General features: G+C 47.9%; 1 protein-coding gene across 2 annotated transcripts; it reads left to right on the forward strand.

Annotated features, from left to right (window-relative positions):
- Positions 1-24,409: 24,409 nt before the first annotated feature.
- SLC41A1 (solute carrier family 41 member 1) lies at positions 24,410-59,920 on the forward strand. Of its 2 annotated transcripts, none has more exons than XM_038749399.1 (11): positions 24,410-24,492; positions 29,544-30,763; positions 35,922-36,029; positions 39,180-39,251; positions 41,956-42,100; positions 42,188-42,334; positions 43,667-43,814; positions 44,503-44,582; positions 49,104-49,238; positions 51,529-51,677; positions 57,510-59,920. In XM_038749399.1, exons 2-11 carry the CDS (start codon positions 30,386-30,388, stop codon positions 57,693-57,695), a joined length of 1,548 nt encoding a protein of 515 aa, XP_038605327.1. In that variant the 5' UTR covers positions 24,410-24,492; positions 29,544-30,385; the 3' UTR covers positions 57,696-59,920. The 2 variants fall into 2 exon arrangements, with proteins under 2 accessions (XP_038605327.1, XP_038605328.1); XM_038749400.1 differs by having other exon boundaries at positions 29,544-30,694.
- The last annotated feature ends 12,169 nt before the right edge of the window (positions 59,921-72,089 follow it).

Here is a 72,089-nt window from a genome sequence, read left to right on the forward strand (position 1 = left end):
TGCAGATGAAGGCCTCTGTGGAAGCACAAGGATGGAAGAGAACTCCAGACAGACTCTCTAGATTCATTCAAGCACTTAGTACAGTGCTCTGCACACAGTAAGCGCTCAATAAATGTTAATAATAAATAAATAAATAAATAAATAAATATTTATTGAGCGCTTACTGTGTGCAGAGCACTGAACTGAGCACTTGGAAAGTACAATTCGGCAACGGATTGTCTAGCCTCTGATTTACCTGAAGTCCTTCCATCTCTACAAGTCTGATTTCCTCCTCTCTGCTCACTGCTGGTCCCTGCCTTTTCATTCATTCATTCATTAGTACTTATTGAGCATTTACTGTGTGCAGAGCACTGTACTAAGTGCTTGGGAGAGTACAATACAATAATAAACAACATATTCCCTGCCCGCAACGAGCTTACAGTCGAGAGAAGCAGCATGGCTTAGTGGTAAGAGCACCTGCTTGGGAGTCAGAGGTCACAGGTTCTAATCCCGGCTCCACCATTTTTTTTGCTGTGTGACCTTGAGCAAGTCTCAACTTCTCTGTGCCTCAGTTCTCTCATCTGTAAAATGGGGATTAAGACTGTGAGCCCTGTGTGGGACAAACTGATTACCTTATATCTACCCCAGTGCTTAGCGTGGCTCAGTGCAAAGAGCTCGGGCTTTGGAGTCAGAGGTCGTGGGTTCAAATCCCGGCTCTGCCACTGGTCAGCTGGGTGACTCTGGGCAAGTCGCTTCACTTCTCTGTGCCTCAGTTCCCTCATCTGTAAAATGGGGAGGAAGACTGTGAGCCCCACGTGGGACAACCTGATGACCTTGTATCTACCCCAGCGCTTAGAACAGTGCTCAGCACATAGTAAGCGCTTAACAAATACCAACATTATTATAACAGTGCTTGGCATATAGTAAGTGCTTAACAAATATCATCATCATTATTATGATTATTAGAGTGGGGGAGACAGACATTAATAGAAATAAATAAATTACAGATGTATGCATAAATGCTGTGGGGCTGGGAGGGGGAGAAGAACAAAGGGAGCATCCACATCTTCCACTTTCCCCTCTCCCCACATCCGGGGCGCCATCTCGTGAGACTGGGTTTGTGGTATTTGTGAGGAGAGGCAGGGAAAATTCAGAATAGTCCAACCAAACACAGTCCCTGTCCCATACCGGACTTGCGGTCTAAAAGATTCGTTCTGTTTCATTCCATTTGCCCAAATGGAGAGACCACAGTCCTGGGAGTCAGAAGGACCTGGGTTCTGATCCCAGCTCTGCCAATTGTTTGCTACGTAACCTTGGCAAGTCGCTTGACTTCTCTGTGCCTTTGCTGTGTGATCTTGGGCAAGCCAATTCACGTCTCTGTTCCTCAGTTTCCTCAAGTTTAAAATGGGGATACCTGTTCTCCCTCCTATTTAGGCTGGGAACACCATTTGTGTCCGACCTAATTAGCTGGTATCTGAACCAGGCTCAGTGTTTGATGCATATTAAGCTCTTAACAAATATCTTACCTCCTTCCCTTCCCCACAGCACCTGTATATATGTATATATGTTTGTACATATTTATTGTTCTATTTATTTATTTATTTATTTTGCTTGTACATATCTATTCTATTTATTTTATTTTATTAATATGTTTGGTTTTGCTCTCTGTCTCCCCGTTTTAGACTGTGAGCCCACTGTTAGGTAGGGACTGTCTCTATATGTTGCCAACTTGTACTTCCCAAGCGCTTAGTACAGTGCTCTGCACACAGAAAGCGCTCAATAAATGATTGATTGATTGATTGATACCGTTTTTTTTAAAAAAGGATTTTTTTATGGTATTTGTTAAGCGCTTACTATGTGCTCTGCACACAGTAAGTGCTCAATAAATACGATTGATGATGATGATGTGCAAAGCGCTGTAATAAGCACTGGGGAGGTTACAAGGTGATCAGGTTGTCCCACGGGGGGCTCACAGTTTTTTTTTTAATCCCCATTTTACAGATGAGGGAACTGAGGCCCAGAGAAGTACAGTGACTTGCCCAAAGTCACACAGCTGACAAGTGGCAGAGCCGGGATTTGAACCCACGACCTCTGACTCCAAAGCCCAGGCTCTTTCCACCGAGCCACGCTGCTTCTCAATAATAATGGCATTTATTAAGCACTTACCATGTGCAAAGCACTGTTCTAAGCTCTGGGGAGGTTACAAGGTGAGCAGGTTGTTCCACGGGGGCGGCTCGCAGTCTTAATCCCCATTTTGCAGATGAGGGAACTGAGGCACAGAGAAGTGAAGTGACTTGCCCAAAGTCACACAGCTGACAAGTGGCGGAGCTAGGATTTGAACCCATGACCTCTGACTCTTTCCATGGAGCCACGCTGCTTCTTTCTTCCTTTCCCCAAAATCCCAGCTGGCTGAGCCAGGAGGAAACCAGCCCTCATTTTCCCTTTTGTTGTTTGGCCGGCTGGGTGGGGGGCCAGGGTGTGTTGGTGACCCCGGAAAGTGCTGATATTACTTCAACACCAGCTTCCCTGCTTGGAAAGATTTGCACTGGCCAAAAAAAAAAAGAACAAGAGAAACACATGTGATCTCAGCACCTGTTTGGAGCCAGGTGATGGAAAGAAATAATTATAATAAATAATTATTTATTTAGTTAGTTATTTGACTTGTACCTATCTATTCTATTTATTTTATTTTGTTAGTATGTTTGGTTTTGTTCTCTATCTCCCCCTTCTAGACTGTGAGCCCACTGTTGGGTAGGGGCTGTCTCTGGATGTTGCCAACTTGGACTTCCCAAGCGCTTAGCACAGTGCTCTGCACACAGAAAGCGCTCAATAAATACGATTGATTGATTGGGAGGTGAGGGAGATGGTTAGGGAACAGGGAGCAGGGAGGAAGGGGCAGGGGATGGCGGGGAACCATGGGCTCGGGGTGCCGTTGACAGAGGTGAGCAGGGATCACTTGGGAATCATTGGAAACCGGGATGTGTGTATGCATATCTCGTTGGCGCTCAAAAGCTGAATGGGTCAGAGGTAAATAAAGGAGGCCTAGCAGAAAGCGCTTAGGCCTAGAAATCCTCTGGATTCTAATCCCGGCTCTGCCTCTTGCCCACTGTTTGATCTCGGCAAGCTACTTCACTTCTCTGGGCCTCGGTTTCCTCATTTGTATAATGGAGATGCGTTCAATGGAGAAATCAATCAATCAATCAATCGTATTTATTGAGCACTCACTGTGTGCGGAGCACTGTACTAAGTGCTTGGGAAGTACAAGTTGGCAACACAGAGAGACAGTCCCTACCCAACGGTGGGCTCACAGTGTAGAAGAGAAATGGAGAATCTAGAAGAGAGAAGAGGGTCTAGAAGAGAAATGGAGAAGCAGCATTGTGTGGTGGATAGAGCATGGGTCTGGGAATCAGAAGGTCATGGGTTCTAATTCCAGGGTCCACCACTTGTCTGCTGTGTGACCTTGGGCAAGTCACTTCACTTCTCTGTGCCTCGGTTACCTCATCTGTAAAATGGGGGTGGAGACTGTAAGCTCCACGTGGGACAGGGATTGTGTCCAACCCGATTTGTTTGAATCAACCCCAGTGCTTTGTACGGTGCCTGGCATATAGTAAATCCTTAACAAATGCCATTATTATTATTATTATTACTACTAATAATTATAATAATAATAGTAGTAGTAATACCTATTCTCTCTTCTACTTATTTTGTGGGACAGGGGACTGTATCTCACCTAATTCTCTTGCATCTACCCTAGTGCTTAGTATGCGTGGCTCAGTGGGAAGAGCATGGGCTTTGGAGTCAGAGGTCATGGGTTCAAATCCCCGCTCTGCCAATTGTCAGCTGTGTGACTTTGGGCAAGTCACGTAACTGCTCTGGGCCTCAGTTCCCTCATCTGTAAAATGGGGATTAAGACTGTAAGCCCCACGTGGGACAACCTGATCACCTTGTATCCCCCCAGCACTTAGAACTGTGCTTTGCACATAGTAAGCGCTTAACAAATACCATCATTATTATTATTATTATGGTGCTTTTCGCATAAGTGCTTCGCTAGCACTACAATTATCATTATTAATTATTGTTATTATTCTCATTAGATGGTCTGGAAATTGGACTAGAGGATACTGGGGGAAGAGATTGAAGTAGAGACCTGGAAAGAGGCCTCTGAAGGAGACCCGCTCCCTCACTTTCCATTACAATATGGGCCCCTGAGAAAATACCTTTTGTCCTAAGGACACAATCTAATCCTCTGTGTGTGTGAGAGAGTGTGTGAGTGTGTGTGTATGTAAGCTCACTGTGGACAGGGAATGTATCTCCCAATTCTGTAGCATTGTACTCTCCCAAGCATTTAGAATAATTCCCTGCCCGAGCCCTCCTCTACTCTTCTCCCACTCCCTTCTGCGCCACTCTTACTTGCTCTTTCATTCATCCTCCCTCCCATCCCCACAGCACAAATGTATATATCTCTATATATCTGTAATGCATTTATCTATTTATTTATATATTTATATTAATGCCAGTCTCCCCCTCTAGACTGTGGCTCGTTGTGGGCAGGAATGTGTCTGTCTTTTGTTCATTCATTCATTCAATCGTATTTATTGAACGCTTACTGTGTGCAGAGCACTGTACTAAGCGCTTGGGAAGTACAAGTCGGCAACATATAGAGACGGTCCCTACCCAACAACAGGCTCACAGTCTAGAAGGGGGAGACAGACAACAAAACAAAACATCTTAACAAAATAAAATGAATAGTAAATATGTACAAGTAAAATAGAGTGATAAATCTGCACAAACATATATACAGGTGCTGTGGGGAGGGGAAGGAGGTAAGGCGGGGGGGATGGAGAGGGGGGCGAGGGGGAGAGGAAGGAGGGGGCTCAGTCTGGGAAGGCCTCCTGAAGGAGGTGAGCTCTCAGTAGGGCTTTGAAGGGAGGAAGAGAGCTAGCTTGGCGGATGTACGGAAGGAGGGCATTCCGGGCCAGGGGAAGGATGTGGGCCGGGGGTCGACGGCGCGACAGGCAAGATGAGGCCCAGTGAGGAGGTTAGCAGCCGAGGAGTGGAGGGTGCAGGCTGGGCTGGAGAAGGAGAGAAGGGAGGTGAGGTAGAAGGGGGCGAGGTGATGGACAGCCTTGAAGCCCAGGCTGAGGAGTTTTTGCCTGATGCGTAGGTTGACCGGTAGCCACTGGAGATTTTTGAGGAGGGGAGTAACATGCCCAGAGCGTTTCTGCACAAAGATGATCCGGGCAGCAGCGTGAAGTAGCCTGAAGTGGGGAGAGACAGGAGGATGGGAGATCAGAGAGGAGGCTGATGCAGTAATCCAATCGGGATAGGATGAGAGACTGTTATATGTTTCTATATAAACATATAATATATATGTTATATATAATATATAATAATATATATAGACTGTTTTATATATATATATATGTTGTTATAGTATACTCTCCCAAGCACTTAGTACAGTGCTTTGCACACAGTAAGCGCTCAATAAATGTGATTGAATGAATAAATGGATGAACACACAGAGTAACCACTCAATAAATACCATCAATTCATCCATTGTGTCTGTGCAATCACGGGACTCTGTGCATGAGAGCAGAAAGATGTTCATAGATATGGGTCAATGTCCGTGAAGGCATGTGTGACTGTGTGTCGATTCATAAAATATGAGAACTGAAAGAGACCTCAAGAGGCTATTTGGCCCAGCTCCCAGCCTCCAGGGCCTGAAGGATTCAAGATAGCTGAGCTGGAAGCCCTCCAGAGATGGAGATTCTCAAATAATAATGATTATGTATATATGTTTGTACATATTTTTTACTCTATTTATTTATTTATTTATTTTATTTGTACATATCTATTCTATTTTATTTTGTTAGTATGTTTGGTTTTGTTCTCTGTCTCCCCCTTTTAGACTGTGAGCCCACTGTCGGGTAGGGACTGTCTCTATTTGTTACCAATTTGTACTTCCCAAGGGCTTAGTACAGTGCTCTGCACATAGTAAGCGCTCAATAAATACGATTGGTGATGATGATGATTATGGTATTTGTAAAGCATTCACTGGGTGCCACGGTTCTAAGCATTGAGGGTTGATTCAGTATAATAATAATAATAATAATGATGGCATTTATAAAGCGCTCTGTGCAAAGCACTGTGCTAAGCGCTGGGGGGATGCAAGGTGATCAGGTTGTCCCACGGGGGACTCACCGTCAACCCCCATTTTACAGATGAGGTAACTGAGGCCCAGAGAAGTGAAGTGACTTGCCCAAGGTCACACAGCTGACAATTGGCGGAGCTGGGATTTGAACCCAGGACCACTGACTCCAAAGCCCATGCTCTTTCCACTGAGCCACGCTGCTGATCTGACATAGTCCATGCCCTATTATGGAGCTCACAGTTCAAGGAGGAGGGAGGACAGGTATCTTTTCCCCATTTTACAGACGAGGCAACAGAGGCACAGAGAAACTAAAAGGTTTGTCCAAGCCACACAGTGGGCAAGTGGCAGATCTGGGATTAGAACCCAGGTCTCATGATTCCCAAGCCCAGCCCTATCCACTATCATCATCATCAATCGTATTTATTGAGCGCTTACTATGTGCAGAGCACTGTACTAAGCGCTTGGGAAGTACAAATTGGCAACATATAGAGACAGTCCCTACCCAACAGTGGGCTCACAGTCTGAAAGGGGGAGACAGAGAACGAAACCAAGCATACTAACAAAATAAAATAAATATCCACTAGCCTGTAAGGTCCTTGTGTGTAGAGAATGTGCCAGTTTATTGTTACACTGGACTCTCCCAAGAGCTTAGTACAGTGCTTTGCACACCGTAAGCGCTCAATAAATAAGACTGAATGAATAGGCCAAGCTGCTTTTCCTTAACCTGGTTTAGAAGTTTGTTTCAGTGTTCAATTCCCTGGAAAGGCAGGAAGTTCTTCCCTATGTCCATCTAAACCCTTTCTTGCTGCATTTTAAACACATTTCCTCCAGTTTGTTTTCCTGCTGTCATGGAGCACACCCGACCAGCATCCTTTTCGAGCCTTGCTTCCCACACTTGACCCAAGCCAACCCGCTGAAATCCATAGCAAAGAGGTGTGGGTCGGGTCGGGAGGTGTCAGGATCGGGATATGGGATCGGGAGTGTGGAAGATCAGCTGCTTTAAAAGTGTGAATAATAAATAAAGTAAATAGAATAAATGTGTACAAGTACAATAGAGTAATAAATATGTATTCATTGATTAATTCATTCAATCGAATTTATTGAAGTGCAACCATTGCCATCAAGGGTGTAGAGCTTATTTCCCACCCTGCCCACCTCCTTTATTTCCTCCTCTGACTGCCCCTCATTTCCTCTTCTCCCAACTCCCTTCTTCATCACCCTTGCACTTGGATTTTCACGCTTTATTCCCCCCTCCCTCAGCCTCACAGCACTCAGGTACATATCCTATTATTCATTCATTCATTCAATCGTATTTATTGAGCACTTCCTGTGTGCAGAGCACTGTACTAAGCACTTGGGAAGTACAAGTTGGCAACATATAGAGATGGTCCCTGCCCAACAGCGGGCTCACAGGCTAAAAGGGGGAGATGGATGACGAAACAAAACATATTAACAAAATAAATAGAATGAATGTGTACAAGTAAAATAAATAGAGTAATAAATATGTATTCATTGATTAATTCATTCAATCGTATTTATTGAGCACTTACTGTGTGCAGAGCACTGGACTAAGCGCTTGGGAAGTACAAGTTGGCAACATATAGAGATGGTCCCTGCCCAACAGCGGGCTCACAGGCTAGAAGGGGGAGATGGACGACGAAACAAAACATATTAACAAAATAAATAGAATGAATGTGTACAAGTAAAATAGAGTAATAAATATGTATTCATTGATTAATTCATTCAATCGTATTTATTGAGCACTTACCGTGTGCAGAGCACTGGACTAAGCGCTTGGGAAGTACAAGTTGGCAACATATAGATGGTCCCTGCCCAACAGCGGGCTCACAGGCTAGAAGGGGGAGATGGACGACGAAACAAAACATATTAACAAAATAAATAGAATGAATGTGTACAAGTAAAATAAATAGAGTAATAAATATGTATTCATTGATTAATTCATTCAATCGTATTTATTGAGCACTTACTGTTTGCAGAGCACTGGACTAAACGCTTGGGAAGTACAAGTTGGCAACATATAGATGGTCCCTGCCCAACGGCGGGCTCACAGGCTAGAAGGGGGAGATGGACGACGAAACAGAACATATTAACAAAATAAATAGAATGAATGTGTACAAGTAAAATAAATAGAGTAATAAATATGTATTCATTGATTAATTCATTCAATCGTATTTATTGAGCACTTACTGTGTACAGAGCACTGGACTAAGCGCTTGGGAAGTACAAGTTGGCAACATATAGATGGTCCCTGCCCAACAGCGGGCTCACAGGCTAGAAGGGGGAGACGGACGACGAAACAAAATATATTAACAAAATAAAGTAAATAGAATAAATGTGTACAAGTACAATAGAGTAATAAATATGTATTCATTGATTAATTCATTCAGTCGTATTTATTGAGCGCTTACCGTGTGCAGAGAACTGGACTAAGCGCTTGGGAAGTACAAGTTGGCCACCTATATGCTATTGATGCCTGTCTACTTGTTTAGTTTTGTTGTCTGTCTCCCCCTTCTAGACTGTGAACCCGTCTGTACAGTGCTCTGCACACAGTAAGCACTCAATAAATACGATTGAATCAATAAATATCCATCATTTATTTATTTATATTAATGTCGGTCTCCCCCACTAGACTGTAAGCTCGCTGGGGGTAGGAAACGCATCCACCAACTCTGTTACGTTGCGTTCTCCCGAGCGTTTAGTACAGTGCTCTGCACGCAGTAAGCACTCAATAAATACCAGTGATTGACTGATTGATTGATTGCCTCCTCCCCAACCAAGTCCAGAGGGGATCACCTATGTTCTGGCAGAAGCAGCAGGTTGGCAATGCCAAGATCACCACCGTACCAAGAGAGACCTACCGTTTTACCGGACCAGAACCAGAGATGACAGGTGCCACAGCAAATTTGCAGGTTTAGGGTAGAGACCGATACTACTACTACTATAATAATAATAACAATAATAATAATAATGATATTTATTAAGCGCTTACTATGTACAAAGCACTGTTCTAAGCGCTGGGGAGGTTACAAGGTGATCAGGTTGTCCCATGGTGGGGGGCTCACAGTCTTCATTCCCATTTTACAGATGAGGTTACTGAGGCACAGAGAAGTTAAGTGACTTGCCCAAAGTCACACAGCTGACAGTTGGCGGAGCCGGGATTTGAACCCATGACCTCTGACTCCAAAGCCCGGGCTCTTTCCACTGAGCCACGCTGCTTCTCTAAAATGACTTGCCGCTCATAGTCTCAATCCCCATTTTACAGATATTAATAATAATAATAATAATAATGACATTTATTATGCGCTTACTATGTGCAAAGCACTGTTCTAAGCGCTGGGGAGGTTACAGGGTGATCAGGTTGTCCCATGGTGGGGGGCTCACAGTCTTCATTCCCATTTTACAGATGAGGTTACTGAGGCACAGAGAAGTTAAGTGACTTACCCAAAGTCACACAGCTGACAGTTGGCGGAGCCGGGATTTGAACCCATGACCTCTGACTCCAAAGCCCGGGCTCTTTCCACTGAGCCACGCTGCTTCTCCAAAATGACTTGCCGCTCATAGTCTCAATCCCCATTTTACAGATAATAATAATGTCATTTATTAAGCGCTTACTAAGTGTTAAGCACTGTTCTAACACTGGGGAGGTTACAAGGTGATCAGGTTGTCCCACGGGGGGTTCACAGTTTTAATCCCCATTTTACAGATGAGGTAACTGAGGCATAGAGAAGTTAGATGACCTGCCCAAAGTCACACAGCTGACAGTTGGCGGAGCCGGGATTTGAACCCATGACCTTTGACTCCAAAGCCCGTACTCTTTCCACTGAGCCACGCTGCTTCTAATAATAATCATAGTAGTAGTAGTTGTTAAGTGCTTACTATGTGCCAAGCACTGAACTAAGTGCTGGATAGATAAAAGAGAATCATATCAGACACGTGTGGGATTCACAGTAAAACAGAGAGGGAGAATAGTTATATATCCTCATTTTTTATAGATGAGGCAACCAAGGCACAGAGAACTTAAGTGACTTGCTCAAGGCCACAGAAGCAGCATGACAGACAGGTCACTTGTCCAAGGTTAGAGACACTGGTGGAAAGAGCACAGGCTTGGGAGGCAGAGGTCTTGGGTTCTAATCCCGGTTCTCCCACTTACCTGCTGTGTGACTTTGGGTAAGTCAATAATAATAATAATAATAATGATGGCATTTATTAAGCGCTTACTATGTGCAAGGCACTGTTCTAAGCGCTGGGGGTATGCAAGGTGATCAGGTTGTCCCACGGGGGGCTCACAGTCTTCATCTCCATTTTATAGATGAGGTAACTGAGGCCCAGAGAAGTTAAGTGACTTGCCCAAAGTCACACAGCTGACAAGTGGCACTTCTCAGTGCCTCAGCATCCTCGTATGTAAAATGGGGAAGAAACACCTGTTCTTCCTCCCACTTAGACACAAGCCCCATGTGGGACTGTATCTGACCAGATTATACTGTAGGCATCTTAGAGTTTAGTATAGTGTTTGACACGCAGTAAACACCTAACAAATACCATCATTATATATATCCTGTATATATGTATATATGTTTGTACATATTTTTTTACTCTATTTATTTAATTTGTACATATCTATTCTATTTATTTTATTTTGTTAGTATGTTTGGTTTTGTTCTCTGTCTCCCCCTTTTAGACTGTGAGCCCACTGTTGGGTAGGGACTGTCTCTATATGTTGCCAATTTGTACTTCCCAAGCGCTTAGTACAGTGCTCTGCACATAGTAAGCGCTCAATAAATACGATTGATGATGATGATGATGATTATAATCATTATTACTGTCATACCCAGCAGGCCAGTGGCAGAGCCGGGATTAGGATTTAAGTCTCCTGATTCTCAGGTCTGTGCTTTTTTTCAATGAGCCATGCTGGAAGGAGGATATGATAAGAATTGTGGGATTTGTTAAGCACTTACTGCAGATCAAGCACTGTACTAAGCGTTGAGGTCCCCCTCTAGACTGTAAGCTTGTTGTGGGCAGGGAATGCATCTACCAATTCTGTTATATTGTACTTTCCCAAGCGCTTAGTAAAAGCACTGCACATAGTAAGTGCTCAATAAATACAATTGATTTGTTGGGGTAGACACAAAATAATCAGGTCAGACACAGCTCCTGTTATGGGGACTTGCAGTGAAAGTAGGATGGAGAGCAGGTATTGACTCCTCATTTTACAGGTGAAGAAACTGAGGGAAGTGACTTGCCTAAGGTCATACATCAGAAAATCGGTGAACCCAGTCCCTCTGACTCCCAAGCTCATGCTCGGGTACGCAGGATGGTGCAGTGGAGAAAACGCAGCACCAGAAATTGTAGGACCCGGGTTCTAATTCCAGTTCGGCCTCGTGTCTACTGCGTGGGACCTTGGGTAAGTCACTTCAGCTCCCCACGCCTCAGTTTCTGCATCTTTAAAATGGAGAAAATAACACCGGGCTCTACCTCGCATGAGTGTTTTGAGGGCTAAATTGAGATACATAATGTAAGGAGCTTCGGCGTAAAAACACATTAGACTGCGAGCCCGTTGTTGGGTAGGGACCGTCTCTATATGTCGCCGATTTGTACTTCCCAAGCGCTTAGTACAGTGCTCCACACACAGTAAGCGCTCAATAAATACGATCGAAAGAATGAACCAAGTAGAACTGAGGTTTGTCCTGCAACGCAAAGTGCTCACTTTACCTCAATTCCGTCTATCTTAACAAATACCAACATTATTATTATTGTCATTATTATCATTATTATTATTATTATTACCCCAGCTCTTAGAACAGTGCTTGGCATAGTAAGCGCTTAACAAGTACCATAACTGTTACTATTATTAAGGGCCACAGGAATGAAGGAGAGCTGAGGTCAGGGGTCAGTTCCCTCATCTGTAAAATGGGGATGAAGACTGTGAGCCCCCTGTGGAACAACCTGATTACCTTGTATCTACCCCAGCACTTAGAACAGTGTTTTGCACATAGTAAGCGCTTAACAAATACCAACATTATTATTATTATTATTATTATTATTATTATTATTATTATTATTACCACCAACCCCTTGCCCGCGTCTGGCTTGGAACTTCCTCTCACTTCAAATAGGACAGGCTACCACTCTCCCCACCTTCAAAGCCGTATTAAAATCACAGTGTAAGCTCCTGATGGACGGGAAACGTGTCTGCCAATTCTGTTGCCCTCTCCTGAGGGCTTAGTATATCAATCCACCAATCAATCGTATTGATTGAGCGCTTACTGTGTGCTTGGGAAGTACAAGTTGGCAACATATAGAGACGGTCCCTACCCAACTGTGGGCTCACAGTCTCTGCACACGGTGTGCGCTCGATTCCCCCTCTCCATCCCCCGATCTTACCTCCTTCCCTTCCCCACAGCACCTGTATATATGTATATATGTTTGTACATATTTATTACTCTATTTATTTTACTTGTACATATCTATTCTATTTATTTTATTTTGTCAGTCTGTTCGGTTTTGTTCTCTGTCTCCCCCTTTCAGACTGTGAGCCCACTGTTGGGTAGGGACCGTCTCTATATGTTGCCAACTTGTACTTCCCAAGCGCTTAGTCCAGTGCTCCGCACACAGTAAGCACTCAATAAATACGATTGATGATGATGATAATACCACTGATGATTGATTTCCACTGTGCAAGTCTCTGCATCGTGTATATGTAACAAGCCCAGAGGGGGGGGAATCAATCAATCGTACTTATTGAACGCTTACTGTGTGCAGAGCACTGGACTAAGCGCTTGGGAAGTACAAGTTGGCAACACATAGAGACAGTCATCATCATCATCAATTGTATTTATTGAGCGCTTACTATGTGCAGAGCACTGTGCTAAGTGCTTGGTAAGTACAAATTGGCAACATATAGAGACAGTCCCTACCCAACAGTGGGCTCACAGTTTAAAATGGGGAGATGGAGAACAAAACCAAACCAGCTACAACCTTGAAGCCCACCCTCTTCTCCAGATGCAGACCCCCCCGGTCTCCCCAGAGGCCCTTTCAGGGCTGGGCTGGGCTCCCCTCGTGCCTCTGAGCCTGCCGAGAAGCTTCCTAGGAGGAAGGGAAAGCAACGGCAGGAAGGAAACGGTTGTCAGAGATTCCACTGGAACAAGAAGGGGGCCGGGGTGGGGGGAAAGGGAGGAGGAGAACAGGAAGCGGAGTGGACGAGACACAAACATCCCCCAGAGATGCTCTACAGAGGCGGGGAGACCCGAGGGGTAGAAGACAGTCCTCGCCCCGCTCCCTGATCTAATCTGCGAGGTGCGTCAGGGGAGCCCACCCTGACCCAGATGTGTCTGGGCTGAAGCATCAGGAGGTCCAGCGGACGACGCCTGATCATCAAAGGGACCCAGCCCCACCTTGCAGGTGCTCAGCTCAACCCCAGAGTCGTTCACGTGCTGCCCTTCTCCGGCCGGGGCCTTTATTAAGGACGCACCAGGGTAGGCCGAGCTACCGGCCCTGCCATTAACCTGGATTCTCCGATCGCCTGAGAACCGCTTCAGGTGAAACCAGCCAGCAACAGGAGAGGAAGAGCGGGAATTGAGGAGCTGTTACCTCCAGGATAACGGTAGAGGTGGGTAGGGAAAAAGGGAGAAGGGGAAAGGGAGGGAGGAGGAAGAACGGATTAGCAGCATGGCCTAGCGGACAGAGCTCCGGTGAGAAGCAGCATGGCTCAGTGGAAAGAAACCGGGCTTTGGAGTCAGAGGTCATGGGTTCAAATCCCAGCTCCACCACTTAACTTCTCTGGGCCTCAGTTCCCTCATCTGTAAAATGGGGATTAAGACTGTGAACCCCCCCCTGTGGGACAACCTGATCACCTTGTTAACCTCCCCAGCGCTTAGAACAGCGCTTTGCACACAGTAAGCGCTTAATAAATGCTATCACTATTATTTAGGAGTCAGGAGGCCCCGGGTTCTAATCTTGGCTCTGCCACTTGTCTGCCGCGTGACCTTGGACAAGTCGTTTAATTGCCCCGTGCCTCCGTTACCTCATCTGTAAAATGGGGATTAAGACTGCGAGCCCCACGTGGGACATGGACTGTATCCAACTTGATCAGTTTGCATCTACCCCAGCCCTTAGTACATGCCTGACCCACAGTAAGTGCTTAACAAATGCCATATTTTAAAAAAGGGAGGGGAGGGAGTGGGATTCTCTTTCAGTATCCCGTCAGAGAGATGGTAAAGGAGTAAGAGCTGTCAGAACCCTCTCATTGTTCAGGGATTCATTCCTTCATTCAATCGTATTTATTGAGCGCTTACTGTGTGCAGAGCACTGTACTAAGCGCTTGGGAAGTACAATAGTTCCTGGGTCTCACTAGTAGAATCAATTAATCAATCGATCATATTTATTGAGCGCTTACTCTGTCCAGAGCACTGTACTAACTGCTTGGGAGAATAAAACGGAATTAGCCAACATGTTCTCTGCTCACAATGAGTTTACAGTCTAGTAGAAGTAATAATAAGATTTATTAAGTGCTAACTATGGGCAGAACATTCATTCATTCATTCCATCGTATTTATTGAGCGCTTACTGTGTGCAGAGCACTGTACTAAGCGCTTGGGAAGTACAATAGTTCCTGGGTCTCACTAGTAGAATCAATTAATCAATCGATCATATTAATCGAGCGCTTACTCTGTCCAGAGCACTGTACTAACTGCTTGGGAGAATAAAACGGAATTAGCCAACATGTTCTCTGCTCACAATGAGCTTACAGTCTAGTAGAAGTAATAATAATATTTATTAAATGCTTACTATGGGCAGAACATTCATTCATTCATTCCATCGTATTTATTGAGCGCTTACTGTGTGCAGAGCACTGTACTAAGCGCTTGGGAAGTACAATAGTTCCTGGGTCTCACTAGTAGAATCAATTAATCAATCGATCATATTTATTGAGCGCTTACTCTGTCCAGAGCACTGTACTAACTGCTTGGGAGAATAAAACGGAATTAGCCAACATGTTCTCTGCTCCCAATGAGCTTACAGCCTAGTAGAAGTAATAATAATATTTATTAAGTGCTTACTATGGGCAGAACATTCATTCATTCATTCAGTCGTATTTATTGAGCGCTTACTGTGTGCAGAGCACTGTACTAAGCGCTTGGGAAGTACAATAGTTCCTGGGTCTCACTAGTAGAATCAATTAATCAATCGATCATATTAATTGAGCGCTTACTCTGTCCAGAGCACTGTACTAACTGCTTGGGAGAATAAAACGGAATTAGCCAACATGTTCTCTGCTCCCAATGAGCTTAGTCTAGTAGAAGTAATAATAATATTTATTAAGTGGTTACTATGGGCAGAACATTCATTCATTCAGTCAGTCATATTTATTGAGCGCTTACTGTGTGCAGAGCACTGTACTAAGCGCTTGGGAAGTACAAGTTGGCAACGTATAGAGACGGTCCCTACCCAACAGTGGGCTCACCGTCTAGGACACTGTACAAAGAGCTGGAAAAGAATTCAGAAGTGGGATTAGACTGGAAATTTGGTGGAAATTAGTGGAAGTTAAGGCTGTGTCCAACCAGCTTCACTTGTAATCTACCTCAGCGCTTAGTTCAGTGCCTGACACTTGGTTGGCACATAACAAATACCATAAATGCCACATTAAAAAAGGGAGTGGGTGGGTGGGTGGATTCTCCTTCTATATCCGGACAGAGAGCTAGTAAAGGGGTAAAGGTTGTCAGAACCCTCTCATCATCATCATCATCATCATCATCAATCGTATTTATTGAGCACTTACTGTGTGCAGAGCACTGTACTAAGCGCTTGGGAAGTACAAGTTGGCAACATATAGAGACAGTCCTTATCGTTCAATGAAAGTTCTGGGGTTTCCCTAGTAGAAGCTGTAATAGTAGTTACTACTACTAATAATAATGATAATAATAATGGTACTTGTTAAGCCCTTACTGTGTGCCAGGCACTGTGCTAAGTGCCGGGGTGGATACAAGCAAATCGGGTTGAACACAGTCCCTGTCCCACCTGGGGCTCACAGTCTCAAACCCCATTTTACAGATGAGGGAACTGAGGCACAGAGAAGTGAGGTGACTCGCCCACAGTCACAGAGCAGACGGGTGGCGAAGCCGGGATTAGGTGATTATGTGCTTACTATGAGAAGAACGCCGTACGAAGCTCTGGAAAAGAATTCAGAGGTGAGATTAGATTGGAAATTAAGACTGTGAGCTCCGTGTGGGATATGTTGGCAACTTGTACTTCCCAAGCGCTTAGTACAGTGCTCTGCACACAGTAAGCGCTCAATAAATACGATTGATTGATTGATAGGGTCCAACCCAATTATCTGTATCTACCACAGCGCTTAGTATAGTGCCTGGCATATAGGCCTTAGTGGAAAGAGCACGGGTTTAAGAGTCAGAGGCCGTGGGTTCTAATCCCAGTTCTGCCACTTGTCTGCTGTGTGTGACCTTGGGCAAGTCACTTAACTTGTACTTCCCAAGCGCTTAGTACAGCGTTCTGCACACAGTAAGTGCTCAATAAATACGATTGATTGACTGATTGATTGATTCTCTGGGCCTCACTCAGTTCCCTCATCTGTAAAATAGGGATTAAGACTGTGAGCCCCACGCGGGACAACCTGATCACCTTGTATCTACCGTGGCTCTTAGAAAAGCGCTCAGCACATAGTAAGCGCTTAACTAATGCCACCATTATTACTTAACAAATATAAGGAAAAAAAATTCTTCCCATTTCTGGGCAGGGAAGGGGATTAGGCGGCCCCACCACACGACGGCTCTCAGGGGACGCGGGGCTCCGTGAGGAGATAGGGATCACCCAGCCGGGAAGAGAGGGAAGCAGCATGGCGTGGTGGATAGGGCACGGCCTCGGCATCAGAGGGTCATAATAATCATGATAATAATAATAATAATAATAATAATTGTAGTTGCTAAGCACTTAACTATGTGCCACACACTGTTCTAAGAGCTGGGATAGATGCAAGATTGTCAGATTGTCCCACGTGGGGCTCACAGTCTTAATCCCCATTTTACAGATGAGGCAACTGAAGCCCAGAGAAGGACCCCATTTCAGAACCCTCTCATCATCATCATCAATCGTATTTTTTGAGCTCTTACTGTGTGCAGAGCACTGTACTAAGCGCTTGGGAAGTATAAGTTGGCAACATATAGAGACAGTCCCTATCGTTCAGTGAAAGTCTCTATATGTCTCTATATGTTGCCAACTTGTACTTCCCAAGCGCTTAGTACAGTGCTCTGCACACAGCAATAATGATAATAATGGCATTTATTAAGCGCTTACTATGTGCAAAGCACTGTTCTAAGCACTGCAGAGTAAGCGCTCAATAAATACGATTGATTGATGGATTGATTGAAGTGACTTGCCCGAAGTCACACAACTGACAAGTGGCGGAGCCAGGATTAATAATAATAATAATAATAATAATGACATTTATTAAGCACAGGGGGCTCACAGTCTTAATCCCCATTTTACAGATGAGGGAACTGAGGCACAGAGAAGGGAAGTGACTTGCCCACAGTCACACAGCTGACAAGTGGCAGAGCCAGGATTGATTTTAGACTGTGAGCCCACTGTTGGGTAGGGACTGTCTTTATATGTTGCCAATTTGTACTTCCCAAGCGCTTAGTACAGTGCTCTGCACATAGTAAGCGCTCAATAAATACGATTGATTGATTGATTGATAATAATAATAATGGCATTTATTAAGCGCTTACTATGTGCAAAGCACTGTTCTAAGCGCTGGGGAGGTTACAAGGTGATCAGGTTGTCCCACAGGGGGCTCACAGTCTTAATCCCCATTTTACAGATGAGGGAACTGAGGCACAGAGAGGTTAAATGACTTGCCCACAGTCACACAGCTGACAATTGGCGGAGCCGGGATTTGAACCCATGACCTCTGACTCCCAAGCCCGGGCTCTTTCCATTGAGCCACGCTGCTTCTTCTGCTTCTCCACTTGTGTGGCCTTGGGCAAAATCACTTCACTTCTCTGTGCCTCAGTTCCCTCATCCGCAAAACAAGGATTAAGACTGTGAGCCCCATGTGGGACAGGGACTGTGTCCACGTGGCTCAGGGGAAAGAGCCCGGGCTTGGGAGTCAGAGGTCATGGGTTCTAATCCTGAGAAGCAGCGTGGCTCAGTGGGAAGAGCCCGGGCTTTGGAGTCAAAGGTCATGGGTTCAAATCCTAGCTCCACCAATTGTCAGCTGTGTGACTTTGGGCAAGTCACTTGACTTCTCTGGGCCTCAGTTACCTCATCTGTAAAACGGGATGAAGACTGTGAGCCCCACAGTGGGACAACCTGATCACCTTGGAACCTCCCCAGCGCTTAGAACAGTGCTTTGCACATAATAAGCGCGTAATAAATGCCATTATTATTATTATTATTATCCTGACTCTGTCACTTGTCTGCTGTGTGACTTTGGGCAAGTCACTTAACTTCTCTGGGCCTCACTCAGTTCCCTCATCTGTAAAATGGGGATTAAAACTGTGAGGCACAGAGAGGTGGAGTGACTTGCCCCAGGTCACACAGCTGACAATTGGTGGAGCCGGGATTTGAACCCATGACCTCTGACTCCAAAGCCCGGGATCTTTCCACCGAGCCACGCTGCTTCTCAATGGAGAATTGGATCCTCATTTTCCAAAGGAGGTGACTGAGCCACAGAAAAGTGAAATGACTCACCCAAGGTCACACAACCAGTGAATGGCAGCACAAGGATCAGAACTCAGGCTCGCAGACTCCCAGGCTCTCTCCGCTGGGCCGCACTGCTCTCCAGTGATGACAGAATAATGATGGAAAGCAGTAGACATGAAAATAGAACCAGGTAGGATAAATCATCAATCGTCATCAATCGTATTTATTGAGCGCTTACTATGTGCAGAGCACTGTACTAAGCGCTTGGGAAGTATAAATTGGCAACATATAGAGACAGTCCCTACCCAACAGTGGGCTCACAGTCTAAAAGGGGGAGACAGAGAACAAAACCAAACATACTAACAAAATAAAATAAATAGAATAGATATGTACAAATAAATTAAATAAGTAAATAAATAGAGTAAAAAAAAATATGTACAAACATATATGCATATATACAGGTGCTGTGGGAAAGGGAGGGAGGTAAGATGGGGGGTTGGAGAGGGGCATGAGGGGGACCCTCTCCTTTGCATGCAACACATGATCTTTACACGTAGACATGACATGATCCCTGTTTTCAGGCAGTTTATATTCTAACGAGGTATTTTATAAAATGTAAGGAATTTGTTTACTAAATTAACATCATATTTGATTTCATTGCGGGCTTACTTCAGTAAGCTGAATCATCGCCATCATTCAAGCATAATGGTAGATATTTTTGTACGGATTTATCACTCCATTTATTTTACTTGTACATATTCACTATTCTATTTGTTTTGCTAACGATGTGCATTTAGCTTCAATTCTGTTTGTTCTGATGACTTGACACCTGTCCACGTGTTTTGTTTCGTTGTCTGTCTCCCCCTTCTAGACTGTGAGCCCGTTGGTGGGTAGGGACCGTCTCTATGTGGTGCCAACTTGGGCTTCCCAAGTGCTTAGTACAGTGCTCTGCACACAGTAAGCGCTCAATAAATACGATTGAATGAATGAATGAATGAATGTGGGACAACCTGATTACCTTGTATCTACCCCAGCGCTTAGAGCGGTGCCTGGCACATACTTAAGTGCTTAACAAATGTCATTATTTTAATAATATTATTATAATAATAACAAATACCACAATTATTATTATTATTTGATCCGGCCACCTGCAGAAAGTGCGGGGAGGTGGCCCGAAGGCCAGGGTGTCATTGTTGGGCTGCTAGGACAAGTCGCTCTCCTTTTTCCTCTCCTCCCCCAGCCTACCCCCTTCCCCTCCCCACAGCCCTTGTGTATGTTTGTACATATTTATTACTCTATTTTATTAATCATCAATCGTATTTATTGAGCGCTTACTATGTGCAGAGCACTGTACTAAGCGCTTGGGAAGTACAAATTGGCAACATATAGAGACAGTCCCTACCCAACAGTGGGCTCACAGTCTAAAAGAATGATGTGTACGTTAATGATGTGTATATAGCTATAATTCCATTTATTCTGATGATATTGACTCCTGTCGCCTTGTTTGGTCGTCCGTCTCCCCCTTCGAGACTGTGAGCCCGTTGTTGGGTAGGGACCGGCTCTATCTGTTGCCGATTTGTACTTCCCAAGCGCTTAGTACAGCGCTCTGCACACAGTAAGCGCTCAATCAGTACGATTGAATGAATGAATGAGTGAAGCGCTTAGCCCAGTGCTCTGCACACAGTAAGCGCTCAATAAATGATTGAACGAGTGAATGAAGCGCTTAGTCCAGTGCTCTGCACCCAGTAAACTCTCAATAAATATGATTGAATGAATGAATGAATGAATGAAGCATTTAGTCCAGTGCTCTGAACACAGTAAGTGCTCAATAAATACGATTGATTGAATGAATGAATGAATGAAGCATTTAGTCCAGTTCTCTGCACACAGTAAGCGCTCAATAAATGTGAATGAATGAATGAATGAAGCGCTTAGTCCAGCGCTCTGCACATAGTGCTCAATCAAGGCGATTGAATGAGTGAATGAAAGAAGCGCTTAGTCCAGTGCTCTGCACACAGTAAGCGCTCAATAAACACAACTGAATGACTGAATGAAGCTCTTAGTCCAGTGCTCTGTACACAGTAAGCGCTCAATCAAGATGATTGAATGACTGACTGAATGACTTACTGACTGAATGAATGAAACGCTTAGTCCAGTGCTCTGCACACAGTAAGCGCTCAATCAGGATGAATGAATGAATGAATTAAGCGCTTAGTCCAGCGCTCTGCATAGTCAGAACTCAATCAATACGATTAAATAAATGAATGAATGAAGCGCTTAGTCCAGTGCTCTGCACACAGTAAACGCTCAATAAATATGATTGAATGAATGAATGAATGAAGCATTTAGTCCTGTGCTCTGCACACAGTAAGCGCTCAATAAATATGAATGAATGAATGAAGCGCATAGTCCAGTGCTCTGCACACAGTAAGCGCTCAATAAATACAACTGAATGACTGAATGAAGCGCTTAGTCCAGTGCTCTGCACACAGTAAGCACTCAATCAAGACGAATGAATGACTGACTGAATGACAGAATGAATGAATGAATGAAGGATTTAGTCCAGTGCTCTGCGCACAGTAAGCACTCAATCAAGATGAATGAATGAATGAATGAAGAGATCAGTCCAGCGCTCTGCACGCAGTCAGCGCTCAATCAAGACGATTGAATGAATAAATGAATGAAAGAATGAAGCGCTCAGTCCAGCGCTCTGCACATAGTCAGCGCTCAATCAAGACAATTGAAGGAATGAATGATTGAACGCAGCGCTCAGTCCAGCGCTCTGCACACAGAGCTCAATCAAGATGATTGAATGAATGAATGAATGAATGAATGATTGAATGGAGAGCTCAGTCCAGCGCTCTGCACATAGTAAGCGCTCAATCAAGACAAATGAAAGAATGAAGAGCTCAGTCCAGCGCTCTGCACGCAGTCAGCGCTTAAAGACGATTGAATTAATTAATTAATGAATGAATAGCTCAGTCCAGCGCTCTGCACACAGTCAGCGCTTAATCAAGACGATTGAATGAATGAAAGAATGAAGCGCTCAGTACAGCGCTCTGCAGGCAGTCAGCGCTCAATCAAGATGACTGACTGAATGAATGATTGATTGAATGAAGAGCTCAGTCCAGTGTTCTGCACACAGTCAGCACTCAATCAAGACGATTGAATGAATGAAAGAATGAAGCTCTCAGTCCAGTGCTCTGCACATAGTAAGCACTCAATCAAAACGATTGAATAAATGAATGAATGAAGCGCTCAGTCCAGCACTCTGCACACAGTCAGTGCTCAATCAAGACTATTGAATGAATGAATGAATGAATGAATGAAGTGCTCAGTCCAGCGCTCTGCACGCAGTCAGTGCTCAATCAAGACGATTGAATGAATGAATGAATGAATGAAGCGCTCAGTCCAGCGCTCTGCACACAGTCAGCGCTCAATCAAGATGATTGAATGAATGAATGAATGAAGCGCTCAGTCCAGCGCTCTGCAAGCAGTCAGTGCTCAATTCATTCATTCATTCAATCGTATTTACTGAGCACTGACTGTGTGCAGAGCACTGTACTAAGCGCTTGGGAAGTACAAGTTGGCAACAGATAGAGACGGTCCCTACCCAACAGTGGGCTCACAGTCTAGAAGGGGGAGACGGAGAATGAAACAAAACATATTAACAAAATAAAATAAATAGAGTAAATATGTACAAATTAAATAAATAAATAAATAAATAAATAGAGATTTATTTTATTTGGTTTGTATGTTTTGTTTTGTTGTCTGTCTCCCTATTCTAGACTGTGAGCCCGCAGTAATATGATAAATACGATTGAATGAATGAATGAAATAGAATAATAAAGACGTACAAATATATATATATAGATAGATAGATAGATAGATATATACAGGTGATGTGGGGAGGGGAAGGAGGGAAGGCGGCAAGATGATTGAATGAATGAAATAGAGTAATAAATATGTACAAACATGTATATACATATATATATATATATATATATATACAGGTGATGTGTGGAGGGGACGGAGGGAAGGCGGCAAGATGATTGAATGAATGAATGAATGAAATAGAGTAATAAATACGCACAAACATATATATATATATGTATAGGTGATGGAAGGGGAAGGAGGGAAGGCGGCAAGACGATTGAATGAATGAATGAATGAAATAGAGTAATAAATACATACAAACATGTATATATATATGTGTGTGTATACAGGTGATGTAGGGAGGGGAAGGAGATAAGGAGGCAAGACGATTGAATGAATGAATGAATGAAATAGAGTAATAAATATGTACAAACATATATATATATAGGTGATGTGGGGAGGGGAAGGAGGGAAGGCGGCAAGACGATTGAATGAATGAATGAATGAAATAGAGTAATAAATACATACAAACATATATATATATATAGGTGATGTGGGGAGGGGAAGGAGGGAAGGCGGCAAGACGATTGAATGAATGAATGAATGAAATAGAGTAATAAATACATACAAACATGTATATATACATATGTATACAGGTGATGTAGGGAGGGGAAGGAGATAAGGAGGCAAGACGATTGAATGAATGAATGAATGAAATAGAGTAATAAATACGCACAAACATATATATATATATATAGGTGATGGGAGGGGAAGGAGGGAAGGCGGCAAGACGACTGACTGAGTGAATGAATGAAATAGAGTAATAAATACGTACAAACATGTATATATATATATATATATATATATATATATACAGGTGATGTAGGGAGGGGAAGGAGATAAGGGGGCAAGACGATTGAATGAATGAATGAATGAATGAAATAGAGTAATAAATACGTACAAACATATATATATATATAGGTGATGTGGGGAGGGGAAGGAAGGAAGGCAGCAAGACGATTGAATGAATGAATGAATGAAATAGAGTAATAAACACATACAAACATGTATATATATATGTATACAAGTGATGTAGGGAGGGGAAGGAGATAAGGAGGCAAGACGATTGAATGAATGAATGAAATAGAGTAATAAATACGTACAAATATATATATATATATATGTGATGTGGGGAGGGGAAGGAGGGAAGGCGGCAAGACGATTGAATGAATGAATGAAATAGAGTAATAAATACGTACAAACATATATATATATATATATTTGTATGCAGGTGATGGGAAGGGAAGGAGGTAAGGTGGCAAAACGATTGAATGAATGAATGAATGAATGAATGAATGAATGAATGAACGAATTAGTGAATTAGTGAATGAATGAATGAATTCCCGCCCCTCCAAGGGGCCCTGAGGGAAAAAAAGCTCCTTGGGCATCCCGCCGTTTGGCACCGCCCCCGTCCTCTGATTGGATGCCGCAGCCGTCCATCGTCTGGAGGGCGGGGCCTGACCGCTGACGTTGCCCGCCGGAGCCAATCAGGCGGGGGCGTATCGGCGGGTGGGGCGCCGATTGGTGGGCGGTGCGCTGAGCGGGTCCGCCCTCCCTCGCGGCCACTCTGCGTCCGCGCGCCCGTGGTCGGTCGGGCGTTCGCGCGCCCCTGGCGGCGGCGCCATGGAGGCAGGCTGCAGTGGCCTTGGCGGAGGCCTGCCTGGAGGAGGAGGAGGAGGAGATGGAGGAAGAAGGATGCGCCCAAGGCGGGGGCCCGGGCTCCCCCCCCAGCTCCCGCGGCTGGGGGGCAGGTCAGTGCAGCCTCCTCCCCCTCCCCATCATTCATTCAATCCTATTTATTGAGCGCTCACTGTGTGTTGCCAATTTGTACTTCCCGAGCGCTTAGTCCAGTGCTCTGCACACAGTAAGCGCTCAATAAATACGATTGATGATGGTGATGATGATGCACAGCACTGGACTAAGCGCTTGGGAAGTACCAGTTGGCAACATCCTCTCCCCCTCGTCCCCCTTTCCATCCCCCCCCCATCTTACCTCCTTCCCTTCCCCACAGCACCTGTATATATGTTTGTACATATTTGTTACTCTATTTTTATTTATTTTACTTGTACATATCTATTCTATTTATTTTATTTTGTTAGTATGTTTGGTTTTGTTCTCTGTCTCCCCCTTTTAGACTGTGAGCCCACTGTTGGGTAGGGACTCTCTCTCTATGTTGCCAACTTGGACTTCCCAAGTGCTTAGTACAGTGCTCTGCACACAGTAAGCGCTCAATAAATACGATGGATTGATTGATTGATCTCCCTTCAAGGCCCTACTGAGAACTCACCTCCTCCAGGAGGCCTTCCCAGACTGAGCCCCCTCCTTCCTCTCCCCCTCGTCCCCCTCTCCATCCCCCCCGCCTTACCTCCTTCCCTTCCCCACAGCACCTGTATATATGTATAGATGTTTGTACGGATTTATAACTCTATTTTACTTGTACATATCTATTCTACTTATTTTATTTTGTTAATATGTTTTGTTTTGTGCTCTGTCCCCCCCTTCTAGACTGTGAGCCCGCTGTTGGGTAGGGACCGTGTCTATTTGTTGCCAACTTGGACTTCCCAAGCGCTTAGTACAGTGCTCTGCACACCGTAAGCGCCAAATAAATACGATTGAATGAATGAATAAATGCAGTCTTCTAGACTGTGAGCCCACTGTTGGGTAGGGACCGTCTCTATATGTTGCCATCTTGTACTTCCCAAGCGCTTAGGACAGTGCTCTGCACACCGTAAGCGCTCAATAAATACGATTGAATGAATGAATGCAGTCTTCTAGACTGTGAGCCCACTGTTGAGTAGGGACCGTCTCTATATGTTGCTAACTTGGACTTCCCAAGCGCTTAATACAGTACTCTGCACACAGTAAGCGCTCAATAAATACGATTGAATGAATGAATGAAATGCAGTCTTCTAGACTGTGAGCCCACTGTTGGGTAGGGACCGTCTCTATATGTTGCCAACCTGGATTTCCCAAGCGCTCTGCACACAGTAAGCGCTCAATAAATACAATTGAATGAATGACTGAAATGCAGTAAGCGCTCAATAAATACGATTGAATGAATGAATGCCGGGGGAGGGGGCGGATGGGCCCGGCCTGGGGACTCACGGGTCGTGGGTTCTAATCCCGCCTTCCCCTCTTGTCGGCTGGGTGACGTCAGGCAAGTCACTTCACTGGGCCACAGTGCCCCCCACGTGGGACAGCCTGATCACCTTGTATCTTCCCCAGCGCTTAGAACAGTGCTTTGCACATAGTAAGCGCTTAACAATTGCCATCATTGTGATGGTGGCATTTATTATTATAATCTGTAAAATGGGGATGAAGACTGTGAGCCCCACGTGGGGCAGCCTGATCACCTTGTATCCTCCCCAGTGCTTAGAACAGTGCTCTGCACACAGTAAGTGCTCAATAAATACGATTGAATGAATGAATGAATGGTGGCATTTATTATTATTATTATTATTATTATTATTATCTGTAGAATGGGGATGAAGACTGTGAGCCCCACGTGGGACAGCGTGATCACCTTGTATCCCCCCCAAGTGCTTAGAACAGTGCCTTGCACATAGTAAGTGCTTAACAATTGCCATCATTATGATGGTGACATTTATTATTATTATTACCTGTAAGATGGGGATGAAGACTGTGAGCTCCACATGGGACAGCCTGATCACCTTGTATCCTCCCCAGCGCTTAGAACAGTGCTCTGCACACAGTAAGCGCTCAATAAATACGATTGAATGAATGAGTGAATGGTGGCATTTGTTATTATTATTATCTGTAAAATGGGGATGAAGACTGTGAGCCCCACGTGGGACAGCCTGATCACCTTGTATCCCCCCTCAAGTGCTTACAACAGTGCCTTGCACATAGTAAGTGCTTAACAAATATTGTCATCATTATTATTATTATTATTAACAAATGCTTAGCACATAGTAAGCGCTTAACAATTGCCATCATTATGATGGTGGCATTTAGTCATTCATTCATTCAATCGTATTTATTGAGCGCTTACTGTGTGCAGAGCACTGTACTAAGCGCTTGGGAAGTACAAGTTGGCAACATATAGAGACGGTCCCTACCCAACGGCGGGCCCACAGTCTAGAAGATTATTATTATCTGTAAAATGGGGATGAAAACTGTGAGCCCCACATGGGACAACCTGATCACCTTGTATCCCCCCCCCAAGTGCTTAGAACAGTGCCTTGCACATAGTAAGCGCTTAACAAATGCCATCATTATTATTATTATTATTAGCAAATGCCATCATTATTTTTACTATTAACAACTGTCGACATTATTATTATTATTATCTGTAAAATGGGGATGAAGACTGGGAGCCCCCCACGTGGGACAGCCTGATTCACTCATTCATTCAATCGTATTTATTGAGCGCTTACTGTGTGCAGAGCACTGTACTAAGCGCTTGGGAAGTACAAGTTGGCAGCATATTGAGACGGTCCCTACCCAACAGCGGGCTCACAGTCTAGAAGGGGGAGACAGACAACAAAACAAAACATATTAACAAAATAAAATAAATAGAATAGTAAATATGTACAAGTAAAATAGAGTAATAAATATGTACAAACATATATACAGGTGCTGTGGGGAGGGGAAGGAGGTAAGGTGGGGAGGATGGGGAGCACATAGTAATAATAATAATATTATTATTATTGTTATGATTAGGCCCCTAAAATGGCTATCAGTGGCTGGGGAAGGCCCAGATGGGGTTAGGGAAGGGTGTTTCTTGAGAAGCTAGGAATTTAGGTGTGTTGAACCGAACTGCCCAGTTATTTGGGTGTACCTTAATCTCCTGAAGTTGGCTGCTAAACTCCGTCTGAGGGTTTGGGTTCGGGTTCCTCAGCTTCTCCTCCTTGGGGTTGGAAGAGTGAACCACTAAAAATAGGGGAGAGCAGGCCGGTCCCCCAATTGGCGAGGGTGTTCTGTTCATTAAGTATCCTTTAGGGATCGCCTGGGTGAATTGGGATGCTATAGGATTTTTCTGGGGGCAGGGGAGGAGGAGATCATCCTCCAGTCAAGAAGGCAATTCATTTCTTAAAGTGGGGAGGGGGAGAGGGAGTAGAGGAAAGTTCATTGGGGAAATGTTAGAACAAGATCTGTAGACAAGGGGATTAGAGAGCGTGTGGATAATTGAAATCCCCAGATAATCCACATACTTCATTTAAACCTTCCTCCTACACCCAACCTTTTTGCAGGAGTGGGTTTTTTCCTTTCCCCTGCTACCTGATGAGCCGAGAAGTAACCTAAAGGCAGGAGGACAAAGGGACTCCAGTAATCCCCACACTGGACAATGGAGTTGGACTGTACTTCTTTTGCAACTTTGTTGATCTCATATTGGCATTTCCTCTTGCCAGAGTCCTGATTTTCGGTCCGAGCAGCTTCTGTGATCCTGGGGGTCACTGAAGCTGGAGGAGGTGGCAGTGGAGGGGAGAGGGCTGGCTTTAATTGGGGTGTTTCTTGTGCACTTACGACGTGCCAAGCACTGTATTAAGCACTGGGATAGATACAAGATAATCAGATCCCACGTGGAACTTAGAGTTCAAATAGGAGGGAGAACAGGTGTTGAATCTCCCTTTGGCAGATGAGGTAGTTGAGGCACTGAGAAGAGGCCCTGCTGAGAGCTCACCTCCTCCAGGAGGCCTTCCCAGACTGAGCCCCTTCCTTCCTCTCCCCCTCGTCCCCCTCTCCATCCCCCCCATCTTACCTCCTTCCCTTCCCCACAGCACCTGTATATATGTATATATGTTTGTACATATTTATCACTCTATTTTATTTGTACATATCTATTCTATTTATTTTATTTTGTTAGTATGTTTGGTTTTGTTCTCTGTCTCCCCCTTTTAGACTGTGAGCCCACTGTTGGGTAGGGACTGTCTCTATATGTTGCCAATTTGTACTTCCCAAGCGCTTAGTACAGTGCTCTGCACATAGTAAGCACTCAATAAATGCGATTGATTGATTGATTGATTGAAGTGGCTTGACCCAAGATCACCCAGTAAGTACGTGGCGGAGTCAGGATTACAATCCAGGTCCACCATTCGTCTGCCGTGTGACCTTGGGCAACTTACTTCACTCCTCTGTGCCTCAGTTACCTCATCTGTGGGATTGACTGTGAGCCCCACGTGGGACGAGGACTGTGTCCAACCTGATTAACTTGTATCTGCCCCAGCAATTAGAACCGAACCGTAAACCGAGTAAGCACTTAACACATGCCATCGTTATTAGGTGGCTTTGTGAGTGGATTCTGTGCTGTGGCAGCGCCCTGAGTTATGGAAGCCTTCCTCCTTTGCTGACTATTTAGGATGTTGTGGATGATAAGAGGACAATCAGGCCCCGCCTTAAGGGTGGCTGCATTGCAGAAGATCTAGTGTGGGGAAGTTTGTGGGTAAATTGTTTGAAATGCCCTGGTCTTGAAACTGGGGAGTCCCACAGCTAGCCCTTATCGCCTCCACAAGAAGGTTCCCAGGTCAGTTCTAACAGCCTTGGGCAGTATCTCTAAACTGTAGCATCTCTGGGACCGTACACAAGTGGCTTCTGGCTTCTGCCTGCTCATCAGGCAGGGAAACGAGAAATTCCTGGCGTCCCGTTCTGTTCGTGTGGGGAGTGGTGAACGAGAAAGCGTGGGCCGGCTAGGGGAAGCTCACCCAAAGGGAAGTCACTGAGGTGCCCTGCTTAAAAGGGAGAGGAAAAGTTCAACTAAATGAGTCATCATTGGCTACTTCATCAAGTTTTCCTTCTCCCCCCCCACCCTTCTTTTTCCTCCCTTCTCCTTTTCTTCCTTCAGGTGTCGGCTCTGGTGAGGAGCACGTCCTAGATCTGGAGAGTCTGGCCGGTCCTGGGAGGGGTGCGGATATTTGAGTCACCCTCCCTGGCTTCCTCAGATTTTAAGTCGAGACCTAGGGTTGGCCGCGGGAGCCCTTCCCAGCGAGAGAGGGGGCGGATCGTTCCCAGGGAGCTGGGGAGAGGCTGGTCCAGAAAGGACTCTCGTGACCCTACCCCATGGCCCAGAGATTCCCCACGGCTGCCAGATCCCAAAAGGTGGCAGCAAGAGGAGACGCTGAAACTCCAGATCGGGACACCTGGGAGCCGCTGGATTTATTTTAGAGCCTCCACCCGTAGCTGCTTTAAAACGGAGAAGAAGCTGCCGGACACTCCGGCCCCTCTCAGGTTCTCTCCCGCATTGCTGCTGATCCTCAGCTCGTCACCCCGGAGCAGGAAGGCCCTGTGCTGGGCTGGCTTCCCTGGGGAGAGCCCAACCGCTAGGAACCAAAGAAGCCAATCCCAATTGAGAGTGGGGAGGAGAGCACGCTGCTCTTCTGATCTCTGGACCTGATTTTTTTTTCTTTTTTTTTTTTACTTCCCTAGCGGTTGGTGCCTTAGTTTTATGGGGGTTTCTTCTCCCTCCCCACAATTGTTCCTCCCGCTCTTGGCTTCGGTGCTTGATGGGGCTGCCCGTCGGAGGGGCGGTCTTCGCGGCGGCGAGCAGGAGCGAAGAAATACAAGGGGGAATCCCTCGGTGCGGGAGGCGATCCTGCCCTCGGCCGCTAGCCCAGGGCTGCTTCTCTTAGCCGTCTCCCGCTGAGACTTTCCCTACCTAGTCGAACGAACGGAGCGAGTTCCCCTGCCATGTCCTCCAAGCCCGAGCCTAAGGACGGCCGCCAGCAGAGCGAGAGCATCCCGCCCACCCCCTTCTCTCCGGCCGACGGCCCCGACCGGGAGCCGACAGCGGGGCCCTCCGAGCTCCCGGGGCCGGCTGGGGAGCCCGGGGAGGAGGTGGTGGTGGCGGAGTCGCGAGCCAACGCCAAGGGGCTGCGGGAGGAGGACGCGCTCCTGGAAAACGGCAGCCAGAGCAACGAGAGCGACGACACCAGCGCCGACCCGGGGCCCGAGGCCGCCTCCCCGCTCAAGGAGACCTCCTTCTCCATCGGCCTCCAGGTGCTGTTCCCCTTCCTGTTGGCAGGGTTCGGGACCGTCGCCGCGGGCATGGTGCTGGACATCGTGCAGGTGAGAGACCCGCTGTGCGAGGGGGTGGCCCGGGGGGGGGCTCGTCCCGCCCGGCCTTCGAGGAAATCCTGGTTCTTCCCTCGCACCCTCCGCTCCTCTTTCCTAGAAGCTCGTTTCCCCCTTGGACGGCGACCTTCTCTCTATTCTGAATCCTGTTGCTGCCTCCAAGAAGTCCTGGGCGGGTGGGGGGAGGGAGGTGGAAAGGTTGAGGGGAGGGCAGCCTCTGCCCAAATACCAAGCTCGCCACCCACCTGGCCTCCTGCCCTTGGAGGCTTAAGGAGGCATTGGCTCAGCGCGGAGCTTGGTCCTGCGGTCCCCCTGTTGGGTAGGAATTTGGTAATTGGCTAAGGGGTGAGTGGGTGGGGGGCAGGTCTTAGTGGCCACAGAAAGCTTCGCCGACCCATTATCGTGCCTGCTGACCGAGCAGAAACACACAGGCAGCCCAGGTCCCTGAAGGCACAGAGGGGAGCAGGCTAGTGGCTTAGAAACAACTTTGCAAATGGGAACAAAAATACATTCAGCTGGCCTTCCTCCCACAAAGCCCTGGGGGAGCATCTCTTCTGGCATCTAGCGAATACCTGCCCCAGGCGAAGGGGGCGAGGCTTTTGGCCGAAGTGGCATAAAGAATTAGGCAGGAACTCATAATCCTTTTCTTGTGGTAGGTGAAGAGAATCAGTGTGGCCTGGTGGAGAGAGCAAGGGCCTGGGATTCAATAGGTCCTGGGTTCCTCCGCTTGCCGGTTGTGTGACCTTGGGCAAGTCACTTAACTTTTCTGCACCTCTGGTACCTCATCTGTAAAATGGGGGATTAAGTCTGTGAGCCCCAGGTGAGACATAAATTCTGTCTAACTTGTCTAGTATCTTTCCCAGTGCCTGGCACGTAGAGTAAGCACTGCACAAATACCATAAATAAAGGAAGAGAAGGCTGGAGATTGGGTCAGTGGGGCCAAGACTCCTCTTCTTTAAAAGCGTCTAATTCATTTGAACCTGCCTCAGTGACACCGTGGAAGGTCTGATAGGCTGGACTGGCCCTAAGACGTTGACCTGACAAGAGGAATCTGAGCTCCTTGATGGGTCTAGGGTGGTGAGGGATCTAGGGGGGATGGTAGGGCTCTGTTTCCATTTCTCCTGGTGGAGGGGGAGTAGTGGGGAGGGGCAATCCCAGATTTGGGGAGGCCCCTACAGTATCGTCAACTCTAAGCAACTCTTCCCGGCTCCCAGCGGGGAACCGGTTGCCCAGGCGGCCAGTTCCAGCACCTTGGCTTATGTCCTTCAAGAGAAACAACACAGCTGCTGTCCGGTGCCACTTCATCATGTGTTTGAAACACGTGTTCTGCCCTTCTCTCCCAACCTTCCCCACCTCAGCCAGCCTAGGGCTCTGAACGCCGTGGGTGTTGATCAGAGGACTTGGAGGTCTCCTTCCGTTCTCGGGGTGGCCTCAAGCCCCGACCCCCCGGCTTCCCTCCCCAACACTGATCGACTCACTCTGTGGAGATGGTCACCGCGGGGGATAGGAGAACCCAGAAAGTTGCTTTGAGTCCCTTGCTCAGATCATGGAGATGGTGCCTAGAGGGTTGCCCCTTCGTAGCCCTCTGCTTTTCTGGCTTCTGAGGCCTCTTTTAATGAGAGTTCCACAGGAGAGGAGGGTTCAGGGGAGGGAAGGCAGAGGAAACAGAGGTTTGGTCACCCAGAAAGTTTGAGCTTGGAAGGAATGAGGGGGTAGGCCCTGGGGGACTGTGCAGAGAGGTATCTAGGCCCGGAATCTGGGGGTTCACAAAGTGCCATGTTTTCCCCCCGTGCGTGCTCTGAAAATTCTACAATTGCAAGGCCCTGGAGGGGTGATCTGGCCCTACCTCCTGCCCCCCTGCTCGCCGGGTCGGGGTCTCAGACGCCTGAGGTTTGGCTGAGGAACAGGATGCTCATTCAGAAGCCCGGCCCCCTTATCCTCCCTGTGATCCCCTCTGCCTTCCCCTGATGCTATGGCCCACTTCTCCCGGGAACAATGGGCCATGTCTAGTCCCCCTCGCCCACTCTTCCCCTCTGGCCCTTCCTGTCCTCGGCTGTAACCGGACAGGAGCAGCTGGGCAGTGAACAAGACCGGGTGGGGGCAGGGTGGCTGGAAAGTTGGCCTGTGGGGCGAGGAAGCCTGGGGTGGCCTGGCTCCCGTTTGGGGCGACCTTACAACGCTGGAGTGAGGAGCACAGAGAGTGGGATACACAAGAGAGAGCCACAGTCAGATGGGAAGCAGCGTGGCCTAGTGGAAAGAGCACGGACCTGGGTTCTAATCCTGGCTCCGCTACTTGTCTGCTGTGTGACCTTAAGCAGGTCACTTCTCTGGGCCTCAGTTCCCTCATCTGTAAAATGGGGGTTGAGACTGTGAGCCCCAGGTGGAACTGGGACTGTGCCTAACCTGTGTGTCACCCCAGCGCTTAGTAGAATGTGCGGTCTAATTCTTCTTCCTCTTCTCCTGTCCTTTCGCCGACGTTATCCGTTGCTTTCTCCTATCTACCGCCCTCTTTGCCTGTTGCTGTGTGTCAGCAGCTGGGCCGAGATAAGAACTGCTTGGGCCTCATTGCCAGCGGAAAAAGTCAGACACTGGGCTCTCTTTCCTGTATTTGTAGCTTTACTCAAGGTAGGGGTGGGTGTTGCGGGGGGCTTTTCTTTGTTTTGGAGGGGTAGGAGGGATCGAGACGAGAGCTGGTCCAGAAGCTGCAGGGAGGAAATGCCGGGGCAGGAGACGTCACCACAGCCACAGAAAGCCCGACCCTTTGGCCTATGTGGCAGCAAGCATTTTGTCTCAGCACCCTTCCCCTTGGATTGTAAATTGTGGTATATAAGGGCTTGCTATGTGCCAGGGACTGTACTAAGCGCTGGCAGGGAATACAAGCACACCCCGATCCATGCCTGACTCCGTCCTCTCCCCGCTTCCCTCCTGGAGTTGTGGGATAGCTGAAGCCTCTCTGTGGTTAGCAGAGAAGGGGCTGTGGACGTGATCATCAATCGTATTTATTGAGCGCTTACTATGTGCAGAGCACTGTACTAAGTGCTTGGGAAGTACAAATTGGCAACATATAGAGACAGTCCCTACCCAACAGTGGGCTCACTGCCCAGCTGATCGTGGGCTCCCTAGGGGAGGCCCATCGTAGCTCTCTTGTGGTCCCTAATTAGGTTTCCTTCCCAGGCTGGGGGAGACGCATGCCCCCCGCCCCCCATCACCCTCCCATTCTTGGGGGACTCCCAGCTAAGTGGGGATCACTTTTAAGCTTGACATTGGGGTGGGGGCGGTGGGGAACGTGGGTAGATTGAGGGGCAGGGGCAGATGTGTGAGGCTTCGTGCTCCCAGTTCCAAAATCCAGAGTGACTCCGCAGTTTTGAGGGACTTCACTGTTACTGAAGACGAGTTTGTCGTCAGGGCAAGGTGCCGGCCCTGAAGCCTGCCCCAAGTTTCCGGGTGAGCCAGTAACCCCTCCCCCTAAAACGGGACAGAAAGAGAAGCCGCTGCTCTCCTCCACCATTTCCTCTCCCATGTCGTCCAGTGTCTGAGCAACTTGGTGGCGGACAGCTGCTTCTCAGCAACTGGCCTGGAGTCCACGGGGTTTAGGGGGAAGGCTTGTGAGGGAGAATGGCCTGGGGTGCCTTGATCTGGGTCAGAGATCGGGTGTCTGAGTAGATGGTTTTTGAGTTCCAAGGGGGGCACGTCCCTGAGGGGATTAGGTCTAAGTGCCATCTCTCTCCCTGTTGTGGAACAAAACTGCTCTCCTCTTCCCAGTGAACTGGGCTTCTGAGTCCGGCTTGGCCGCCCGGTCCCTGTGGAAAACCCTGCAGTCTTCCTTAGACAACAGAGTACAATCCCAGCCTCCTTGCAACAGGAGCCTGACGGTCTTGTTCGGAGCAGGGCGGGCCGAGAAGCGGAGGCAGTTCTGTCTCGGGTGGGAGGCTAGTTCCTCCGGAGAGCTGTTGGTTGGGGAAAGGAAGAGCGGTAGGTGGAGGGGTGAGTAAAGAGACAAGAGGCCTCTGACTACAACAAACTGAGACCCAAGATCAGGGAGGAGGTCTGTGCTTGCCCCTGACCAAAAACAACAGCCCCTGTTCCCCTGCCTTTCTAGCTAGAACAACCCTCCTAGGGATGGCTGCCTGTCAACCCTTTCGTTGCCCAGCTCACAGTCTCTGAAAAGAGATTGCAGCTTGAGAGAAAGGGCGTGTGGGTGTGTGTGTGTGAGAGAGAGAGGGAGTTTGATGGTTGGTGCTGGAGGCTTCTGGAAAGCAGAGCTGGCAATCTGGGTAGGATGGGTCAAAGGGAACCTGGCTTTAAGCCCTGTTCCTCATCCCACTAAAACTCCCACTCGCTTCCCTGCCCCATCTGTGTCCGCCTAAAAGGACCCTAAAGGACCTCAAGCCAAGGAGGGGAACTGCATTTTTGCCAGCAGCCTGCTGGCACCCCAGCCACCCTCAGGCCTTGGGACGGGGCGGTGCGGACAGGGCTATGGGGCGAAAGCCCTCTAAAGCGGAGGTTGGTCGGGGGGAGAAAGGAAAACCAGACTTGGGGAAGGTGGAGGCTGAGACGAGGCTGCCCAGAGGGGTTGCTTCTGGAACCAAGGACTGAAAGCTCTCAGAGAAAAACCAAACAAAGACACTAATCTATCTGCTCAGCAACAGCCTGTTGCAAGGCAGCTGAAACAATAACACGTGTGGCCAGAGCCGGCGAGAAAACTGAGACGAGAGGCCGAGCGGGGGGTGGCGTCCTTCGGCCCGCACACACCCCAGCGTGCTGAGCACTCCGTCCTCCTCGGCCCCGGCCGGCGCTGGCTGGATCCAGTCCACCCCACTCCAAATGCCCCTATCTGGGGCCTACTTCGAGGTTCTGGGTTTCAGAGCCAATGACCCTCTGTGTCTCTCCTCTGCTTCCTAACCCCCAGCCCTGGATACTGGCTCTGATTCCTCCCTTTGTATTGCGAATGTGGGGGTGCAGAGAGTTGACCAGTCTGGCCTCTAGCCCGAGGGACCAGGCTCCTGCAAGCTGCTCCCCTCTCCCTCCCGCTTCATCTGGCCCCGTTCCGTTGGAACCCACAGCTGGGAAAAGGGAAGGGACTTTTCAGGCCAAGCAGCCCCTCCCCTCACCCAGGAGCCGCTCTCACCCGGATCTTCTGACTGTCTTGCAGCACTGGGACGTTTTCAAGGACGTGACCGAGGTCTTCATCCTCGTGCCTGCGCTGCTGGGCCTGAAGGGGAACTTAGAGATGACCCTGGCATCGCGGCTCTCGACAGCTGTGAGTATCCCGAGGATGGGGGCGAGGGGGCAGGAGCTGGGCCCCTGGGGGACTCCAGAACTTGACTTCTGCCACAAATGAGCCTCGCCGGGGCTAGCCTGTGCCAAGTCCCAGAGCCTGGCACCCAGCTGGCCCCGGGAGAGGGCAGCCGCCTCGTTCCTTGGACTGCAGCTCCACACAGCTGGGAGCTGACAAGGGACAAAGGGACGAGTGGGTTGGTGGGCATCGGAGACGGAGGGCGTTCTGGGTGGGGCTAATCTCACCCCTGAATGTGCCCTTTGTTTCTGGATGAGCCCACTCACTAGGCTTCCCCCAGGAGTGTCCAGCTCTGGGGGCCTCTTTCTCCCTGACCCAGGGACGCAGAGGTGAGAGTAGGGAGAGCACCTAGCTGGAAACTAACCCCATCCGGCCCTCGGGAGCCTCCCTGCCTGGCAACCATCTTCCGCTCCGGGCTAGCCACCCCTTGCCTTGCCTGCTGGGGATACCCTGCCCGAGCATCCCCAGGAAAGGGGCCATCCGAGTCAGGGTACAAGGTGGGGAAAACTGAAATCCCCAGCTCAGAAGTCTGAGCGTCTCCTCAGCCACTGACAACACCGCCGCAGTCCTTCCTTGCCCAGAGCCCCCTGCGACTTCCATCCCCCGGGCCGATCCCGTGACTGTTTGTGCAGCTTTCCGGGGTCACAGCCGACCCTCCCATGGCTTGTACTCCTGCCCCGGGGAAGCCGGGGGCTTCTTCTGATCTCGGGCCCCACGGTGCAGTAGGGGTGGAGCCAAACCAGTGATCGCTCCCATCCACTGGCCGAATGTGGCCACTCCCTCCTGGGAGACCCATTTGGGGGAGCCCAGGAAGGAGGAACTGAAGCCTCCCATAATGTCCCCAAGGAGCCTCCAGGACCCTCGGTAGCAGCGCCCCAAGACACCGGGACAAACCCTGTCACTTTTATGCAGGGACAGGAGATGGGGGCACCTTGTTGCTGAAAAGCAGCAGCTTTGGGTTTCCACTCCAGTCTAATAATAATAATTATGGCATCTAAGCGCTTACTATATGCCAAGCACTGTTCTAAGCGCTGGGATCGACACAAGATAATTAGGTTGGACACAATCCCTGTCCCACGTGGCTCATGGTCGTAATCCCCATTTTACAGTTGCGGTAACTGAGGCACAGCAAAGTGACTTGCGCAAGGTCACACAGCAGATAAGCAGTGCAGCCGGGATTAGAACCCATGACCTTCGGATGCCCAGGCTCTATCCACTCCATCGTGGAGCGGAGTGGTTCCCTCCGGGGGAAGGTGCTGGAGCCACCATAGGTCTGGATTTTTACTCCTTTGGGTAGAGGGAATGAACAGGCAGGCTGGAAGTATAAGAAGCAATGCGGCCTAGTGGATAGAGCATGGGCCTGAGAGCCAGAGGGCCTGGGTTTGAATACCGGCTATGCTACTTGTCTGCTGTATGACTGTGGGCAAGTCACTTCACTTCTCTGGGCTTTAGTTACTTCATCTGTAAAATGGGGATTATGACTGTGAGCCTCATATGGGACATGGACTGTGTCCTACCCAATTATTTTGAATCTACCCCAGCACTTAGTATGGTACCTGGCACCTAATAAGTGTTTAACAAATACCATTTTAAAAAAATGCCATTATCTCCCACCTCCTGATACCCTTTAGAGAAGAACCAGGGGCCCGGCTAGTCTTTCCTCTTTAAACCTAGGTCTGGCTTGGGAAGAAAACATTTTGAGGTGGGAGGCAGTGCCTAGGAACAGTGTCATTCCCTGGGGGATGGGAGAGACATTGGGAAAGCTCCCAGGAAGCCTAGTTTCTAAGACTGTTTCCCCTCCCCATCCTCACCCCCCTTGCCTCCTTACCCTCCCCACTCTATTTTACGTGTACATATTTACTATTCTATTTATTTTATTTTGTTAATATGTTTTGTTTTGTTCTCTGTCTCCCCCTTCTAGACTGTGAGCCCACTTTTGGATAGGGACCGTCTCTATATGTTGCCAACTTGTACTTACCAAGCGCTTAGTACAGTGCTGTGCACACAGTAAGCGCTCAATAAATACAATTGAATAAATGAATGAATGAGTGAACACTGGGACTTTGGCAGAGGGGCAGGGAGATTTCTTTCACCTTGCCCAAGCTCAGTCTCAATTTCTGGGTGGGCACCAATTCATTCAGTCGTATTTATTGAGCGCTTACTGTGTGCAGAGCACTGTACTAAGCGCTTGGGAAGTACAAGTTGGCAACATATAGAGACGATCCCTACCCAACAGTGGGCTCAGAGTCTAGAAGGGGAGACAGAGAACAAAACAAAACATATTAACAAAATAAAATAAGTAGAATAAATATGTACAAGTGAAATAGAGTAATAAATACGTACAAACATATATACATATATACAGGTGCTGTGGAGAAGGGAAGGAGGTGAGGCGGGGGGATGGAGAGGAAGGAGGGGGAGAGGAAGGAGGGGACTCAGTCTGGGCCCTAATGCCCAATGCCCAGTGCACCAATGCCCATCCTCCTCCTTTCCCCAAGCCCACAAGAGGTTCCAACCCTGTGAGACTGGGATAGGCTTCCTCCTAAGCCTGGTCTGATGGTACCTTCACCTCTCAGGGCTGTGGATTCTGATGGGCGTTCAGGTGGATCGGCACAAGATGTGACCCCCGGCAACTTTGGAATGGGCACTGGCTAAGTCTCTATGAGCTTCTGCCCAAGGGAGAGGTCGGGGAAGGAGGGACAGGCAAAAGCCTTCCAAAGCCAAAACCTGGAATTCCTTCCTCATCCCTCACACTGCGCCTTTCTCACCATCTCTGACCTGTAGGGCACAGTCCAGGGCGTCCGAGGACTTGGGTTCTAATCCCGGCCCCACCACTTGCCTGCTGTGTGATCTCGGGCAAGTCACTTCTCTGTTCCTCGGTTACCTCATCTGTAATTTGGGGCATGGACTGTGTTCAACTTGATTAGCTTGTATCGGACCCTAGTGCGGATTATAGTGCCTAACACAGTAAGCGCTTAACAAGTACCATAAAAAAATACCTATGCACCTATGTTCTTAACCCCGGCATGCAGCCGAGTGACAGCTTGCCCCGGGAATGGGACAGAGTGGGGATGGGCTCAGGTCCAACTCCAGTGAGCTTAACTTTCGTCCTAGGCAAACATCGGGCAAATGGACACCCCCAAGGAGCTGTGGCGGATGATAACGGGGAACATGGCGCTCATTCAGGTGAGTGGTGGCCCAAGGGAGGGAGGCCCCGGAAAGGAGCCTGGAACTTTTCGGGCTCAGACCTTCATCATCAATCGTATTTATTGAGCGCTTACTATGTGCAGAGCACTGTACTAAGCGCTTGGGAAGTACAAATTGGCAACATATAGAGACAGTCCCTACCCAACAGTGGGCTCACAGTCTAAAAGGGGGAGACAGAGAACAAAACCAAACATACTAACAAAATAAAATAAATAGAATAGATATGTACAAGTAAAATAAATAAATAAATAGAGTAATAAAACCCTTCAGGAGCCAAGCTCCGCTGGGAAGGACCCCAGGAATGGGGGTGGTGTGTTGGAGGGGGGAGAGATATGAGAAAGGGACCATCTCTTCGATCACCTGTTGAGTTTGGTGGCACGCCAGGTGGCCATTGAATAAATTCGTCTTAATAATTACTACCCAAACCTGCCTTGACCGCCCTCCCTCTTCCCAGACCCTCACCTTTACTAACCAATACGGTCGGACAAAGGTGTGGATGAGCACCCTGCGTATGGATAGAGCACCCTGTGCCAAACTTTGTGAAGAATGTCCAGTCCCTGCCCTTGTGGAGCTGCCAGCCTAATAAGGGAGAGAAGCAGCGTGGCTCAGTGGAAAGAGCGCGGGTTTGGGAGGCAGAGGTCATGGGTTCAAATCCCAGCTCCGCCGATTGTCAGCTTTGTGACTTTGGGCAAGTCACTTAACTTCTCTGTGCCTGTTACCTCATCTGGAAAATGGGGATTAAGACTGTGAGCCCGAACATGGGACAACCTTATCACCTTGTATCCTCCCCAGCTCTTAGAACAGTGCTTTGCACATAGTAAGTGCTTAACGAAAGCCATTATTATTAAGTCAGGGCCACAAACTAGAGGAGGCAAAAACTGTAACAAGAGATAAAGGACCTGGATTCTAATGTAGGCTCCCCCACTTATCTGCTGTGTGGCCTTGGGCAAGTCCCAACTTCTCTGTGCCTGTTACCTCATCTGTAAAATGGGGGTTATTATTATAATATTTTTTAAGTGTTTACTTTGTATCAAACAATGTTCTAAGCACTGAGGTAGATATATATTAATCAGGTCAGCCAGGAATTAAATCTTATTCTTTCCTACTTAGACTCTGCACCCCATGTGGGCCAAGGACTATGTCCTATCTGATCATCATCTACCTAAGGTGTTAGTACAGTGCCAGGTACATAGTAAGCACTTAACACCATAAAAAAAAAGCTTATGGCTAGAGGGGGAGACAAACCTGAAAATGTATTACAGCTGAATATGTGCAAAAGGGCTGTGGGTCTGGAGGAGAGCTGTATGTATGCAGAGCACTGTACTAAGCGCTTGGGAGAACGCATAAGTGCGTAGGTGACACAGAAGGCAGAGCTTAGGTAAGTGAGGGCTTATTTAGGGACGACCTCTTGGAGAACATGTAATTTTTAGTTCAGGTGATTGAAGTGACTGGGTTTAATCTGGGCATGGTTCCTGGGGGAGTGGAGTATTTTTGATTTTGTGGGGGGGTTTTTTGTTTGTTTTTTGTAGTTCCAGAGTCATGGGGAAGGAGAGAGGGAATGAATTGAGCGTGGCCTAGTGGATGGAACACGGGCCTGAGAGTCAGAAAGACCCGAGTTCTAATCCTGACCTGGCACTGCCACTCGTCTTCTGTGTGACCTTGGGCAGGTCAATTCCCTATGCCTTAGTTACCTCATCTGTAAAATGGGGATTAAGACTGTGAGCCCACGTCATCCCCCGGGCCTGGAATGCCCTCCCTCTGCCCATCCGCCAAGCTAGCTCTCTTCCTCCCTTAAAGGCCCTGCTGAGAGCTCACCTCCTCCAGGAGGCCTTCCCAGACTGAGCCCCTTCCTTCCTCTCCCCTTCGTCCCCCTCTCCATCCCCACTGTCTTACCTCCTTCCCTTCCCCACAGCACCTGTATATATGTATATATGGTTGTACACATTTATTACTCTATTTATTTATTTATTTATTTATTTTACTTGTACATATCTATCCTATTTATTTTATTTTGTTAGTATGTTTGGTTTTGTTCTCTGTCTCCCCCTTTTAGACTGTGAGCCCACTGTTGGGTAGGGACTGTCTCTATATGTTGCCAATTTGTACTTCCCAAGCGCTTAGTACAGTGCTCTGCACATAGTAAGCGCTCAATAAATACGACTGATGATGATGATGATGATGAGCCGCATGTGGGACAAGGACTGCGTCCAACCTGATTAGCTTATATCTACCCCAGCGCTCAGAACAGTGCTTGACACATAGTAAGCACTTAACAAATGCCATCATTTTTAATTGAGGACTGACTCCGTGGGCAGAAAGTCCGGTCCATCCCCACCTCCCAGCTCCAAACCTGTTATAATAATAAAAACAATGATAATTGTGGTATTTGGTAAGCGCTTATTGTGTGTGTGCCAGGCACTGAACCAAGCGTGGCTGCAAGCAGATCGCGTTGGACACAATCCCTGTCCCACATGGGGCTCACAGTCTCAATCCCCGTTTTACAGATGAGGGAACTGAGGCCCAGAGAAGTGAAGTGACCCGCCCAAGGTCACCCAGCAGGAAAGTGGTGGAGCTGGAATTAGAACTCACAACCTTCTGAACCCCAGGCCCGTGCTCTATCCACTATATCATGCTGCTTCCAGCTTTCTGCTAACCCTCCCAACCCTTGGTATTTGCTGCCCAGGTGCAGGCCACGGTGGTGGGATTCCTAGCATCCATCGCGGCCGTCATCTTCGGCTGGATCCCGGACGGCCACTTCAGCGTCGGTCACGCCATCCTGCTGTGCGCCAGCAGTGTGGCCACTGCCTTCATCGCTTCCCTGATCCTGGGTAAGGGGCCCGGAGGCCTGGGCGACGGGGAGGGCTGAGGAGCTCCCTGCCCCATCCCTCCCCTGATCCCCGCTGTCTCTCTCTCAGGCATGATCATGATCGGAGTCATCATCGGCTCCCGGAAAATTGGCATCAACCCAGACAATGTCGCCACCCCCATCGCTGCCAGCCTGGGGGACCTCATTACCCTGGCTCTCCTCTCGGGCATCAGCTGGGGCCTCTATCTGGAACTCAGTAAGACAGGGGGAAAGGGTATTGGATGAGGGGGCATCTTTGCTGCCCAAGAAACAGGCAGTGTCTTAACCAGAGGGAGCTCGGGGGAAGCTTTAATACTGCCTTGCAGTTAAATCAAACATTTTACCAGCCCACCCCTCCTCCACGAGGAGGGGCATAGAATTGACACTTTTTATTTTATTTTATTTTATTTTATTTTATTTTATTTTATTTTATTTTATATTTTATTTTATTTCATTTATTTTATTTTATTTTATTTTTATTTTATTTTATTTTACTTCATTTTATTTTACTTTATTTTATTTTATTTTTATTTTACTTTTTATCGTATTTTATTTTATTTATTTTATTTTTATTTTATTTTATTTTATTTTACTTTATTTTATTTTATTTAATTTTTATTTTACTTTTTATTGTATTTTATTTTATTTATTTTATTTTATTTTTTAAATTAAAAAATTTTCCTTTTCATTTTACTTGTACCTATCTATTCCGTTTATTTTATTTTGTTAGCATGTTTGGTTTTGTTCTCTGTCTCCCCCTTCTAGACTGTGAGCCCACTGTTGGGTAGGGATTGTCTCCATATGTTGCCAGCTTGTACTTCCCAAGTGCTTAGTACAGTGCTCTGCACACAGTAAGTGCTCAATAAATACGATTGATTGATTGATTGATTGACACTGGGATCTCCCCAGTATAGATTGAGGCTTCACTATACTCCAGCTCCCCAATGAATGAGAAGCACTATGGCCTAGTGGAGAATCAGAAGACCTGGGTTCTAATCCTGGCTCTGCCACGTATGTGCTGTGTGACTTTGAAAAAGTCACTTCACGTGTTTTCCCTCCTACTTAGACTGTCAGCCCCCTGTGGGACCTGCTTATCTTGTACCTACCCCAGCGCTTGGTACAGCGCTTAGCACATAGTAAGTGCTTAACAAATACCATCATTATTACCATTATTAGAAACGCAGCATGGCCTAGTGACCTTGGGCAAGTCACTTCTCTGCGCGTCAGTTCCCTCATCTGCAAAATGGGAATTAAGACCGTGAGCCCCACGTGGGCCATGGACTGTGTCCAACCTGTTTTGCTTGCATCGACGCCAGCACATAGTACGGTTCCTGGCACATAGTAAGCGCTTAACACGTACCATAAAAATGATTATTATAATTGTTGTTAGTATTATTATTATTATGTGTCCCTCCCGTCTCCATTCCTGGAACAGGGGTGGCTTTCAGGAAAGATGAAGGGGCTGCTACTGATCTCCTATCCTTGGGTTTCTGGGGCTCGGGAGGCTGTGTCCCAAGGGTGCTGATTGCCCCCGTTGTGCCCACCCTAGAAGGCCGGCCCTACGTCAACCCTTTGGTGTGTGCTTTCTTCGTGGCGCTGTTGCCCATCTGGATTGTCCTCGCCAAGCGCAGCCCTGGCACGCGGGAGGTGTTGTACTCGGGCTGGGAGCCGGTGATCATCGCCATGGCCATCAGCAGGTAAGGTCCCTGCCTCCAGGGATGTCTTTCTCCCGTCCCTTTCCCCAGAAGGTTGATCTGGAAATGGCCCCGTGCCCTGCAGGGCACCCGGCTTGGGCAGGTGCCTTGGTCTTGGGTTCCAAGTACGGAAAATAATCATCACTAGTCATTCATTCATTCAGTCATATGTATTGAGCACTTACTCTATGCAGAGCACTGTACTAAGCGCTTGGGAAGTACAAGTCAGCAACATAAAGAGATGGTCCATACCCAACAACTGGCTCATAGTCGAGAAGGGGGAGACAAAACATCACCTTGTATCCCCCCCAGCACTTAGAACAGTGCTTTGCACATAGTAAGCGCTTAACAAATGCCATCGTCATTATTATTATTATTATTATTGTTAGGTAGACAGGTGTCACGTCCAGTGGTATTTCCTGAGCGCTTACTATGTGCAGAGAACTGTACAAAACCGTGTACACATTCCCTGCCCACAGTGAGTACAGTCTGCAGTTTAATCTCCCGCTCCAGTGAGGGTGTCCCCCTCATCTTGTATAATCAAGCTACTCCAGAACCGCAGCAGGGAACACTTGGAGTTCCCGGTGGCACGGGGTTGGTGACTTGCCCCCACTTCTGTTCTGCCCCAGGGGCAAGGAATGGGTGGCTCCAGTGTGTGATTTGTGTTTGTGTGTTTGTGTTTTCCCCACAGCGTGGGTGGCCTGATCCTGGACAAGACGGTCTCAGACCCCAACTTTGCCGGCATGGCTGTCTTCACACCGGTGATCAATGGTGAGCACACCATACCAGTTGCTTAGGGCTTGGGGGAAAATATGGATTGGGTTGACTTTTTTTCTTGTTTTCCTCTAAACTCCTCAACACCACCACACCAGGGTGGAGGAGCCTGGCTCCATGGTCCAAGATGTGGAGCAGACTTGGGTTCTAATCCTCTTTTCCCCGGTCACTGATACGTTACCATGTTCTGCCTGGCCTTGTGCCAGCTCTTTGGAAAGATACAAGGTTAGAGAAGACACGGACATGGAAGAGAGGAGCAGCGTGGCTCAGTGGAAAGAACCCGGGCTTTGGAGCCAGAGGTCACGGGTTCGAATCCCGGGTCCTCCACGTGTCTGCTGCGTGACCTCGGGCAAGTCACTTAACTTCTCTGCGCCCTGGTTCCCTCATCTGTAAAATGGGGATGAAGACTGTGAGCCCCACGTGGGACAACCTGATCACCTTGGATCCCCCCCAGTGCTTAGAACAGTGCTCTGCACATAGTAAGCGCTTAACAAATGCCATCATTATTATTATTATGGACCCTACGCCTGAAACTTCACCTTCTCCTTTCCATCCCCACCTTTGTGAAACAGGTCTTCTCAAAGTGCCACTAAAAACCAACTCTTCCAGGAAGCCTTTTAACACAATTTAACACTTCTCACCCCTCCATCCTCCTTTTTTATAATAATAATAATGATGATGATGATGGTTTTTGTTAAGCGCTCACTATGTGCCGAGCACTGTTTTAAACGCTGGGGTTGATACAAGGTTAACAGGTTGTTCCATTTGGGGCTCACAGTCTTAATCCCCCTTTTGTAGATGAGGAAAGTGAGGCCCAGAGAAGTGAAGTGACTTGCCCAAAGTCACACAGCTGACAAGCGATGGAGCAGGGATTCGATCCCATGACCTCTGACTCCCAAGCCCGGGCTCTTCCCACTAAAACTTACTGTGTGCCAGGCACTGTTCTAAGTGCTTGGGTCGATACAAGCCCAGCGCTTAGAACAGTGCTTTGCACCTAGTAAGCGCTTAATAAATGCCATCAGTATTATTATTATTATTGTTATCAGGTTGGACCATGTCTCACATGGGGCTCACAGTCTTCATCCCCATTTCACAAATGAAGTAACTGAGTCACAGAAAAGTTAAGTGATTTGTCCAAGCTCACACAGCAGGCGAGTGGCAGAGCTGGGATTAGAACTCAGGTCCTTCTGGCTCCCAGGTCTGTGCTCTATCTGGCTCAGTGGCGTGGCTCAATGGAAAAAGCCCGGGCATTGGAGTCAGAGGTCATGGGTTCAAATGCCGGCTCTGCCAATTGTCAGCTGTGTGACTTTGAACAAGTCACTTGACTTCTCTGTGCCTCAGTTCCCTCATCTGTAAAATGGGGATTGACTGGGAGCCCCTCGTGGGACAACCTAATCATCCTGGAACCTCCCCAGTGCTTAGAACAGTGCTTTGCACATAGTAAGCGCTTAATAAATGCCATTATTATTATTATTATTACTAGGACATGCTGCTTCTCTTCCGTCTCTCTCTGCGCCCATCTTTCCAATATATGTTGTCTTTACGTTCGTTAGGTGTTTATGATTCCACTCTACCAAGAGTGTCCAACTGGCAGCCTGAGGGTTTTCCACCCATCCCGGGATTCCAGACTGCCCATGTGTAGCGACTATTTTCACTTTTCCCCCCCTGCCCCTAGTCCTAGATGCAACTGAAATTCCCCCTGAGCTTTCCAATGCCATGTTACTCCAGAGCACTTGGCCTAGAAGCAACATTCCCACCAGGAGCGAGATGGACGAGAGGCCCGGAGGGTCAAGTCAAGACCCACACGCATACTGCTGTAGTTGATGATGATGCTGGTATTTGTTAAGCGCTTACTATGTGCCAAGCACTGTTCTAAGCGCGGGGATAGATGCAAGGTGATCACATTGTCCCACGAGGGGCTCACAGTCTTAATCTCTTAGGAGCAGCATGGCTCGGTGGAAAGAGCACGGGCTTTGGAGTCAGAGGTCGTCGGTTCAAATCCAGGCTCCGCCACTTGTCAGCTGTGTAACTTTGGGCAAGTCACTTCACTTCTCGTTGCCTCAGTTACCTCATCTGTAAAATGGGGATGAAGACTGTGAGCCCCACATGGGACAACCTGGTCACCTTGTAAACTCCCCAGCGCTTAGAACAGTGCTTTGCACATAATAAGCGCTTAATAAATGCCACCATCATTATTATTATTACTATAATTATTAATCCCCATTTTACAGATAATAATGATGGCATTTGTTAAGCGCTTACTATGTGCCAAGCACTGTTCTAAGCGCTGGTGGGAATACAAGGTGATCAGGTTGTCCCACGTGGGACTCCCAGTCTTAATCCCCACTTTGCAGATGAGGTCACTGAGGCTCAGAGAAGTTAAGTGACTTCCCCAAGTTCACACAGCTGATGATTGGCAGAGCCGGGATTTGAACAGATGAGACAACTGAGGCACAGAGAAGTTAAGTGATTTGCCCAAAGTCACACAACTCTCTTTCCACGAAGCCATGCTGCTTCTCTTGAGCATGTACCTTCTCAGGTAGCTAACGTGGCTTCTGGGAAGAGATAGGGGGATAGGGCTGTGATGGGGATCACATCTACCAACTTTGCTCTATTGTACGCACCCAAGCATTTAGTACAGTGTGTGCACATGGAGGGCACTCAATAAAAACCGTTGAGGAGAAGTATGAATTGCAGGAACTCAGAATTCTCAAGAGCGTGGAGCAGAGGAGATGGGGGGCCGGGGAAAGAGGGAGAGCACGTGCGTGGGTGGTAATGTCCAACCACCTGGAATCTTAAGTGTCAACTTTTTATGTTGAGATGGGTTGGGGGCTGGAAAGGGAGAGGCTGTAGAATCAATCAATCGTATTTATTGAGCGCTTACTGTGTGGGAGCACTGTACTAAGCGCTTGGGAAGTACAAGCTGGCAACATAATATAATCATAATCAATATATCATAATCAACATAATCGGTGTACATTTACTGAGTGGTTACTGTACAGAGCACAGTACTAAGCGCCTGGGACAATGCAACAGAATTGGTAGACATGTTCCCTGTCTACAAGGAGCTTACAGTCTAGAGGGGAAAGACATATTAAAATAAATTACCAATATGTGCATAAGTGCCATAGGGCTGTAGATATGGTGAATATCAAGTCTTAAAGGTTACAGATCCAAGTGCATATGTGATGCGGAAGGGCTATTAAGTACAAATCCATAAACTGTGTATTTATATTGTCTGTCTCCCCCTCTAGACTTGAGCTCATCATAGGCAGAGAACAGGTCGACCAACTCTGTTTCACTATACTCTCCCAAGCTCTTGGTACAGTGCTCTGCATGAAGTGCTCAATAAATGCCACTGATTGATTGACTGACAGAAGGAAAAATGAGGACTTAGTCGGGGAAGCCTTCTCAAAGGAGATGTGATTTCAGTAGGGCTTTGAACAGTAGGGCTTTTAGAAAGCTAAAAGGTCATAAAAGTGCCATTTTGAGTATCTGGGACCCTGACTGGAAACTCTCAGGTCGTGACAGAGGCCCAGAATGAGCTGATCTCGGAGTCCATCCCAGTCAGCTGGGCGGGGGCTGCCACCCCCAGAGAGTGATCATCTGTAACTGGAATGGTACGTGCAGTTCTGGGACCATATTTGAAAGCAGAACCAATAGATCTGGGAAAAGAATCAAAAAGAGGCAACCAAAATCACTGGGGGTTGAAAAGATGAGGACTCTTTGCTCTACAAAGTTTTGAGTAAGAAGAAATCTAGCCCCCTAGCAAATTTGAGTTTGAACACCCCTGTTTTCTATGGTAGGATTATTTGTCACTCTAGGCTTTCTACTTCTTCATTAGACTGCAAACTCCTCAAGGGCAGGGACTTCACCTTCTCTTTCCCATTGCTCCCCGGAGCACCTGGCCTGGGTTGTTGGTAGGCAGCATTGACCAGGTAACCAGGAGAGGTGCTGATGTAAAAGTGGACCTTCTAAAGCCCCAGTTTATCTCAATTTAGGGGTTCAAGTGGATTCACGTAGGAGATGGTGGAGCTAAGGTAGAGCCTGTGGTAGAGAAGGGCTTAATGTGAGCCCTTCACCCGTTTTAATGGTATTTGTCAGGTGCTTTTTTCGTGCCGGGCACTGTACTAAGTGCTGGGGTAGATACAAGCTAGTCAGGTTGGACACAGGCCCTGTGTGACATGGAGCTCACAGTCTTAATCCCCAGTTTACCGTTGAGGTACCTGAGACACAGAGACAAGGTCACACAGCAGACAAATAACAGAACCGGGTTTAGAACCCAGGTCCTTCAACTCCCAGGCCCTTGCTCTATCCACTACGCCATGCTACTTCTCAGCTTCTGTCAAGTCCAGGAGGGAGAGCCCTGTTTCCTCCTGTGTGCTCCCCAGCCCCTGGGGCAGGTGGGTTCCAGAGGTAGGATGACGGAAGGAGGCGGAGGACAGTAGTAGTGTTTATGTTGAGGAATGAGCCAGAACTTGGGAAGCCCAACCCCTCTTCCCCTCGGTGTTCCTGCAGGCGTCGGGGGCAATCTGGTGGCAGTGCAAGCCAGCCGCATCTCTACCTACCTGCACATGAACGGGATTCCGGGAGAAAGCTCGGAGCCCGGGCCGCGCCGCTGCCCCAGCCCCTGTACCACCTTCTTCAGCTCTGGTAAGGTCGTCTCCGTGGGCATCGGGTGGCCCGAGGACTGAGGGACGATGTTTGTGGTGGGGAGCCCATCTACTACACCTTGGGCTGAGCACGGGAACACACTGCAGTGAGTTGCTCTGCCTCCTTTCTTGAGCACTAAAGCATCTGGCCTAGTGGTGATTTGGCGGGGGCTACAGACAGAAGCAAAGGAGGCTGTTTAGGTTCTGAGAAAGTTCCCACTTTCCCTCCCCGCTGAAGGAGAGGAGGACACCTGAGGCTGCTTGCATAGCCTCCACAGGCTCTCCCTCCCTCCACCCACCTGCACCTCTTATCCCATCTCTTTGCATAACACATGCCCCCTCCTCTCTTCCCTCCCTGACCACCATCTTCAGCTGCTCACACTGCCAATGGCTCCTTGTTCAGTGATTTCAAACACACCCACGAATGTGTCCCCATCCTAAAAATCCCCCCCTTGACCCCACAGCACTCTCTAGTTATCGCCTTCATCTCCCTCCTTCCATTCATTTCCAAACTCCTCAAGGGAGTTTATACCCAATGCCTCTATCTCCTGTCCTCCAATGTTCTCTTTGATCCCCTGTAATCTGACTTCCTCCCTCTTCACACCAGAGAAACAGACCTCTCCAAGTAACTAATGATCTCCTTTACAAATCAAATGGTTTCCATTCCATCCTAGCCCACCTCGATCTCTCAGCTGCCTTCAATACTATAGACCACTCCCTACTTCGGGAAATGTTATCCAACCTTGGCTTCACTGATAATCCCTCCTGGTTCTCCTATCTCTCTGGCTGTTCCTTTTCAGTCTCTTTTGTGGGCTCCTTCTCTACCTCCCACCCTCCGTGGGAGTCCCTCAAGGCTCAGTTCTGGAACCGCTTCTTGTCTTCATCTGCACCCACTCCCATGGAAAATTCATTCACTTCCACAGCTTCAGCTGCCATCTCTGCAAATGATTTCCAAATCTACCTCTCCAGCCCCAACCTCTCTCCTTTTCTGCAATCCTGGATTTCCTCCTGCCTTCAGCACCTCTCTACTTGGATGTCCCAACAACACCTCAAACTTAACGTGTTCGAAGCAAATCCTGGCCTCCCCGCAACTTTCCCATCATTGTAGACAACACCATTATTTTCCGTTTCATAAGCCTGTAACTTTGACATATCCTCAACCCATCTTTCACATTCAACTGCATATTCAGTCTGTCACCAAACACTGTTAGTTCTGCCTTCCCAACATCCCTTGAATCAACCTCTTCTCTCCATCCCACCTGCTATCGAGCTGATCCAAGCACGTATCGTATCCCAACTTGATAACTGCGTGCACCTTTCTAGTCCATACTTCATTGCGCTGCCCACATCATTTTTCAAAAAAAGAAAAAGTTATCCACATCTCCCCACTTCTCAAAAACTTTCCCTGGTTGCCCGTCCACCTCCACACTAAACAGGAACTTCTTACTATCAACTTTAAGGCACTCTATTAGCTCTCTTTCTCCTACCTTTCTTCACCTTTCTGATCACCTTCTACAGCCTAGCCTGCACACTTTGCTCCTTAGCACCAATCCACTCATTGTACCTCAATCTCGTCTCTTGCAGCCGACCCCTTGCCCACATCCTTCCTCTGACCTAGAATTCCCTTCCCCTCCATATCCAACAGACCACCAGTCTCCCCATCTTCAGAGCCCTCCTAAAATCATACCTCCTCCCTGACAAAGCCCTCACTTGCCCTGTTCCCCCTCCTTTCTGCATCACCTGTGCACTTGAATCTGTACCCCATAATCCCTTAATTATTCACCTCACCCCCTGCTTCCCAGCACTTAGGAACAGATCCATCTGTAACACTGAAATGTCAGTTTCCCCCTCGAGACTGGAAGCTCCTTGTGGACCGGGATCATGTCTACCAACTGTTATTGTGTTCTCTCCCAAGCGCTTTGTACAGTGCTCTCCACACAGTAAGCGCCGAATAATTACGGATGATTGAGGGAGCGAGAGCCAGTGTCCATCATTAGCCAGTACGGGCCAAGTACAGCCCCCACTCTTCACTTCTACTGCTCTCCCCCTTCTAGACTGTGAGCTCGCTGTTGGGTAGGGACCGTCTCTATATGTTGCCAGCTTGTACTTCCCAAGCGTTTAGTACAGTGCTCTGCACACTGTAAGTGCTCAATAAATACGATTGAATGAATGAGGAGTCCCTGCCCACTCCCTCCCCCAAAGTCTCTCCCTCACTTCTCTCCTCTTTCACCTCACAAAGAGGTGCTCAGTCCCTGCCCTTGCTCACTCCTCATTTTCCCTCTTGCCCCCAGATGTGAACTCCCGCTCCGCCCGCGTTCTGTTCCTGCTGGTCGTGCCTGGGCACCTGGTGTTCCTCTACACCATCAGCTGCATGCAGGGTGGGCACACCACCCTCACCCTCATCTTCATCATCTTCTACATGACGGCTGCGCTACTCCAGGTACGACGCCCTGGGGACCCGATGTTGGGCGGGGGGCAGAGGGAAGGGGCCGTAGTGAGTGGAGGCATCGCTGTTCTGGGAAAACTGGCTCCTCCTGGGGAAGAGGAGCAATCAGTGCTATTTATTGAGCGCTTATTATGCGCAGAACACTAAGTGCTGGAGAGTGCTATGTAACAGAGTTGGTAGATATGTTCCCTGCCCTCAAGCGCTTACAGTCTAGAAGCAGGTGGCCCAGTGGAAAAGAGCACAGGACTGAGAGTCAGAGGACCCAGATTCAAATCTTGATTCCGTCATAGAGAAACAGTGTGGCTCAGTGGAAAGAGCACAGGCTTGGGAGTCCGAGGTCATGGTTCTAATCCTGGCTCCGCCACATGTCTGCTGTGTGACCTTGGGCAAGTCACTTCTTCTAGACTGTGAGCCCACTGTTGGGTAGGGACCGTCTCTATATTTTGCCAACTTGTACTTCCCAAGCACTTAGTACAGTGCTGTGCACACAGTAAGCGCTCAATAAATACGATTGATTGATTGATTGACTTCTCTGGGCCTCAGTTACCTCATCTGTAAAATGAGGATTAAGACAGTGAGCCCCACGTGGGACAACCTCATCACCTTGTATCCCCCCCAGCTCTTGGAACAGTGCTTCGCACATTGCGCTTAACAATGCCATCATTATTATTATCATTTGCCAGCAGTGCAACCCTGGGCTAGTCACTTCTCTGAGCCTCAATTTCTTCATCTGTAAAATGAGGATTCAATTCCCACTCACCCTCCTTCTTAGACTGTGAGCCCTATAATAATAATAATGATGGCATTTATTAAGCGCTTATTATGTGCAAAGCACTGTTCTAAGCGCTGGGGAGGTTACAAGTTGATCAGGTTGTCCCATGGGGGGCTCACAGTCTTCATCCGCATTTTACAGATGAGGTAACTGAGGCTCAGAGAAGTTAAGTGACTTGCCCAAAGTCACACAGCTGACAAATGGCGGAGCCGGGATTTGAACCCATGACCTCTGACTCCAAAGCCCAGGCTCTTTCCACTGAACCATGCTGCTTCTCGTGAGGCCTATGTGATTCAGGGACTGTGTGATCTGATTGCATAGTATCTGCCTCAGTGATAGCATAGTGCTGGGCAAATAGTACTTAATTATTACTATTATTATCCAGAAGGTGGAAAAATGTGAGTTTTCAGGGAGGTTGGGACTTGCCCCTAGTCACATAGCACTGCAGGAGCAGAACTAAGTGTAGCCTTCGCCACTTGTCTGCTGTGTGACCCTAGGCAAGCCACTTAACTTCTCTGTTCATTCATTCATTCAATCGTATTTATTGAGCGCTTGCTGTGTGAAGAGCACTGTACTAAGCGCTTGGGAAGTACAAGTTGGCAACATCTAGAGACGGTCCCTACCCAGCAGCGGGCTCACAGTCTAGAAGGGGGAGACAGACAACAAAACAAAACATATATTAACAAAATAAAATAAATAGAATAAATATGTACAAGTAAAATATATAGAGTAATAAATATGTACAAACATATAGACATATATACAGGTGCGGTGGGGAGGGGAAGGAGGTAAGGCGGGGGGACAAGGAGGGGGAGAGGAAGGAGAGGGCTCAGTCTGGCCTCAGTCAATCAATCGTATTTATTGAGTGCTTACTGTGTGCAGAGCACTGTACTAAGCGCTTGGGAAGTACAAGTTGGCAACATATAGAGACAGTCCCTACCCAACAGTGGGCTCACAGTCTAAAAGTGGGGGAGGGAGTTACCTCAGTTACCTCATCTGTAAAATAGGGATTAAGACTGTGAGCCTCACATGGGACAACTTGATTACCTTGTATCTACCCCAGCGCTTAGAACAGTGCTTAGCACATAGTAAGCACTTAACAAATACCATAATTATTATTATTGGTAGTAGTAGTAGTATTTAAGTGCTTACTATATGTCAACCACTGTTCTAAACACTGGGGTAGATACAGATTAATCAGGTTGGACACAGTCCCTGTCCCACATGAGGCTCCCAATCTAAGCACTTAGTACAGTGCTCTGCACACAGTAAGCGCTCAATAAATACGATTGAATGAATAAGAGGGAGAACAGGTATCGAATCTCCATTTTACAGATGAGGTAACTGAGACCCATGAAGTTAAGTGACTTGCCCAAACATCACAGCGGGAAAGTGGTGGAGCTGAGATTAGAAGCCAGGTTCTTTGCCTCTCAGACACTCTTTCCACCAAGCCAGACTGCTCCCCTGCAGGAGCAGGAGATGGGCATGCATTTCAGATATCCTATCAATGCTTAGTACAGTGCCTAACGATTACCACTAAAATGATCATTATCATCATCATCCCAGCTCCACCACTTGTCAGCTGTGTGACTTCGGGCAAGTCACTTAACTTCTCTGTGCCTCAGTTCCCTCATCTGTAAAAATGGGGATTAAGACTGTGAGCCCCACGTGGGACAACCTGATCACCTTGTAAACTCCCCAGCGCTTAGAACAGTGCTTTGCACATAGTAAGCGCTTAATAAATGCCATCATTATTATTATTATTATGATTATCATCATTATTACCAGCGTGGTTCTAGCTAAAGGTCCCTGTGGCCCCATCATCCCGGGCCCCATGGTGAAGCCGGGCTATGAGGGAGACTTCTTAGGAGGCCTTCCCAGACTGAGCTCCTTCCTTCCTCTCCCCCTCCACCACCTCCCCATCCCCCCGCCTTACCTCCTTCCCCTCCCCACAGGACCTGTATATATGTGTATATGTTTGTACGTATTTATTACTCTATTTTATTTGTACATATTTATTCTGTTTATTTTGTTAATATGTTTTGTTGTCTGTCTCCCCCTACTAGACTGTGAGCCCGCTGTTGGGTAGGGACCGTCTCTATATGTTGCCAACTTGTACTTCCCAAGCGCTTGGTACAGTGTTCTGCACATAGTAAGTGCTCAGTAAATACGATTGAATGAATGAACTAGGTGAATCTCCCTGAGGGCTAGTGACTGACCTAGGGCCACCCCGTCCTCAGATTGCAAAGCCTGGCCCAAAACTTGGGGTTTCTGACTCAATTTATTAAGCCGTCCTGGGCAGAGAACTGGTTGGGAATTTATTAACCTTCAACCATCCTCACAGCGGGTGAATTTTCCTTTCATCGCCTTCTGGGGAGAAGCAGAGAGGGGAGAAGAGGCCCTTCTGAGGAACATTTTCAATAGCAGCCGTAGCGCTCACCCTCTTCTAGGCTGGACACCCCTCTGGAAGCTCCGGTTGACCTCCCTCTCCCCTCTGGAACGCCTCCTCATTCACCCCGGGCATCCCTCTGGCTGAGGCTTTGGATGACCGCATGTCCCTAGGAGAAATGTGGGAACAGCTGCCTTAATTCCTGTCTCCTTGGGCACACTCCTCCGGCTCCCAAGTCACTTTCTTTATATGGATCTCCTCTGTGCCCCGGCCTGGAAGGGGAGCTGCCGGAGAGGGTGTGAGGTTATGGGCAGCTGGCTTCCATCCAGAGGGAAGGCAACAGGTTGGCAAAACAGCCACGGAGTCGGAGTTGCGGGGAAGGGAGTGAGGCAGCCGGGTTCTGGGCCTAGCTTGGCCGGAAAGAAAAGACACCGAAATTTTGACATTATCCCCCATTGCCACTTACCCCAGGGGGGTGACAGCCTGTACCAGGCTGGTGGCTCGAAACACTATGCCAGTGTAAGTGATGGTTTGACTGGCAAATGATTTGTAAGTTGACCAGCAATGTGAAGCAGTTTGGTCTGGCAGATAGAGCACGGGCCCGGGTGTCAGAGAAACGTGAGGTCTGATCCCAACTCTGCCGCTTGCCAGCTGTGTGACCTCGGGCAAGTCACTTCACTTCTCTGAGCCTCAGTTACCTCAGCTGGAAAATGGGGAATATGAGCCTTTTGTGGGACAGGGAGTGTTTCCAACCTGATTAGCTTGTATCTACCCCAGTGCTTAGGACAGTACCTGGCACATAGTAAGCATTTAGCAAATACCCTTTTTTAAAATCAAGGCTAAATTATTCGAAGCCCATTGCCCTGCCATCTAATGGGAAGTGACAAGTGAGTGGTCATTGGAGAGCCAGGCAGAGGAAGGCTAGGGTAACCTCCCTGATGTGGGGAAGAGCTCTTCAGAAGAACCCAGAGCCCCTCTCGACCTCACCTCAGGACACTTCTCTCTCCCCCCGGCCCTCCACCGTTGTGTTCCTGGCTCAATGGAAAGAGCATGGGCTTGGGTGTCAGAGGTCATGGGTTCAAATCCCGGCCCTGCCAATTGTCAGCTGTGTGACCTTGGGCAAGTCACTTAACTTCTCTGTGCCTGTTACCTCACCTGCAAAATGGGGATTAAGACTGTGAGCCCCGTGTGGGACAACCTGATCACCTTGTATCCTCCCCAGCGCTTAGAACAGTGCTTTGCACATAGTAAGCGCTTAACAAATGCCATCATTATTATTATTGATTGGCCAGAAGCTCTTGAGGTGGGGTACAGGAGCTACACTAGGAACCGTGATCCTGGCTCAAACCATTCACTCCCCAGAGCTGGGGCTATCGGAGTTTGATTCTGCCTATTAAGTAGTCTTAGTGAAGGTGGCCTGGGCTTTGAGCAGGACCGGGAATTCAGGAACAGGAGGGCAAAGTCCACTGCGGGGTGGCTAGGGAGACTTCCACAGCTGGGACAAGCATCCAAGGGAATTTGTCCCCCTCAAAGAGGTGGACAGGAGAAGCTGCAGTCAGGACCCAACCCAACCATCCTGCCTTCAGGCCTGGCTTCCCTTTCTTCCAAGGTAGCAAGCAGCACTGAGCTCTTAGCACCCCAAATCTACACGTCTTCCCCTATATTAGCCATCACCCTTCTCCCCTTATTCTTAGATTTGGAAGTCAGGGACTGTCGCATTCTCAAATGTGTAATAATAATAATAATAATGACAGTACTTGTTAAGCGCTTACTATGTGCCAAGCACTGTTCTAAGCACCAGGATAGATACAAATTAATCATGTTGGACACAGTCCCTGTCCCACCTGGGTCTCACAGTTTGTCATCTAATCTTTCTAGTCTTTCCCAGGGTTTGATTCAGGGTCCGTTTGGTAAGTAGGTGTTTGGTAAATACTGTTTATTTCTAGTCCTGTTCAGTGAGGGTATTTGAGACTAGGGGATTAAGAAAAGGAGACTAGTATGGTGCTGGGCTGGTGGTGGAGAAGCCATCCTTTGCTTAGCGCTTAGCACAGTGTTCTGCATATAAATATCAGGAATATCTGCATAGAAATATCAGAAATATCGGGAAGCAGCGTGGCTCAGTGGAAAGAGCACAGGCTCGGGAGTCAGAGATCATGGGTTCTAATCCCGGCCCTGCCACATGTCTGCTGTGTGACTTTGGGCAAGTAACTTAACTTCTCTGCACCTCAGTTACCTCATCTGTAAAATGGGGATTAAGACTGTGAGCCCCACGAGGGACAACCTGATCACCTTGTATCCCCCAGTGCTTAGAACAGTGCTTTGCACATAGTAAGTGCTAACAAATGCCATCATTATTGCTGTTATTATTATCACTGCTGCTCCTGTGCATGAACCAGGGCAGGTCTCACAGGGCTAAAGGGTCTGGGCATCTCACAGCGCCTCTGGCCAAGCTCCTTTTGCCCTCTCTGGCTGGCACAGTCTAGAGGGCATGGCAGCTCGTTGAGGGCAGGGAATGTGTCCATCTGTTGTTATATGGTACTCTCCCAAGCACTTAGTACAGTGCTGCACATGCAGTAGGCGCTCAATAAATTGACTGACTGACTCCCGCTTCCCCTAAGGCCCCAAGCTTGACCGCCTCTGCCTCCTTCTCTCCCTCCCTCCCCAGGTGCTGATCCTCTTGTACATCGCAGACTGGATGGTGCACTGGATGTGGGGCCGGGGCCTGGACCCCGACAATTTCTCTATCCCGTACTTGACGGCGCTGGGCGACCTGCTGGGCACCGGTCTCCTGGCCCTCAGCTTCCACATCCTCTGGCTCATCGGAGACCGGGACACTGACGTCGGGGACTAGCTTAGCCTGCTCCTCGGCTCTCCTGGTGTCTTGTCTCGTCCCACTCCAACCCTCCCACTCTCCCTCTCCCTCCCTCAACTTCACTCCGATACCGAATCCTCATTATTTTCAATGGGGATTTTTATATGGCAAGCCGCCTCCCTACAGACATGGTTGGAAGATGGATAGAAGAAGAGAAACTAAAGCCCATGTCAAGTCTAAGACAATCACCAAGTGCAATTTTCCTGACTGGGGGCTCCATCCCGTGTGGGTCAGGATCCTATCCACTCCTGAAGGACCCGGGGATTTGAGGGGCAGAATCCGTGTCTCGTGGCCCCACTCCCGGTGGGCGCTGATGCTAATGTAACCCCTTTGTGGAATCTGGTTTTGAAGGGGGGCCTTCCCCATCCCTCTCTGTATGCTTGTCCTTAAGGTCAGTGGCCGCCCTCACTGAGGGGTGGAGCCTGGGGAGGTGGAGAAAGGTGGGGGGGAAGAGTGGGAGGATTAAACTACTACCTCCTTCCTTCTTCCCACCTCCCCGCTTTCCCCTTCCCTCTCCCCGACCCTTCCCTTAGGTTGACCCTGCTTTACTATCAGTCTGGAATCACATCTTTCAAGTGCCATTGACTTTCCCCAGTCCCTCGTCTTCCCCTCCGCGAGCTCTTGGGAGCTTCTGACAGCGAGTAAAAACATGTTTCTCTACCTTTCTCCCTTTCCCCCGCCCCCTCCTCCTCCTCCTCCTCCTCCCTCACCTCCCCTGCCAACTGGTGGCTGCTGAGTCTTGTCATGGCCACATACCGGGACCAACAAGCCCGAGGGTCCAGAAAGACGGGCTCAGTGGGGGAGGCCCCTCAGATGTGAAGTGGACCCTGCTCCGGTGGGAGCTTTCACTCCTCTCCCCATCCCACCTCTTCCGCCCTCCCACAACCTCATCCCAGGAGGCTTGGGCCGCCCAGGGAGCCGTCTGGGTCAGGCTGAGCTGAGGCCCTGAGGATGAAAGAGAAGTCTCGCTGGAGCGTAGCAGGGAGAACCACCACCAAGACCCATGGGAAAGATGAAGTAAGGCCATCTGGACTCCCGAGTTGTTCCTCAAAACAGATCATGTCCTCTTATTGACGGGTGGAGGCCGGAGAGGGGTAGGGTTATACTCCTCCTCTTCATGCCAGGCCGAGGAGCTGACATGCAGCCCGCCTCTTCTATCAGGTCGGGGCTCCTCACTCTCCCTGGCCCGAGTCATTTGGGAATGTGGTTGGCATTTCCATCACGCAAGCAAGGTCCCTTTTGACCTTGCCCTTTGGCACTTCCTCATTGTGGATTCACTTTCTAGAATTATCAGCGTCCCAATGCCAAGTTTCCCCTCTAGCACGTGGATCCTGGCCCGCTCCCCTTTCTCTAGCCAGCGTCACCCCGCCCCCCTCCAGCCGCAGCTTTGGCCCTCAGCCTCCTAGGCCGGGCCCCACACTCTAAGCCGGGCTGGGAGCCCTAGGAAACAGGAGAGGGTGGCACAAGGGCCCCACATGGACCCACAGGCCAGAACTAAGTGAAAGCTCCATGGTGGGGGTGGATTTGGCCCAGCTCCCCCACCCCCAGCCACAGTTGGGAAGGCGGGGAGTCACTCCCACCCCCCTGCCCAAGGAGATGAGACCCCCACTGAGGCCTGGTGCAATCCCAGCCCTCTTCAGACTTTTCTCCTACCTCTCCAGCCCCCTTCAGACTGCCTTCATCCAGGGAACTGGCGCTAAATTCTAGCCTGGGCAGGGGCCAATATTTGAAGCCCCACAGCGGGGACACCAGCAAGAGCAGAATTCCCCCTCCGCGCCTCTATCCCAATCTCCTCCCGTGCTTCCTCCCCGCTTCCTGTCCCCACCCTGTGCAGATGAAGGGAGCTGGGAAGAGGGCATCCCCACCCGAGCCCCTGGGCATGGGGCTGAGGGTCTCTGGCCCGGCGCCTGTGAGGCTGTTACTTCTCCTGAGCTGCTTGGAGGAGCTGTCCAGGTGAGCCGGTAGGAAGAGGAAAGAATCGAAAATGCAGTGGAACCGACTTTTGATTTTGATTTTTTTTTCCCCCAGATTGGACAAACTGCATGTAATATAGGTCAGGAGCAAGGAGCAAGATGGTTTACTCTTTGTATTCTTTAAGAAAAGAACTGTCTTTAAAGAATTATTTATAGTTGCTGTAACTGAATTGACAATTGTCAACCTGATTGATAAATTATATTTGGTAAAATAAAGATGTCATTTATTTAGGTTGGGGCTGTGTTCTTGTTAATGGCAGTTAGGGTATTTTTTAAGCACTGGGGTGGATACAGAGTTGGACACAGTCCCACGTGGGGCTCACAGCCTCAATACCCATATTACAGATGGGGTAACTGAGGCCCAGTGAAGTGACTTGCCCAGGGTCACACAGCAGACACATGGCAGAGCTGGGATTAGAACCCGTGACCTTCTGACCCCCAGCCTGTGCTCTATCCACTATCATCAATCATATTTATTGAGCGCTTACTATGTGCAGAGCACTGCACTATACCACAGTGCTTCTTATCCTGCTCTCTCCCTCTAGCTTTCCTATCATCATCACCTCTGATACTTGAGGTGATACGTGAATCCGTGGTGTGGAGATGGGATGAATGAAATAGCAGGCGGAATTAAACAATCAATGGCATTTATTGGGCACCTACTGTGTGCAGAGCACTGTACTGAGTGCTTGGGAGAGTACCATGCTGCAGAGTTAGTAGACAAGCTTACAAGCAGAGAATCTCAGAGAAGGGGACACTGAGTAAGGAGCTTTTGAAGAGGGATGGGGGTGGTAAAGCTAGGGGAGGAAGGATCATCCTAAAAGGAATAATTAAAGTTGGGGGTGGTCAAAGGTGAGAGAATAATAATAATAATAGCATGTATTAAGCGCTTACTATGTGCAAAGCACTGTTCTAAGCACTGGGGAGATTACAAGGTGAACAGGTTGTCCCACGTGGGGCTCACAGTCTTCATCCCCATTTTACAGATGAGGTAACTGAGGCACAGAGAAGTGAAGTGACTTGCCCAAAGTCACACAGCTGACAAGTGGCGGAGCGGGATTTGAACCCATGACCTCTGACTCCGAAGCCCGGGCTCTTTCCACAGAACTGCGCTGCTTCTCGAGAAGCAGCGAACAGTTAAGAGAAGGCAGAGAACAGTTAAGATTTGTCTTGGAAGAGCAAAGAAGGGAAGAATTACGTGTGAGGGAAGGAGATGATGGAGAGCCTTGAAACCGTGATCAGAAGTTTTTTGGTTTTTATGTTTAAGGTGATGAGGAGCCACTGGAGGTTTTTGAGGAAAGTAGATATATATGCTCTGCTTTGCATTTTTTAGAAAAGCAATTCCTGTAACTCAGTAAAATGCACCAAATTAGTTATATTTATTGAGCGCTTACTGTGTGCAGAACTCTGTACTGTTAAGGAGAATACAAGAGCTTAGAACAGTGTCTGGTATAGAGTAAGCGCTTAACAAATACCTTAAAAAAATAATAAAAATAAATATACCAGCATGTTCCCTGCCCACGACGAGCGTACAGCCTAGAGGGGAAAAAGACAAATAAATTACAGATATGTACATAGGGTGTAAAGAGATGGGAAAAAGACAAATAAATTACAGCTATGTACATAGGGTGTAAAGAGATGGGAAAAGGCAGTGTGGCTCAGTGGAAAGAGTGGGAATCGAAATCTGGGTTCTAATCCTGGCTCTACCCCATGCCTAATGCGTGACCTTGGGCAAATCACTTCTCTCTGCCTCAGTTTTCTCGCCTGTAAAATAGAGATAAATCTTAGGTTTTGGGATGGGGTTTGTGGACAATCTGATTACCAGGTATCAACCCCAACTTTTAGCACCGTGCTTGGCCCGTAGTAAGCTCTTAATAAATACCATTATCATCATTTATTTGGGTCAAAAAGTGGAGGTGAAAGGATGTAATGTTTGGTGACAAAGGAAGGAGGCAGAAGAGGGAGATATTGAAGATAGCAATAAAAATTGGGAAAAGAGTAGAAGCAAGGATTGTTAAGATTTAGCTTTCAAGAGCAAGTAGGAAAGCTAGTAGGAGATGGCTGGGAGGAGAACAAGGATGTAGGGGGAAGAAAATCAAGGAGACAGGGCTGATGCCTCTGGCTTTCGGGAAGCAGTGTGGCCTAGTGGACCTGGGTTCCAATGCCGGCTCTGTCACTTGTCTGCTGTGTGACCTTGGACAAGTCACTTCACTTTTCTGTGCCTCTTATCGATAAAAGGGGGGTTAAGACTGTGAGCCATATGTGGGAAAGGGACTGTGTCCAATCTGATTATCTCGCAACTGCCCCAGCGGTTAGTGCAGTGCCTGGCACGTAGTAAAGGCTTAATAAATGTCTCTATTATTATTACTACTAGTCTGTGTGATGACTGGGAGTCGTGGAGGAAAGAAATAGGGCCCCTGAAGCCTGTGAGAGGGAACTAGCAGTCCCACTGTTGGGTAGGGACTGTCTCTATATGTTGCCAATTTGTACTTCCCAAGCGCTTAGTACAGTGCTCTGCACATAGTAAGCGCTCAATAAATACGATTGATGATGATGGAGTTGTCAGGGCTAGAGGCAAAGCATTGAATCAGAGGGTAATTGGAATACTTTCCTCGCCTTCTACGCTCAGTGAGGGGGCATGGTGAACATGTAGCAACGGCATCTGGAATGTCTTGGCCCCTCTGATCTGGGAGGTAAAGTTCTGCCACCCATCATTCCCATTCTCCTGGTCACCGGGAGATCCCGGATGATCAGTGCTTAGAGAAGCAGCGTAGCTCAGTGGAAAGCCCGGGCTTTGGAGTCAGAGGTCACGGGTTCGAATCCCAGCCCCGCCACTTGTCAGCTGGGTGACTTCGGGCAACTCACTTCACATCTCTGGGCCTCAGTTCCCTCATCTGGAAAATGGGGATTAAGACCGTGAGTCCCCCCGGGGACAACTTGATCACCTTGTATCCTCCCTAGCGCTTTGATCAGTGCTTTGCACATAGTAAGCGCTTAACAAATGCCAGCGTTATTATTATCAGTGGCGGCGATGGCGGCTCGGGATGGGCTTTGCGGCTTTTGCAGCCTGGGCCAGAAGTGGGCCTGGGAGATGTGCCACACGCAGCCCGTGGCTTGGGTTTTCCAGATCGTGGGCCGCAGCAGGCGATTTGAAAAGTTTTGCCTCCCACCCCTGAACCAGACACTGGTCTGTGTCTCTCTCTCTTTCTCTCTTTCTCTTTGTGTGTGTGTGTATGTGTTACCCTCTGATGCCCCCTCCACCCCCCAAAATGGTCCCCTATGAGGTCACTGGGCCTGATGCAGTTGTCCTCGGCCCATACTGTGTGGGAGGGGGATGCCCAGAGAAAAAAGGCGCCGTAGGTGGGGAGACCCCAGACCCTTGACCACTCCAAATCCAAACTACTCTCTACCCAGTTCCCGCCAGCCCTCGACTTCTTTCCCCATTTCCCTTTTCTAAGCCCTGAATTACAGGTGGGGAAAACCAAAACTCAAAGGGGTTCAACGATGAGGAGCAGTGTTACACTGGAAAGAGTACGGGCCCGGGAATTGGAAGACCTGAGCTCTAATCCAGCGTGGCTCCATGGAAAAGAGCCCGGGCTTTGGAGTCCGAGGTCATGGGTTCAAATCCCGGCTCCGCCACTTGTCAGCTTTGGGCAAGTCACTTAACTTCTCTGTGCCTCAGTTACCTCATCTGTAAAATGAGGATTAAGACTGTGAGCCCCACGAAGGACAACCTGATCACCTTGTAACCTCCCCAGCGCTTAGAACAGTGCTTTGCACATAGTAAGCACTTAATAAATGCCATTATTATTATTATAATTAATCCTAAATCCCTAGTTGACTGCTGTGTGACCTTAGACAAGTCACTTGATTTCTCTGTGCCAGTTTCTGCATCTGTAAAATGGGGAATCAATGCCTGGTCTCCCTCTTACTTAGGCTGGGAGCCCCATGTGGAACAGGAATTGTGTTCCATCTTAACGTATATGTTATCCCAGCACTTAGAACAGTGTTTGACACATAGTAAATGCTTAATGGGAAGCAGCATGGCATACTGGATAGAGCCCAGGCCTGAGAGTCAGAAGGTCATGGGTTCTAATCCCTGCTCTTCCACTTGTCTGCTGTGTGGCCTTGGGCAAGTCAGTTCACTTCTCTGTGCCTCAGTTACCTCATCTGTAGTAGGGGGATTGAGACTGTGAGCCCCACATGGGAAAGGGACTGTGTCCAACCTGATTTGCTTTTATCTACCCCAGCACTTAGTACAGTGTATGGCACATAGTATTACTTTATTATAGTAATCAATTTTATATTTATATTTATTTTATATATATTATTTATATTTATCAAGTGTCATTGAGTCGTTTCCCAAATACCACAGTTATTATTAACAAATGCCAGTCATTATTCAGAGTTGCCTGGAGTCACCCAGTGTGTTGGGCACAGAGCCGGGTTAGACCCCAGGTGTCCTGATTCCCTTTTGTCCAATGGATAATAATCAATCACTTGTATTTATTTATTGAGCACTTACTGTGCTCTGCACATAGTAAGCGCTCAATAAATACGACTGATGATGATGAAGGAAGGCCTTCTAGACGGTATTACGCTCCTGTGGGAAGGGAAGCTGTCTACCAAGTCTTCTGTATCATATTCTCTCAAGTGCTTAGTACAGTGCCCTGAACACAGTAAAGACTCAATAAATTGAGTAAATATAATACTTAATAATATATTGAGTAAAGACTCAATAAATAGGATTACTTGATTGACTGCAGAGCATTGTACTGAGCACAATAAAAGAGAGACAACATGGTCCTGAACCCCCACCTCTCAGCAGCATTGACTGTGCCTCCCCTCGAGGTTTCAGCATGTTCCGTTTGCCCCCCAGTTTCCTTCCAGAATCTCTTCAATCAATCAATCAATCAATCAACCAGTGGTATTTGTTGAACACTTATTATGTACTAAGCACTGAGGTAGAGACAAGCGCTTTAGTACAGCGCTCTGCACACAGCAAGCGCTCAATAAATATGATTGAAAGAATGAATACAAGATCATCAGGTCCCACATGGGGCTCACAGTTAAAGTAGGATGCCTATTTTTCAGATGAGGGAACTGAGGCACAGAGAAGTTAAGTGACTTGCCCAAGATTACACAGCAGGCAAGTGGCAGATGCAGGATTAGAACCCAGTTCCTTCTGACTTTTCTAGGCCTTTGCTCTTTCCACTAGGCTGGGCTGCTTCTTTCCACTGGACCTCACTTCTCAAACAGTGTGGCCTAATAGAAAGAGCATGGGCCTAGGAATCTGAAGGATCTGAGTTCTAATCCCAGATCCGCCAATTGTCAGCTGTGTGACTTTGGGCAAGTCACTTGACTTCTCTGTGCCTCAGTTACCTCATCTATGGGGATTAAGACGGTGAACCCCCCGTGGGACAACCTGATCACCTTGTAAACTCCCCAGCGCGTAGAACTGTGCTTTGCACATAGTAAGCACTTAATAAATGCCGTCATTATTATTATTATTAATCTGGCCTCCACCTCTTGCCTGCTGCGTGACCTCAGGCAAGTCGCTTCACTTCTCTGTGCCTCAGTTCCCTCATCTGTCAAATGGGGATAAGACTGTAGGCCCTATGTGGAACAACCTGATTAGCTTGTACCTACCCCAGCACTTAGTACAGTGCCTGGCACATAATAAACACTTAACAAATACCATAAAAAAACCAAAGTTCCTTGCCCACTAGGAGCTTATAGTTTAGAGAGGGAGACAGACATAAAAATACTTTTCAGATAGGGACATAAGGGCTGAGGGTGGGTTAACTATTGCTTTAAACAGATCCAAGTTGCATTGGTGACACAGAAGAGAGAGAGTGGAGGGGAAATGAGGGCTTAATTGGGGAAGGGCTCCTGGGAAAGATGTGATTTTAGGAGGATTTTGAAGCGGTCTGATCAGACAGTGGCCTGTCTGATGTAAATTGGGAGGGATTTCCGGGTTGGAGGGAGGATGTGGGAGAGGGGGTCAGTGGTGAGATAGAAGAGATGGAGGTACAGGGAGTAGGTTGATAATAATCATCATCATCATCAATTGTATTTATTGAGCACTTACTGTGTGCAGAGCACTGTACTAAGCGCTTGGGAAGTACAAGTTGGCAACATATAGTGACAGTCCCTACCCAACAGTGGGCTCACAGTCTAAAAGGGGGAGACAGAGAACAAAACCAAACATACTAACAAAATAAAATAAATAGAATAGATATGTACAAGTAAAATAAATAAATAAATAGAGTAATAAATATGTACAAACATATATACATATATACGGGTGCTGTGTGGAAGGGAAGGAGGTAAGATGGGGGGGATGGAGAGGGGGACGAGGGGGAGAGGAAGGAAGGGGCTCAGTCTGGGAAGGCCTCCTGGAGGAGGTGAGCTCTCAGTAGGGCCTTGAAGGGAGGAAGAGAGCTAGCTTGGCGGATGGGCAGAGGGAGGGCATTCCAGGCCCGGGGGATGACGTGGGCCGGGGGTCGATGGCGGGACAGGCGAGAAATAATAATAAGGGTACTTCTTAAGTGCTTACTATGTGCAAAGCACTGTTCTAAGGGCTGGGGGGATACAAGGTGATCGGGTTGTCCCACGGGGGGCTCACAGTTTTCATCCCCATTTTACAGATGAGGGAACTGAGGCCCAGAGAAGTTAAGTGACTTGCCCAAAGTCACGCAGCTGACAATCGGCGGAACCGGGATTTGAACCCATGACCGACCTCTGACTCCAAAGCCTGGGCTCTTTCCACTGAGCCACGCTGCTTCTGGTATTAAGTGCTTACTATGAGCCAGGCACTGTACTGAGTGCTGGGGTGGATATAAGCAAATCGGATTGGACCCAGCCCCTATCCCGCATAGGAAGCAGTGTGGCTCAGTGGAAACAGCATGGGCTTTGGAGTCGGAGGTCAAGAGTTCGTATCCCGGCTCTGCCAATTGTCAGCTGTGTCACTTAATCAATCAATCAATCAATCGTATTTATTGAGCGCTTACTTTGTGCAGAGCACTGTACTAAGCGCTTGGGAAGTACAAGTTGGCAACATATAGAGGCAGTCCCTACCCAACAGTGGGCTCACAGTCTAGAAGGGGAAAGAAATCCCCACCCATGCCGTGACTCGGATTCGAACCGAGGTTGCTGGGGCCGCAACGCAGAGTACTAACCACTATACGATCACGGCGTGCTACCAGAGGATTTGTTACCAATGCTCATCTATATTCTTTGGATCGATCCTTAACTTCTCTGGGCCTCAGTTACCTCATCTGTAAAATGGGGATGAAGACTGTGAGCCCCCCGTGGGACAACTTGATCACCTTGTAACCTCCCCCGCGCTTAGAACAGTGCTTTGCACATAGTAAGCACTTAGTAAATGCTATTATTATTATTATTAATCCTCATTTTCCAGATGAGGTAACTGAGGCTCAGAGAAGTGAAGTAACTTGCCCAAGGCCACACAGCAGACAAGTAGATGAGCCGGGATTAGAACCCGTGACCTTGTGACTCCCGGGGCCGTGCTTTAGCCATTACGCCACGCTGCTCTGGAGCACAAGTAGCTGTGTTGGGTTCTAGACTGTGAGCCCGTTGTTGGGTAGGGACTGTCTCTATATGTGGCCGACTTGTACATCCCAAGCGCTTAGTACAGTGCTCTGCACACAGTAAGAGCTCAATAAATACGATTGATTGAATGAATGAATGAATGAACAGGCCCCATTTCTCTTCTGAAACGTGCTGGTCAATCAATCAATCAATCAATCAATCATATTTATTGAGCGCTTACTATGTGTAGAGCACTGTACTAAGCGCTTAACGTGCTGGTCTAACGGAGGCCCCTCGCTTCAAGCCAAGATGACCCACCTCTGCCTCACTCTGTATGCGTGACCAGGTCCATGAGGCTGCTCTTCCACATCCACCCTGTCCCTGGGACGGAGGCTCGTAAATTTCAGGCTACGCGGCAGCCCTGAAATCTGAGCATCCTGCGATGCGGTGGGGAGATGCCAATCAATCAATCAATCGTATTTATTGAGCGCTTACTGTGTGCAGAGCACTGTAGCCCCCAGCCCCTCAAAGACAAAGGGGCGGGAGAGCGGCTTTTGAGGGGTTATGTGATGAAACGCAACGCCGCTCATTGTGTCTTCTGCCTTGGGGAAAGGCATCGTATCGATTGTGTGTCCGGAGACTGGTGAGAGCTCTTCTTTAATTCCGTACGTGTCTGTATGCGTCAGAGGAATCCGTTTCAGGAGATCGGACGCGGACGGGGACACGATGAATCCCCTCACCGGCCAACTGGCCCAGACGTGAATAAATAAATATTGACGGGACTGGGGTTCGATCTGTCGAAATCTCCGGAAGGCCGTGATGGACTGCGGCGTGGCTCAGTGGAAAGAGCCCGGGCTTTGGCAAAAGAGGTCGTGGGTTCAAGTCCCGGCTCCACCACTTGTCAGCTGTGTGACCTTGGGCAAGTCACTTCACTTCCCTGGGCCTCAGTTCCCTCATCTATAAAATGGGGATGAAGACTGTGAGCCTCACATAGGACAACCTGATGACCTTGTATCTACCCCAGTGCTTAGAACAGTGCTTGGCACATAGTAAGCGCTCAACAAATGCCAACATTATTATTATTATTATTATTATTATTATTATTATGGACTGGATGCGTTTGCAGCCTCTCCCATGGGGCGCCAACCCCTGGACTGCGGTTTGGAAGTCACAGAGTTTTTTCTTCGGCAAATCACCCCGGCATCTTGTTTTTTCAGTTGGGTTGGGAGCGGCGAGTGGGCCGATATTCATTTATTCATTCAGTCGTATTTATTGAGCGCTTACTGTGTGCAGAGCACTGTACTAAGCGCTTGGGAAGTACAAGTTGGCAACGTGTAGAGACGGCCCCTACCCAAAAACGGGCTCACAGTCTAGAAGCGGAGCTGCTTGGATGCCTGAGTCCTGCTTCTGCTTCTTGGCTCCTCTGAGAGGATTCTTTCATTCATACATTCATTTAATCATATTTATTGAGTGCTCACTGCATACAGAGTACTGTACTAAGAGCTTGGGAGAGAAGCAGCGTGGCTCAGTGGGAAGAGCCCGGGATTTGGAGTCAGAGGTCATGGGTTCAAATCCCGGCTCCGCCAGTTGTCGGCTGTGTGACTTTGGGTGAGTCACTTCACTTCTCTGTGCCTCAGTTACCTCACCTGGAAAATGGGGATGAAGACTGTGAGCCCCCCGTGGGACAACCTGATCACCTTGTAACCTCCCCAGTGCTTAGAACAGTGCTTTGCACATAGTAAGCACTTAATAAATGCCATTATTATTATTATTACAACGTAACAATAAACAGACACATTCCCTGCCCACAATGAGTTTAGTCTAGAGAAGGTGAGCTAGTGGTTGAGTTTTTAAGGGAGGGACAGGACATAGGAAGTGGGAGGTTGTCCCAGGTATAGGAAAGCAGCATGGTCTAGTGGAAAGAGCACGGGCCTGAGAGTCGGAGGACCTGGGTTCTAATCCTGACTCCTCCGCCACTTGCCTGCTGTGTAGCCTGAGGCAGGACACTTAATGTCTCTGTGCCTCAGTTTGGTCACCTGTAAAATAATAATAATAATGGCATTTATTAAGCGCTTACCATGTGCAAAGCCCTGTTCTAAGCGCTGGGTCAGTTACAAGGTGATCGGTTGTCCCATGGGGGGCTCACAGTCTTAATCCCCATTTTACAGATGAGATAACTGAGGCATAGAGAAGTGAAGTGACTTGCCCAAAGTCACACAGCTGACAATTGGCGGAGCCAGGATTTGAACCCGTGACCTCTGACTCCAAAGTCCGTGCTCTTTTCCACTGGGCCACGCTGCTTCTGTAATATGGGGCTTCACTACCCATTCTCCCTCCCACATAGCCGGCAAGCATCAAGTGGAATAGGGACTTTGACCAGATTAACCTGGACTCGTCCCAGCGCTTAGTACAATTCTTGCCACATAGTAAGCACTTAAACTACCACAATTATTATTATTTTTATTATATGGGGCAGAGAGGAAGGAGGCAGAGAAATACAAAAGGGTGGGGAATGAAGAGGAAGTGAGGCAAAAGGAGTTTAATGGGAGAAGAAATCAGCTGGAAACTACTCAACCACAGCCTCAGCCTCCTCGCTGACCTCCCTGCCTCCAGCCTCCCCCCTCTGAAGTCTACATTTCACTCTATTACACAGATCATCAGAAACTCCTGATTATTGCGTTTAAAGCACTCAATCACCTCTTCCCCCTTTACTTATCCTCTCTCTTCTCCTACTACACCCTAGCTCACACTCTTTGCTCCTCTAATATCAACCGACATACTATGCCTCACTCTCATCGTTCCCGTTTTTCTCACTCTCCTTCCTGTCTGGAATTCTCTTCCCGCTCACATCACCTACTCTCCCCATCTTCAAAGCCCTACTCTAGATGTTGCTGACTTGGACTTCCCAAGCGCTTAGTACAGTGCTAAGCATATATATATATATATATATATATATATATATATATACACATATATATATATATATACATACATATATATATATATGTTTGTACGTATTTATTACTCTATTTTATTTGCACATATTTATTCCATTTGTTTTATTCTGTTAAATATTTATTTATTTTACTTGTACATATCTATTCTATTTATTTTATTTTGTTAGTATGTTTGGTTTTGTTCTCTGTCTCCCCCTTTAAGACTGTAAACCCACTGTTGGGTAGGGACTGTCTCTATATGTTGCCAACTTGTACTTCCCAAGCTCTTAGTACAGTGCTCTGCACACTGTATGCGCTCAATAAATACGATTGATTGATTGATTGATTGATTGTTGTCTGCCTCCCCCTTCTAGACTGTGAGCCCGCTGTTGGGTAGGGACCGTCTCTAGATGTTGCCGACTTGTGCTTCCCAAGCGCTTAGTACAGTGTCCTGCACACAGTAAGCGCTCAATAAATACGACTGAATGAATGAATGAATACTAAAAATCATATCTCCTTCAGGATCAATCAGTCAATTGGATTTATTGAGCTCTTACTGTGTGCAGAGCACTGTACTGAGCACTTGGGAGGGTACAGTATAACAAGTTGGTAATAGATTTGCAGTCCACAGGAGATCACAGTCTAGAGGGAATAACTAATCTCTCATCTTCCCTCCCTATTTTGTCAGTTAATCAATCATATTTACTGAGCACTTAGCGATAACCGTGTGCATATGTGCGTGTGTCAGTTGTGTTTGTGTGTGTCAGTCGTATTGAGCGCTTACTGTGTGCCGAGCACTGTACTAAGCACTTGGAAGAGTGCAATGTAACAATACAATAGACACATCAGTGCTTAGAACAGTGCTTGGCACATAGTAAGCGCTTAACAAATACCATTATTATTATTATTATTATTATCCCCTGCCCACAATGAGCTTACAGTCTAGAGTGTGTGTGGGTATAGGTAATACGACTGACACACACACACACACACGCACAGAGTTATCACTAAGTGCTCAGTAAATATGAGTGATTGACCGACAAAATAGGGAGGGGAGATGAGAGGTTAGTCATTCCCTCTAGACTGTAATCTCCTGTGGACTGCAAATCTATTTCCAATCAATCAATCATATTTATTGAGCACTTACTGTGTGCAGAGCACTGTACTAAGCGCTTGGGAAGTACAAGTTGGCAACATATAGAGACAGTCCCTACCCAATAGTGTGTGGGGGTATATGTGTGTGTTCTACCTTTCACCAACCATGCAAGGAAATACTAAAACCTTACCTGTCCGCAGAGAATTTCCCATCCATCGGACCCTGGCTCAAGGTAGGGGCCGTCTCTATATGTTGCCGACTTGTACTTCCCAAGCGCTCAGTACAGTGCTCTGCACACAGTAAGCGCTCAATAAATATGATTGAATGAATTAATTAATTACCGTGCCCCAGACATTCCCTAGGCGGGTGGTCAAGGGCCGCGTACTCGCCATCCCACTGCAGGCATAGGGAGCCCACAAGTCGTCATTGCTGCTTTGCCTCCGAGCTTCACGCTTCCAAATCACCTCACCAAAGCAGCCCGGGGAATAAAGGGCCTGACTCAAACACAGCTCTTACCAATAGAGCCAATCAATCAATCAATCAACTGTATTTGTGGAGCACTTGCAAACAAAATTGGTGGACGTGTTCCCTGCCCACAGTGAGGTTGCAGTCTAGTCTAGAGAGTAGTCCGACTCTGCCTCCAGTGATACTCTTCAATGCAGCTTGGCCTAGTGGAAAGAGCACAGGGCTAGGAGTCAGAAGACCTGGATTCTAATTCCGACTCTGCCTATTGCTTATTGTGTAACGCTGGGCAAGTCACTTAACTTCTCTGTGCTTCAGTTTCCTGAAGTGTAAAATAATAATAATAATAATG

The sequence above is a fragment of the Tachyglossus aculeatus genome, chromosome 7, assembly GCF_015852505.1.
Source record: "Tachyglossus aculeatus isolate mTacAcu1 chromosome 7, mTacAcu1.pri, whole genome shotgun sequence".
Classification (NCBI taxonomy): domain Eukaryota; kingdom Metazoa; phylum Chordata; class Mammalia; order Monotremata; family Tachyglossidae; genus Tachyglossus; species Tachyglossus aculeatus.

What these genes read in the sequence shown, in the direction of transcription:
- SLC41A1 (XM_038749399.1), top strand. Translation starts at nt 30,386, where the DNA reads ATGTCCTCCAAGCCCGAGCCTAAGGACGGCCGCCAGCAGAGCGAGAGC. An exon ending in CATCGCGGCTCTCGACAGCT is followed by an intron (nt 36,030 to 39,179) that starts GTGAGTATCCCG and finishes CTTTCGTCCTAG; the next exon opens with GCAAACATCGGGCAAATGGA. An exon ending in CTTCACACCGGTGATCAATG is followed by an intron (nt 44,583 to 49,103) that starts GTGAGCACACCA and finishes GTGTTCCTGCAG; the next exon opens with GCGTCGGGGGCAATCTGGTG.